At 39.9% G+C, this 72,089-nt stretch overlaps 1 protein-coding gene across 2 annotated transcripts; it reads left to right on the forward strand.

Moving 5' to 3' along the window:
- The first annotated feature begins 17,796 nt into the window (after positions 1-17,796).
- Positions 17,797-30,869, forward strand: ENC1 (ectodermal-neural cortex 1). 2 transcript variants are annotated; one of them, XM_041486262.1, is made up of 3 exons: positions 17,797-17,860; positions 22,479-24,292; positions 27,747-30,869. In XM_041486262.1, the coding sequence occupies exon 2, from the start codon at positions 22,491-22,493 to the stop codon at positions 24,258-24,260; it is 1,770 nt and encodes a 589-aa protein (XP_041342196.1). In that variant the 5' UTR covers positions 17,797-17,860; positions 22,479-22,490; the 3' UTR covers positions 24,261-24,292; positions 27,747-30,869. The 2 variants fall into 2 exon arrangements, with proteins under 2 accessions (XP_041342196.1, XP_041342195.1); XM_041486261.1 differs by having other exon boundaries at positions 17,841-18,069.
- The last annotated feature ends 41,220 nt before the right edge of the window (positions 30,870-72,089 follow it).

A 72,089-nucleotide genomic window follows, 5' to 3' on the forward strand; every position in this document is an offset into this window, starting at 1 on the left:
AAGAAGGCATGATGTGAGAAGTAGTATGTAATTTGAAACAGGACTCACAATGAATTGAGCAGAGGAACTTTCATGTTTTCAGTGCCAGTATAGGAAATATTACAGGACATAAAAGACCCTGGGGTTAATGTTACTTTTTAGAAACAGAAGTGAGATCATGTTATGATACCATTTTGAATAGGATTGTGAATTATACTTGTTGTAGTCATTCTAAGATTGTTGTTTTTTGTTTGTTTGTTTTCAAGGATAAAATCAGAAGTGTCACACTGATACATCACGTATTCTAAAAATGTGTGTTTTCACTTGGTAACCTTCACATCTCTGTATATCTTGTGTTTCATTTAACCAAACCGTGCATTTAATAAAATGTACTTTCACTACAAGGAAACTAGTGGTTACTGCCCAACTCCTATGTTACTACTGCTGTTTTAGTGGCATTCTTACAATTCTTCATTTCTACTTTGCTGTGCTTAAAGTATTCTGTATCCCGTCTCTTCAAACATCTTGGTCAAACACCATTTTTATGACATAGTGTCTGCTGCTTTTCCTTTATGTGCTCACCTCCACGTCTTTTCATCCCCTTCTCTACCTCATACTTTTACTATTGCACTAGAAACCTGGCTTTTGTGAGGGACTCGAGCTTTTCAGATGCCATATGGTTCTCTGAGACTGCCACTCTAATTTCAAATATATTTGATAACATATTTCTGTCCCTTAGAGATTAAAAAAACCCCACAAACCAACATCCCCCCCCCCCCACCCAAGAAGAATCCCACAGCCCAATTCCAAATTGGAGGAATTAAAGGGTGTTATTTTTCAATGTCTTCAGTATTTTTAGCTAACTGCTTGATATGTTGTTGGATATGGTTACAGTTACCAGCAATTTGTGTACTAATGGTTTCCATTTCATTTTCATTAGTTGCTTGCTCTGTTTTTTGTAAATATTACCTACAATTATGTGCCATTTACTGCTGGAAGAATAAGTAAGTGCATATTTAAAATGCAGTCAAGTGAAATCTTAGTCTGAAGTTGAATTTTTAAGTGCATTTCTTTAAACATGATAGCACTGATGATTCAGTCACATGATTTGCCATTAACTGTATCACAAACATTTCCTGTAGTTTAACTTGCTATCCCTATCCCTTGCCCTCTTGAAATAAATGGACTTCCAATAACAGTTTTGACAATACTCTTGTCTACAAGTAATAAAACATCTGGAAATTAGGCTAGATGGATAAAACAGTTCCATGTAATAATATGTATCTGGCATTCATACAACCTTTGTATAATGCATGTTTTTTATGGGCCAGATGTGGTATTTATGTGTTATGAGGAACAGAGGCATGTTCAGTCATGCTTTTTATTGCATTTAAATGCAAGGTATATTTTAATAACTCTCAAAGGGAATTGTCTTCTATTGATTAGAAACTGTCAGTGTGTTAGACATAAACCCCAAAAAGCAAATGAATCTGTCAGAAAAATGTAGATGTAATTTAAGTTGACATTAAACTGTATACTTATTGTGAGCTGGCTTAAAAAAAAAAAAAAAAAAAAAAAGGAAAAAAAGCAACTAATAAATTTCTACTTATTCCTCCAGTGAAGGTGATCTATTAAGCCTTTGATCTAAGAGTTGTTTATTTCTTCTCTAGAACTGTGTTCTGTTAGATTTGAAGGTTTATGAAATTATTGTTCTTCAGCCTTTCACATTTTCTCATTAGGACAACAGCTTTGCATAAAAGCCAGCTGGAAAGTTTCCACTTTTACAGTCTTGCATGACATTTTCAAATAAGGTGAACTGAACTCCTATCAAGTGGAAAAGGGATTCCACTGAATTGTGCCCACCTTGCTTTTGCCATTGTTAATTGCCAGACAACTCTGAAAAGCAGGTAACTGAGCTGTTCTCTCCTCTACATCTTTTCTTTGTCTAATGTTTTACTATTTTCATTCCAAAATATCACTGCTTTTTCAAAATGCTACTTAGAACTTTCTTTCGTTTACCATTGTCGTTTCTGTTGAGCACACTGAGCTTTGTTTACATGGCATTCTGCATTTCCTATGATCCTTTTTTCCATGACTTTTTAACATGTTTGTTATTTGTACAAAAGATGTCAAGGTCAATCTCTTACAGTTTCTTTAGTTTCTTTGGGGTTTTTTTTTTGTTTTTTTTTTTTTTTTTTTTTTTTTTTTTTTTTTTTTTTTTTTTTTTTTCCTTTTACTCCACAAAATCTCCTCAAACAAATCCCCTACATGTGTATTTCCAAATATCTTACAGGTTGTTTAAAAGCAAGTGCATTAAGGCCAGCCTTGACAGATGTCAGTACCAGAAACCCACTAGTGCATCCCTACTTCCACTAACTTTTATTGAAAAGGAACAAAAGTCTGTAGGGATGCTGGTTTGACAGCTGTGAAATATGTTTTGTTTTTTTTAATCTTTGTCAGAGGACTGCAACTGTTGCAATAATTTGCTTAATTATCTTCTGCAGCAGTGAAGACAAGAAATCTTGAAGCCATCCTTGAATCTCACATGATTTCTAAACCTTCTATCCTCCTTACAGTTTGCTTGTGTGTACTTACCTTTCCCAATCCCTACAGCACTGCCAGGCTTCTTCCTTGATTCAGCTCTGGCTCTACTGAAATTCTTATTCATTCTTAAATAATTTCCTCTCTCAACTTTTTCCAGCTCTTCTTTTTTTAATAGTTCTTCTAAATCCCTATAATTTTAGGCTTCAGGAGAGACAGAATTCTGTGCTTAGTTTCCTTTTTCATGTATATTCTCCACCTATCCCTCCAGTCAAGCATCCTTGAATTCAGGTTCACAAGCTCCTGCTTTTTAGAATTCTCACTGGATTTGTATTTCATTTTTCACTTTTGAATCTGTGATGAACAGAATGGATATACGTGCTTCATTCAGTAACAAGATTGATGAAGGCAAAAGAAAACCATGGTGTAGAGAAAAACGTCTGACATTCAAGTTCAAGATCCAGTGTTGCTGTCAACCCTTTCTTTACAGTAACAAATAAACTGTCACATATGGATTTATTCATAGTCTAAAGCCCTGACAGAGAGGGATAGCATGCCTCAGCCTTAATGTATAGTTCAGATATGAGGGACATGAAGTGATTTCACCAGGAAGAAATAATTCTAAGCCAAAATATTAGAATGCTCCAAAGTCCAAACTGGAATAATTACTTTTTAAATGCCTGTAGACACAACCTACTTTGACTCAATCTCTATTGGCCACTGATATTGCCCCAATATTCAAGACACACAGTGAAAAGCAGAAGATGGGATATACTAGCAAGAATAGAAACACTATATGGGGATGCAAGGATGAAATTAGCAATACCAAAGTTTGGCTGGTATTGAAACATACAAGGCATGTGAACTCCAACAAGAAGGGCTTCTGCAGTTGTACTGAAGCAAAAAGAGTACCAGGGAAATCACAGACCTGGTGGAGAATCAGATTGGTGATCTACTAGTGAAGGGCATGAAAAATGCTGATGTACCTAATGCTTTACTTATTTCAGTTTTTACTAGCAGGATCTCCTGCTAAGCCTTCCAGGTTCTGCCATTTCTGTTTGATCTTTTCGTCAGTGATCTGCTTGCAGGAGATTAATGCACCATTATTATGTTGATGATACTAAACTGGCAGGTGCTTTTGACTCTCTTGAGAGATCAGAGGCCTTGCAGAGGGATCCAAATAGAGCATTAGGCAATCATCAAGGGCATGAAATTCAGGAACAAATGCTGGGTTCTGTATCTGGAACAGGATAAGACTGGACACAAGTACAAATTGGAAAAGAAGTGGCAGGAAAGCAGTCCTGCAGAGAGGGATCTGGGGTGCAGAGAGGGAGCTGCTGGTTGGCAGCAGCTTGGTGTGAGTCAGCAGTGAGCCCTGACAGCCTGGCAGGCAAACAGCATCTCACTATGCATCAAGCACTGCACTGAGGGCGAGAGAGGTGATTATCACTGTAATCAGCATTGGTGCAGCCTCTTCTGGAATGTTGGGTGCAGTTCTGGGCCCTGTGATTTAAAAAAACATAGAATCAGAGAAGAAGGATGTGGCAGTTCTTGAATGTGTCCCGAGGAGGGTAACAAAGCTGGTGAGATTTCTGGGAGATGGCACTAAGAACTGTGGTCTCTGCGTTGGAGAAAAGGAGGCTGAGGGGTGACCTCATTGCTCTGCACAGATTCCTGAGCACAGGGAGTGAGAGGAGATGACCATCTCTTCTCCCTGGGACCCAGTGAAGAAATGTGTGGGAATGGTACAAAGCTGTGCCAGCAGAGGGTCAAACTGGACATTGGGAAGCATTTCTTTATGGACAGGGCAATCAGACACTGGAAAGGGCTTCCTAGAGAGGTGGTCAATGCCCTGAGCCTGTCACAGTGTTTAAGATGCATTTGAACAATGCCCTTAATAACATAGTTTCACTTCTGGTTGGCATCAGTCAGGTAGTTGGACTGGATGAACATTGTAGGTCCCTTTCAACAGAACTAGGCTATTCTATAGTGTTCTGTTGTATACTATTGTAATAGCTCAGAGGAGGGTCAAATTAGAATACACTTAAATGAGCTGGAGATATAGGAACCCGTGGAACTTTGCAACCATGGAATAAGCAGAAACACGTTCAACAAGTATAAAGGCCTGCACTTGAGGCAGAAAACCCCCATGCACTGGTACAAGACGGGCACTGGCTGTCACAAGAGCAGCTTTGCAGAAAAGGACAGGGCCTCTTGGTGAACAGCAGGTTGAACGTGATCAGCAGCAGGACCTCACAGCAATGATGCTGAATGGCATCCTGGGTGGTATAAGCAACACCACCAGGGGGTGAAGGGAAGTAAATATTCTCCACTCTTGAAGATTTTTCAAAATTTGGAGATTTTCAAAAGGGCCATAGGCAACCTGATTTAACTGCAAAAATAGCCCTCCTTTGAGCAAGAGGTTAGACTAGAGACTTCGAAGACCCTTTCCAGCCAATAATTTATGATTTTGCCATAATAGAGAAAATAATCTGATATACTTTAGTCATCATAGGAATCTCAGCTCTCAAAATTAATTAAGCACTTAATGGGTAAGGGCAAAGTAAATTTGATGGAATTTATGGAGTTTATATTTAAGTGCTTTGTTTAAAAGAAAGACTTTCGATTTGAAATATTTTAAACTTTCTATGTATAATTGATCCTTTAATATATGATCAATATAATTACTGATATGCACACCTTCCCAAGCCCCTTATCTTTACAGTGAATATTTAATTTATTATGGTAACATTTTAAAAGTACAGTGTAGAGCCTGAAAGTCTCAAAGAAAATATATCTAAACACTGATTCACAATCCAAAGAGTTACCACAATGTAACTAAAAGGCTTTTGTAAGCAGTATTGCTCGGTATACTTAGACCTGTTGAAAAGAATTTCAAGATTTATTAGGAAATATTTTGCAGAAAAGCATTTTTTAAGTGATAAAGAAAACCTTACAAAGTATGAAGTTTCAAAAAAAAAAAAAAAACCAAACAAAACATTTAAATTGAACTGTGGATTTTAAGAGGGACAGAATGGTTTTGATTGCAGTTAAACAGTAATATTTTCTCTGTATAGACCCCACTAACAGATGTTGCTTTTTTTTTTGGCAATCTGTAAGTAATCTCTTTTGTTCCATGAGCTCTAAGTCTTGCGTATTGTGTTTGCCGTTTAATTTGTCAGAAGTGGTCATATCATGTTATTTATCTGCTGCTTCTTTTGGTCCTTAGTATTTGTATGACCTGGATGCTTTGTGTAAGTGTTCCTCATAGGACTGCTATGAATAAGTGGTATCAAAACCGGACTGTACTAATCTCAAATGTCTTTTATTATTTATTTTAGCACTTTGTTTGGTCAGCTGAAGAGTGCTTAGAAAGCCAGCTTTTTTCAAGACAACAGTGTAAATAGGGGGAATGTGCAGTCAAATGGCACATGGTACTTAGAGCTGCCGTGACTGATGCTGACAGTGCAAAATGGCTTTAAAGCAACCCCCTGGGTGGAGGAGTCTTGTGTTACTCCCATTTTGTGTTCCTTAAGTAGTGCATGTGTACTGCCATATTTCTGCTTTCCCTCCCCAAGGGCTATTGAATGCTAAAGAAGCTTAGAGGTGGCTTATTGCCTTGGGTGTAGCTGGAACTGGAGAAAAGGAAGCAAAGAAAGGAAGACAGTTTAAGCCACATCTGTCTGCTGCTTTCAGTTCTGCCAAGAGCTGCTATGCTAACATGCCAATATTTTAAGAAGATTGCCTAATATTATTAGGCATACATTTTGTTATATGTAGACTTACTGTTTTTAAGTATAATAACACAAAAAAAAAATACTTCAGTCAAAAATAAACACCTCTAGACAAAGAATCTGAAGTCATAATTACACATTTTTATAAAGGTCAAGTTGATTGTCTGATGAAAAAATGAGATTTAGATATATTATGTTTTCTTGACTCTTTGTTCTAGTTCTGTAAAACTACATAACTTTGAATCTTCCAATGTCTATTTTACAGCCTTTAGTATTCAGAAAGAAATAGGAAAACAGGTTCTGAAAGAGAGGAAAAATGTCAGGAAATAGGCTTGCAGATAGAAGTTTGGTACTATATATACATGATAGTATAATGTTTTGGGGTTTTTTCTGTTCATAAAGCAGAGCAGTTTGAAGTTAAATGTTGTGTCTTCCAAGAAAAGAAACATGTAGAGAATGTGGTGGTTTGCTGAAGGCGCCCAATTCTGCAGCCGGCAAAGGCAAACGGTAACTTGTCTCTACTTCATGAAAGCATGATTGGATGCCTAATAAAATGACTGTGTAATACGGTATGATTGGCAGTTCCTGCTTAGGAAGCCAAAGAATAAAATAGCAGAGGTGTTGACATTCACTGGCAAATTCCCTCTGACTTCACAGGAGCTGGGTTTGAGTCTTAAATAAATAATGATGAAAAAATGTGCTTCAGAAACTTTGGATAAATCTGTTGGTTCAGATCAGGGTAGAGCGGATAACTATGCCTGCAGGAATTAACAGGTCAGACCTATCTTTTCATGGTTGTGGTATTTACTGAAATAAGTGGATCAGATAGGGCATGTGGTACCAAAACCTATCAGGGTGGAATCTGTGCAATCCTTCCAGAATCCGTCCATTCCCAGGGTGTGACTGAGTATATTTTGGCTATGCAATTGGCAGCCTTCTCTCTCGGCAGCTCCTTTTTCCTTTATGGATAAATATTGCTAAGCTAGGAGGGCAGCTAAGAGGAATGTATGTTTTTAACAGTTAAGGCACATGATTGCACTGTGCAAAGATGAAACAAAACAGGAACTGTGCAAAGAGGAATATATGCAGAAAAGAAAGGAAAAATGCCATAGTAATGAGTTCCTTAGGAATGTGTTTATCTGTAAAGAATAAGTAATTCTACCATAAGTAATACAAAAGGGGAAAGGAATGTATTTAAAGAGGGAAGGGTGAAGATTGTTTTATATTAGTGAGCCTAGGTAATATAAATGCATGTCTGTTTCACTAAGCGTTATTGCCTAACTCTATAATAATTAGGGAGACACAACCACGTCTCCAATCATCCATCTACTATCTTCAACAAAGCCATTCCTTTTTCAGATGTCTAAGTTTGTTCACGATAATGGATTGACTGAATAGTGAGTTTAACATCCTTTCTCATGAGCTTTGGGCAGTCTCTTTCCTTGCCTGGTGCCATATGGTTGTTTCCTGCTCAGGCAGGGAGGACGTTCCTGTCCTGCCCTGCCTGCAGAGGTGCTGATTTGGGCAGGCCATCCCACCACAGGGAGAGTGGGGAGAGATGGCTGCAGAACTCAGCCCAGATTTTACAACTCTCACAGTTTAAAATGTGGCATCTAAATCATTATACCTAACAAGTACACAGCTGAAGATGATGTTAAGTGCACAGTAGGAGGTGCTGTAACTAACAGTGGAAGAAGAATGAAGGTTTAAAGAGATTTCCTCTCTTATAAGCTTTGTTGAAGTAATAAATGATTAAAATATTTTTTTTTCTTTTAGCTCCTTAAACAATGGATTCTTTTTTTTAGCTAATTTCTCAGACAGGAATATATTGGGATAAGTTGAAATATAAAAACGTTTAGACTGTAGTGAAAGGAAAAATTTGACAAGATGTCTAAAGATTGCTCCTTGTTTAAATTTATTCTAAAGATCATGGACAAAATTATGCTTTGTATTTAGATGGGCTGGGAGTCCTGTGTTTTAAATGTATTTTCATTTCTAAAGTCTGTTTATTGAAGTGCATTAGCATGAAAAAGCTAAACCACATCACATTACTTACTGCATGTTCTAGAAGTTCACATGTTAATGCTGTTTGGCAGGAAATGAGATGCAGGAAGTCTAGAAAATTTAAAACTGTTTTGTTCTCAGGCAACACAACTCTTTTGCAGAAACACATCTTCACTACACTGCTCAGAGAAGCAACATAAAATATTTATTAATTTTATTAGAAACTAAATGAAACCTGCTGTGTCAATCATAAAGGAGACTTCTAAGTTGTTGGAAGGTTTTTTTTTGTTTGTTTTTTAATCTATTTTTTCTTTTGATCTGCCTATAATCTGGGGTGAACAATGGCATCTAATGAAACCATTTAAGATTTTTGTCAGACATTTTGTACCTCTAAAATTTTTCCCCATTTAACGGAATGGAACCTCAAAGACCCCCAGCAAACAGAAAGCTTCTTCAAAAGTGCTTGAGCAGAAGAGAAATAGAGGCTTTTTCTGAACTACCTTAGTCATAGGAGCTCAGGTGATACTCTAGCTAAATCTTAGGATTCAGTTTGCATATGAAAGCAACTTTTATTTGCATTAACATCTGGTAGTTCTATTAATGCTTATTGAGTTTTTCAGTTCTTTTCAATCTTTATTTGAGCAATAATCATGTAAAATTTGAGATAATTTTGATGTTAGATTTCTAAATCTCGTGAATTTTCATATAATTGGTAATCCATAGATTCCTTTTTTCTGTTTGCTTGTTTCTAAATAAGAAAATGTGACTGCACATGTCCAAACACAAGTTCTGGCTGGGCTTGTGCATACAATAGGTTTTATGTGTGTGTGAACATGTACCATAAATGTACTGGCATGTGACACAAGCTACTGAGATAGCTACTGAGCACTAGAGATATCTGCCTAGATTTTAGTTAACTATTACTTTTGAACTACTAAATCCATTTACACATATTTGGCCACTGCTGTGTGTGTACCACAGTTTCAAGGCTGCCAGCCCCTACTGCCATCTGTTTATTGTGATATAACAAAGCTTCCACATATTTTTCTATCCAGAATACTTACGATATGTGCAGTTTATCACAATAAGCAATGAATTTCAGAGATGTCTAGAGAATATATGAGTGGAAATCTATTCTTTTAGCCATCACAGGATAAGATTGCTTCCAGATTAAGCTAATGTAGCTTAATCTACATTAGGCCTTTGAGGAAAATCCGAGATCCTCCCAATCAATTATTTTGATGTGGTGAGTCACTAGGCTTTGTTATTCTATTTGAGAAAAATTCTGAGTTCACGTATAGATGAAAGCAGATTCTGAAAAGGAAATTGCTTGTTAACTGAAACCTTAAATAGTTTTCTTTAAGAAAGCACAAGTGATCAGTCAGCTATCTTCCAACTATGCACTTCAAGTTCTTTCTAATTTAATGTATTACCTCTTTTACATCTTAACACACAAGACTTGTTACAGAAGACAGAAGCTGTCTTTTGTATTTCCAAACTACTGTCTTTTCTTTAAGCCAAAATATACATCTGTTGACGTGCCAGGTGGCTCTTCAGGTAGGAAAGTAAAAACATGTTCAGACATGTCTTGGAGATTGGGAAAAATGCCAGAAAATGTTTAGCTCAAATAAAGCGTCATCAGCTTCATTTTTACTACTTTCAGCAGCAATCAGATGTATAATTAAATTCCATTAGCCTAAAATAAGGCAGAGCTTTGAAGACACAAATCAATAACCAGAGTAAATGCCACATTGACTGTGTTAAGAGACTTTTGAAGCCTTGCCCACACTACACATTCTTCCAAGTTTAAGCCCTCTGACTTAACTTGGCCATAGCTGAATCATCCAAATTAACATTTAGAGAAGAGGAGTAATGGGCCTTTTTGGAATACAGTTCACCTAAGAAATCTGGTTTCCTCATGCTGTTGAACATGTAACTTGCAAGGCTTCTCCTGTTATAATGTGACATTTCTTCTCTCAAAAGCTCCCCTTTATTTTTTGAAAAGGTTTTGCTGCAGACCTAAATTCATCACACTGCACCAACAGTGAATTAATCTTCTACAAAGCCTTCATAATTAAAAAAATAAGATAATTCAAATCACAACTATGAAGGATTTTAAACATTTCATAACATATGGGCTCTGTGGCAGAATCAAATTCACTGGTTTCCTTTGTACACAAGAACAATAAAATGTCAAAGTACATAAACAAATCTTTTAAAAGAAACAAATGTGTCCTTTTAAGTCCTTCTCATTAAACAGGCACAGCCTGATGAGGATACTGAGGCTATTTGTGCATTTAGTGCCTGAGAAAACAACCCCTGCTGAAGGTAACATGTGCAAAAGTTTGATCTAAACCACAGAAATACCAACTCCATAGGACATATTTCATTTTGTGAAAGAGTTTGGAATCAGATTACTTAGTCCTCACAACCATCAAACTTCCCAGATTAAAACTAGGTGAGGACTGTTTTAACCTTCACATGTTGTGCCAAGAGCCTTCTAAAGTGTTCCTTTCTTAAGTGTTGTGAAGTATCTGTAAAAATGCTATTTAAGAACATCCAGAATTAATGTGGCCTCAAAACTACTACTAATAATGCTGTTCCAGATGTTTGTGGTGAATTGCTGAGCAGGAAAATTAATAAAGTCATACTTTTACACAAACAAGCTTGCTTTGAAATACTTGTCTGGATCTGTCCTAAACCCACTAAAATCAGAGCATTCTGTACTCTCCTTCTCCCTAAAGCAGTGGTCTCCAACAAATCATGTTAAGCTTCCTAATTTCTTATGTGTTCTTATCATCAGACTTATTAAATTGGAAACAATATACCCTTTACAGTTTTCTTTGGTTCTGTGGACCGCTTCCCATAACCTCATGGCCTGAAAACTTAGATCTAGGTATATGATAATGGAAAGCATGACTACAGGAGATTTGTTTGCCCTCATTTTAGTTTGGTACAGTGGATGATAATAGCATTGAGGCATAGACGATTGAGACTATTGAGGTGAGCAACAATGTGGACATATACCTAAGATCCTGATCTACCTATACATATATCCATAAGGACAAATTAACCCAAAGTCTCCTGAGTGCTGAAAAACAGAAGGAGCAAAAAAAGTTTTTCTCTCATGTTTACTCTTACTCACCTGAATAAATCTGATAAGCTCTCTCAGCTAACTATGAGACAGAGTGAGGGCATTTCAGTTCCTATGCATTGCCTTCTTTTTCTCCAGCATTTGTCTGTGTTTGGCTTGTCTTCTTCAGCAGGCCTGAAGAAGTGAAAAGCTTGCTCCATTCTGACTTGAAGGCAAAATATCATCTAATGAGTGGAACAGTGAAACAAGTCCCCTAGGTAAAATGTTTTGGGGTTTTTTTGAGACATACATGTCTATGTTTGCAGACTTCAGTGACTCAAAGTTGCACCTCTGTGTATAGGAGTATATGTATTTCCATCTAAAATCCTTGTCAGAAATCCTCATCCTTAAATACATTCAATGGAGTCCTTAAATAGGCCTTAAGTATTAAAAGTCCTTAAATATCTTGTATTTCAATGTGCAATGCTAGTCAGCAATGCAAAAGTAGCTATTTAGAGGTGCATTACTGTCCTTAAAATGCCAAAGCAATTGTTTGAATTAATACATTTTTGTCTTCCTGCTTTTAATACTAACATAAAATATGAACACAAGAAAAATGCCTCCATCATTTAGAGGTCTCTCTAGATGACATGCTGTTCCATTTAAACTATATAGTTCCTTCTTAAAGACTAAACATCTTAGAGAATAATGCAATACATACCCCTTTCTCAAAGCCTCATCAGTGTTGAGAAAGGGGTGGGGGGAAGGGGTGATCAGAAGAAACTGGCCCGTGGACCCTGCAGAAGTGAAAGATGTGGGAAACTCCTAAGTTCTTATGCCAAGGTTGTTACAGAATGGATGCTTTTCAGTGCAGCCTGGTAAAACATGAAATAAGGAGCCAGCTCAGCTGTCACCACTGGGGGCCACTGCTACTTAGCAAGAGAGAAGGAAAAGGAAGCTGCTGCATGGCCTGGAGTTTGCACTAGTGGAGATAGCTCCTGTAGAGAGGCAAGAAATGACCCAGTATGGAGTCACTTAAGAGATGGGAATAGCCAGCAAAGATATGCACAGGGAACTGAAGTCTCCTGACAATGAGCATATGACTTTTGCCAAATGTCATCATGAGTGATGGCAGAAGTGGCAGCAGCCACTCACCTTTTGCAGTGGTATTCCCAGTCCTGAGCTGATCCACATATCTTTGGGAAGGGCTTGCTTATCAGTAATAATTGGGACCCCTTACTAACCAAACCTGCTCAAAAATGGCTCATCATCATTATTGTCTTCTATGAATAGGAATCACTTTTCTTGTTAGGAAGGAGAACAGAATTATGGAACAGGTAAAAATGTTTTTATGGCAGAGACTTCGAGGAGCAATTAGAGAGCAAGACAAAATGGAAAAGGATAAGATGGGCAGAGGAATTACATACAAAAGAGAAGTGAGTGACTTCTCCTTAGAAGAGTCTTGAGACTCTTTTTGTCTTTTTTTGATAAGATACTACTTATCATTTGCAAGTACATATTGCTGAAGTATAGATTCTGGACCAGAATACATAGACTAGGCTTTACAAGTATTTCTCCTAAGAATCAAGACATTTCAAAAGGAAATCCTTCTCACTCCAGACATTATTTAGTTTTACTAGTTATTTACACCCAAATTGATCCTTCTGAAAATCTTTTGTACAAAACATATTTATGGAATGGAAACCAAGGCCTGACTTTTCCCATCTCTTTCCTATAATATGATGGCATAACTCAACGATTTCAAACTGTTTAGTGCTCACATACTTTAAAAGTGACAAGGGACTCACACCTCATAACAATTTGATATTTTGGAGAGAAGCAGTTATGTGTTACATACAACAATATTTGCCCCATCATCCTGCTGGTTTAGATAGCAGTAGGTATTTTCTCTTCTTTTTGGTCTGAGTTGTCATGACATGAAGGAATGACATCTAAGGGCCAGTCTGACTGAATATAATCCTTTTGAAAACAAACGCACACACAGATGAGAGAGGCAGAACTGGGCAAAGAGGGATTTCTCACCCCTGGAACTGGTGGACAAACTGGTGTAATTGCTAAGAAATACTGAATGTTGACCACCCCAAGCACTAAGTATGTCTCTAGGACTAAACAAGCAGTATAATGCATTGTGCTGTATCCACACAAATCTCTGTTTGCAGGCCAGCCTGGAGAAGAACATCAAAGGCAAATGATAAGAAAAGCAGGTGTGGGTCACTGAGGGGTGTTCCAGGCTCCATCCCCCTGGGAGAGCTCTGGCACTGGTACTGCTATTGTACATTGTTAATGAAATAATTCTAATTAATTCATTCAAAGTGTAAATTAGGAAGGAAAGAAGATAAATTACACTAATACATTTAACCCCATGCTGTTTATTTAGCAGTTGAACAAAATAATGTGGTTAAAAAGAATCTAACAAGGCAAAAGCCCAAGACACAGCTGTTTAATAGCATTAAAAACGAGATCTCAGACTGTGCTGCAGGCACATACTGCCTGCTTGCATTTAAAAGGCTTGCCAAGATAGCTGTACTGGCAAACCCTGCTAGTTTAGATGCAGCTGATACTAACAAAACAAAACAAAATACATATTTCCATCTTCTAAGTGAAATAATCTGCTCTGGTAAATGGATTCTTTTACCAGTATGGCTCTGCCAGTGTTAGAACTCTTGCTGGTGCTATTAGGGTAATTGGTGAGATCTTTTAGCTATATAGTTATGCCTGCAAAACATTTAAGTGTCAATAAAGCCATATGATAAAGTTTGCTATACTTTCAAGGTTCCAAGAACTTGTCTCAACACAGAAGCCAAACCAATTTAAATGAAGAGAAAGGTGAAATAATTTAGTTAAAACAGCAGTGTTCTTTGCAGAGCAAGCAAGCAGGATTTGAGTTGAATGAAGATTTCCCTGCCCCAGTGTTTTCAGAGTCAAATGTGGCACATAATTCTTGAGATTAAAATGAAAATATTTAGGGGTTTATATTGACATATTCATTCTTTCAGAGTTCTTATTAAAAGCAAACAAACAAACAACAAAACCAACCCTAAAAGATTATCAATTTCACATGACTCTAGAAGCTTAGGCTTTGAGAAAAGAGCTAATTATCTTTTGATTTGTGATAAAATCGTGATATTTAGCAACACTGAAAAGATCCTATCTATCCTGGCATACTAATACTAGGAGAAACATGTTTCAACTAGTTCAGTGGGCATGTTAAACTACGTCCTGGAATAGGCATGGCCAGCTTTGTTTTCAGCAATGTCAAAATACAGATTGGCCCATCTACAAAACTGGCTGAACCAGAACAGTGCTTAACTGTGATCTGACTTAGTTCTCAGACGAACATAAACCAGGCCAAAGATTCACTTGGACCAAGTTAATTTCTTGAGTGTTTTTTCCATGCTAGCAAAACAAGCATTTTTATTCTAAATATGCTATAAGCTGTATTCAGACAAACCTGTGCGGAAAGGAGAAGAAACATTTCAGGTGTTTTGTCACTTTAACATAGATAAGACCTCATTTTAGCAGCTCCAAAAGAACAGCTGCTGTGGTTTGTAAGCATGGACTGTGGAGTTCCTTTTTCTCCTCATTCTCTCCCTGCTCTCACCGGTACCACTGCTTTACACAAACATAAGGATCTGTTTGGCTGTGTACTTGCTTCCCCAACAGATGACTTAAAGCTTCATCCAATCATTCTGCCCTGATTAACTTCAACAGGTTCCTCCTTTTGTGAAAAAAAAGAAAGATCAGTACTTCATCTGGTCATTCGCTTATAGGATTATTGCCCCATTTGTTTTCATGGAGGATACTGCCCAAATCTGCATGCTGTGGGCATCCACATAAATCCTGTATGTTGTCCTCTCTGTGAATCTCATTTTTCTCTGACCATTCCTTACAGCTGTAGTTCAGATGTTGCTAAACAATACATACGTAACATTATTCTATCATTTTAGTTAGTTAGTTAGTTAGTTAGTTAGTTAGTTAGTTAGTTAGTTAATCACCCATAGTGGTAACTATGCCTGTTCAAAATTTGTCCTAAAACTGTATGAAGTAATGTGTCCCTGTGTTTTTAGTTGCATAGAATGAGTATCCTAGTTTACGGCAAATTTTGGAGGAAACCTCTTAATTGGGGTCCCTCTAGAAAGCAAATCCAAGTGCCCCCCGCCCCTCCCAACCAGTCTGGGAAAAGATTTTCTTGGAGAAAAGTGGAAAAAAACTGTTTATTTAATAGGCAAAGCATTCACCAGCACAAAATTTGAACAATATTAACCAATAAAACCTCGTGCCAATCTGAAGAGATGACAAACTCAGAAAGTCCCCTTGGTGGGCTGCAGCTCGGCTCACTCGGTCTCTGGTCAGTCCCTCCGGCGCTGGAAGTGCCGCAGCCCAGGCCTGGCCCAGCAGCCACAGGTGGAGCTGCCGCTGCTCTGCTGGGTGTTCAGAGCAGGTTTGAACAGTTCCAAGAAAAAGAGAAACCACACTCTAGAGAACTTTTCTGCCTCAGCTAGCTGAAACCTAACTAAAAAGCAGAGCAGAGCTCTGTCCTGCTGTCTGTCTGTCTGCAGACAACACAGTCTGGGAGCAGGATGCAGAGGAGCAAGTGCAGGTTCTGATAACGAACTGCGCTTCTTCTCTCCCCTCCTTGGATCTTGGAACCAGTCTTAAAGGTGCAAAATTTATTTCTGGGCTAAACAGATGAATGGGGATACGAGCATCATGAAGTCACCTAGGACATTGAGATAATCTGACTTTCTGACATCAGACTGTGGAAGATTCACATAATGGACAGGATTTGGGTGGAGTCTCTTCAGGTTTACTTGGGGGGAAATAAGGTAAAATAGGATCAAGGCATTTTATGGTTATGTTACGATGAAAGAAAAAAACTGGACTCATAACATGGACAATACAATGTGCAACAAAGGTTGAACATTCAGTCTAATCCAAAATCCTCTACAGGTACATGACTCAAGTGAACATTGGTATCCGTGAATACCCCTTGTGCAAGGTTATTTACAATTTACAACAGCTTTTCACACCTAAGCAACTTTGAAATATTCTTTATTACATACAGATGCGCAACATTTTTAGACCATGCAACCTGCAACCTTCATGTTGTAATAAAACAATATTGTAAAAAGAAATAATCTATGAAACAAATTACTTTTTAATCTGCTCCCTGTTCAGCTATGCTCTCCAGGCTTGCATATGTCCACAGGATGTCTAGAATTACAGATGTGTCCTGCTGTACACTAAGTGTGTGCTAATCTGCAGACTCTGGAGTCCAGCAACACAAATATAAATAATGCTCTGCATGTTAGCAAATTGCTTGCAGGGCATTCTTTTTTTCAACAGGAGGAGTTTGGGTGACATTTTATTATGAAGAATGATCAAATACTCCAAACTATTATATTCAAAAAGAAGCTTCCTGCTGGTGTAATTGTTCTTATCTTCCTTAAATCCTCTTTAGACTAATACCATTGCTTTAAGCGATATTAGCAAATAGTAAACTAGCAATATGTGCGATGTTTAGCATGGCACCTTATGTTTTTCTTGTACAGAGCCACACAATGCCATTACATAAATACTGTTTGTCTAGATGTTTATTGTTGAAATCGGCCTTTTGTACAAATGCGTTTTTCACATACTTTGTTAACTGGGAAATAATTAAAGCCAGGCTTCCCTTTGTGCTGCGGGAGCACTCCACTTTGCAGCTATGAAACGGCAGCTCAGCGAAGGCCCGCGGAGCGCCCGGCCCGCGGCAGCCCCGCGGCCCGCGATGCCTGGGCTCCTCCGCGCCCTCCCGGCCGCTCCCCGGGAGCCGAGGAGGAGTTTCCCACCGTCTGCCTTGCTCGGTCTTCGCCACCCAACGGGACATGCCACGAGGACCGGCACCCCTGCCGTTCGCACGGCTCTCCCGACCCCGCGCAGCAATTTCGGTGTCTGCGCGGCGGGGGCACCCCTCGTTCACCCGGAGCGCGGTGCAGGAGCTCGTACAGCGAGTGGCTGCTCCGCCCGGCCCCGCGGGGCCCCCACGCCGCTCCGCTCGGGTGCGAGGCAGGGTAGGCAAGGCAGGAAGCAGAGGCCACCCCGCAGCCCCCGTCCGGGGAGACACCAGACACCCACTACACCTTCCCCGCAGCTGGCCGGGACCGCAACTGCGAGCGCGCTGCCCTCGTCCTGCCGTCCCTCCCCTGCCTGTCACTCACAGGCTTTGCATAAAGCCTCCCCCCGCCCCCCAGCCCATATACTCCTTCTCCGCTTCGCCGCCGGGGCAGAGCTGCGGTCGCCGTGCCAGCAGTAGCAGCGGCCGCTCTTTCCCTTTCTTCCGTCCCTCTTCCCTGCCTCCCGCCCTCCTTCCGCGACCCGCCTCCCGCCAGCGGCGCCAGCTCCGCCCGGCGCTGCTGCTCGCCCGCCGCGTCTCCGCGGCACCGCCGAGCCGGCACAGCCCTGCTCCTCTCCCATGCGCGGCGCTGCGTCGCCCAGGGACCGCCGCGCTCGCCCGGCAGCCGCTGCTGTGAGTTGGTGCCGCCCGCCCGGCACGGAGGGGAGGCGGGAGGGCAGCGGCGGGGCAGAGCTGGGGGGCAGAGCTGGGGGGCAGAGCTGCCGCCGCGCTGCCGGCAGTGCGTCTCTGGCTGGAGCTGGGCTGCCTTGTTCGTCCCCGGCACAGACGGAGGCCGGTCCTCCTCCGCCCTGTCCGGAACGCCGGATACCAGCGGGGCACTGGTGGGTAGGCGTTCGCGGTGGTTTGCTATCTCCTGTGCTCGGCTGCCCTTGGAAAGCGTGGGCTCCTGTTACGGAGGCTGCTAGCTTCCCCACTGGGCTTCAGCTTCCCGCTTGGGGCCCCGGAGCATCCCTCAGCGGGCGTGAGGCAGGGCAGGGAATGAGCGAGCGCCTCGCTGCTCCTTGAGCTGGCTGCGGCGCTGCTCTCCCTGCGCCGGTACAGAAACTTTTGCACGTGGGTTTTGCTCTATAAAGCAAACTAAATGCATTTTAGCTTCTCACACTGGTTTTTATATCAGTCTGGGAAGAAGTTCATTAAGTTTCTTCTCAGAGACGGAGTTATTTAGGCGTTTTGATGGGGCGAACTGAGGGGAATTTAGAGTTGCGTTTCTTTGTTTGCATGTGGTGAGCTGTAGTGCATTCTTAGCAGGAGCAGCGTGTTCTGCTTTCTGTCTCGCTGCATGTCCTAGGCAGCCACTGAGTTTGAAGACTTTAGGCAGTGTCAGGGTTTGCCTGTGTCACGCTGATAGCATCGGGTGCAGATTTAGCGATTGAAAGCGGTGTTAGTTACATCGGTGGGATGATTAGTAAATTTCCTCTCTTTCAGCTGTTTCACTGATCCTAAAGAAAAACGCAATCACCACTGTGTAATTACACAGTCGTATTAAAATGAGCATGCATCAGGGATGTATCAGTAATTTGAAAATACTTAATTTTTCATCTGATTTAGGGTGAGACCTGCATGCTGTAGAACTGTTAAGTAGGACAAGGAGCCTGTTGTTTAAAGTAGTGTTTACTACTGGGCTGCTGTGACAAGTAGCCTGTTGAAGTATAATTATAACTCAAAGTCTTGGTTCAACCTCTGTTCCTAGATAAAATCTATATCTGTAATTTACTGACCGCTTCTTGTCTTTTACATACAAATACTATTTCTAAGGAAAGAAATGCCTGAAGGGAATTGGCTAATATTATTCAAGATGAACACTTGATCACTGACAGTAAATTACCTCTGCTGAAGTGAAGTATTTGAGGTTTGCATAATTTCCAACACCAAGCAGAGAAATTTGAGATGTCATTTTTGCATTTTAGTATTCTTCCAAGATTCTGGATTGACCTAATTTACTGAGACTCAGGCAATTTACAGAAACACTGCTTGTTAGTGAATGATGATACTTGCTTCTAAGGATGTTTGTTCAGCTAGTCCGTGTGCAAACAATGGAGGAAGAAGATGCGTATAGATATATGTCTTTGTTCTGTTTGGGGAAATACGTTAGCTTATCTTAAATGTGAATTGGCATATTTTGAATTCCTCTCAATAGATGACATTGTGATAATACAGGCAATCTTACAGGAACAGTTCAAGATCAGCAAATGTGAAATCTACTTTGCACCAAGAGACTAAGTCTTCTGTTATAGTAGGGTGAAATACCGAGTGCCGTATTCAGTAGCTGTTTGGGAAGGGTTTTTATACAAATTTTTGATTTTTTTTTTTTTTTTACAGTGGTATTTGTTACCATGGCTGTGGGTGGGCTTTGGGTAACAGACAGTGATCTGTTCCTCCCCTCTGCATGTGGTCTGTAGTTCACTAGCCTCCACTGTATGCATAACTGCAGGGTGGTTTTTTAATGTTTGCCTCTATTTTGTTGTGGTTATGGGCTCGTTCTGAATGGTGCTGAACAAGTGTTGCTCATGGGAGTGCAGAGCCTGGTGAAAGATCTAAATCCCTGAATCGGCAGCCTCTGATATGAACTGTACCTGCCCTATTCCTGAACCCTGTGTGCATGATGAAAGAAAGTTTTCAGTAAACTCTGAATTCCCCCAATATGTGGGGGCAAAGAAGAGAACCTGTGTTTTCATAGAGATCCTGGCATGCCTAGACTGTGATGTCTACTCTCACATTCAGTTAACTGGAATGGAGTGTGGGGAGCAGTGAGCATATTCAGATACTGGTTATTCTGTTGTCTCTGATCAGTGGGGTTTTGAGCTCCCGTCCTGCTCCCTGGTGAGGAACCTTGAAAGAGTAAGTCCTCAGTGTGAGGAAAACCTTCCTGTAGAGATCCAGTGAATACTGTGCCTTCCATCATAACAGCATTTAAGGCAGTAAAGAGTCTGGAAAAGTTTGAAAAATATGACAGTAAAGTGTTCAGCTTCTTACTGTGTCATCAAACTGCTTGTATACTAGTATTTCAGGCCATGACCTTTCTGTAATCCTTCAGTTCCAGGAGATTTCAACCTGTAAATGGTCAGTATCTTATTTTTGGCTATAGGTTAAGTGGGTTATTTTAGTCTGAGATTAGTGCTCAAGACTCAAGTGCCATCTGGGTATTTTTTTTGCCAGACAATACAACTTCATTAAAGGTCATTTAATTTTCCTTGTAAAAGAGTTTGTGTTTTGAAGACATACCAGCTGACTTGAGTTGTTCTGTGCTTAGCGCATCTAATAGGTTGGCCTAGGGAGCACTGATATGATCCCTTTCTAAGCTTTTGCTTAGAAAATGATAGAGTGAGACAGATACTCTGCCTTGTAGCTCTGATGTGTAGGACTGCTCTCTGTTTTGGAGGACTTTGGATAGTGCACTGTATATTGGGCAGTGTTGCTTGCTATTTTCAATCCCAGTTAAGTTTCATAGGGCAAATTTTGTTTCATATTAAAAGAAGTGGACTATAGTAGTTTTACAGTAAGCTGTCTCTCTATTTTTACTTTAAGTTGGGTTTAAGGGCTTTTTTTGCTGTAACTGAAGGGAAAGGTGAAACATAGACTTGCTGTTGTTCAATATGGTGAATCAATGATATTGGCACAGAGAGTGTAGAGGACAGTACTGTCTGTGCTGCAGTTAGACTGCAGGTGTTGCATGTTCCATATACATAGATTGCTTGTTCTGAAATGGAGCCTGCTGTCCAAATTAAACGTGTGGTTTCGATTTTCTCAATGTTCCTGGTCATATAGATCTAGAAAAATGCATCTATTAAAAATGCTGGTTTTGAGGCTTGTAAAGCTCTTGTATTATCTTGAAGCATGCAGTATGGAAATGAAATTCTACAATTCACTATTGGTTAAAGATGCTTAAGTATATGGAAATGTCTGTGTGAGAGCAAAGTAAATCCACATTAAAAACCTCCACAAGTGGCCCCTGATGCTCTGACTTTGGACATTGCATGCTTTCCAGATAGACCTTTTGGCCAGCTCTTTATTTAAAAGTGCAGCAAAAGGTACTCTGGACATGCAAATAGCATCGTAATTAGTCAGGTTTGGTTCTTGACTTTCACTGAGTTTTCTCTGTGAAGAGAAAAGAGTTTGAAGAGAGAGAAGTGAGATTATTTCAGTGCCAGTCACAGCCATAGCTTGCACAGAGTTCTTTGTGTTTCATCTCCTACTATTTGCACTGTGGCTTTTTGGCCATTAGCTTTATATCACTGCCAATATTCCTCCCTTACCCTATACTCCATACTATTCTGACTTGACTCTTTGTATAATCACAGCAAGTTTCCAGATTTAACTTAGACCTGGATATTATGGCAGGTAACAGTAACGTTCACCTCTAAACAGGATCTGAGTAGGGTTTTGTTTGTTAGGAGTAAGGCAGCATGGGGTAGGATAGTTTTATGCCTCTTCAAAAGTTCAGAATGAGTAATGGCTTAAGCTCTGAGGACTTGACTCTCCAGATGGCTTCAGAGGCAGTGTCTCAGTGACTTCAGCTGGTGGTCAAAACATGTTTTTCTGCTGACCCTGCCTATGTGTATGTTATATCACTATAACAAGCAGACACTGAATTCTGTGGTATAAGGGTGGAATCTGTAGAATTTACTAATCCTAATTTTTTTTACAGTTATACAAGTCTAAATGTTTGATACCAGGATTTTATTTTAAAGTTTGGGGTTGGCTTTTTTTTTTTTTTTTTCATTTTGTGCTGCGTATGGAATCACTATACCAAAGGGAAGCTTCCTAATGGGATTAGTAGGTTTTTGTTCTCTGTGCAGCTTTTGACATTCCTTAGGTATTCTGTCTGGTAGCTCTTCCTGCTATGATTCAGTTCAGGAGAATGTTTCAAGCATGTGCATGTGTATGTATGTAATGAATCAGCTGGTCTAGGTTGGGGAAGGGTGAGAAAATCAGTCCGGGTTAATTTTCTTTCTCCAACTTACTTGCTTACTGTATTGCTATGAAAGTTGGAGATCAGGTTTCCCAAGACAAACCTGCTCTTGGGCAACAAATTTAGACTATGTCATTTATGAATCTCAGCTTACAAAAAAATAAATGCATGCCAAAGGGAGATGTAATTCTCTGTCCACTCACCTGTAAATTAAGGCCTTTTCTCCCCCATCCTATAGTGAATAATATACACAGTTTTTGATATGTAAAACTAGTAATGATCTTGACTTTTATTTATTTTAAATTTTTTCTTTGCTTATAGGTGTGAAAGAAAATGTCGGTCAGCATGCATGAAAATCGCAAGTCCAGGGCCAGTACTGGCTCAATAAACATATACTTGTTCCACAAGTCATCCTATGCTGATAGTGTCCTTACTCACCTAAACCTCCTGCGTCAGCAGCGTCTCTTTACAGATGTACTTCTCCATGCTGGAAACAGGTCTTTCCCCTGCCACAGAGCAGTTCTAGCTGCTTGTAGCCGCTATTTTGAAGCAATGTTCAGCGGAGGACTGAAAGAGAGCCAGGACAGTGAAGTCAACTTTCACAATTCTATTCACCCAGAAGTCCTGGAGCTTCTTCTGGACTACGCATATTCCTCCAGAGTTATCATCAATGAGGAAAATGCAGAGTCACTGCTGGAGGCTGGTGACATGCTGGAGTTTCAGGACATTCGGGATGCTTGTGCGGAGTTTCTGGAGAAAAACCTTCATCCCACCAACTGTCTTGGTATGCTGCTGCTGTCAGATGCTCATCAGTGTACCAAGCTGTATGAGCTCTCTTGGAGGATGTGCCTTAGCAACTTCCAGAGTATCAGTAAAAGTGAAGACTTCCTGCAACTGCCAAAAGACATGGTAGTGCAGCTCCTTTCCAGTGAAGAATTAGAAACTGAAGATGAAAGGCTGGTATATGAATCGGCTATCAACTGGGTCAGCTATGACCTGAGTAAGCGTCACTGTTACCTGCCAGAGCTACTGCAGACAGTGAGACTGGCCCTCCTGCCAGCTATATACCTTATGGAGAATGTGGCCATGGAAGAACTTGTCACCAAGCAAAGGAAAAGCAAGGAGATTGTAGAAGAATCAATAAGATGCAAGTTGAAGATCTTACAGAATGATGGAGTGGTCACCAGCTTGTGTGCCAGACCCCGAAAAACTGGCCATTCACTATTTCTTTTGGGTGGCCAAACCTTTATGTGTGACAAGCTGTATTTGGTGGATCAAAAGGCAAAGGAGATCATTCCAAAGGCTGACATTCCAAGCCCACGGAAAGAGTTCAGTGCTTGTGCCATAGGCTGCAAAGTGTATATCACTGGGGGACGAGGATCAGAAAATGGAGTCTCCAAAGACGTTTGGGTGTATGACACCCTTCATGAGGAGTGGTCGAAGGCCGCTCCCATGCTGGTAGCTAGGTTTGGCCATGGCTCTGCTGAACTTAAGCACTGTTTGTATGTAGTAGGAGGGCACACGGCAGCAACTGGTTGCCTTCCAGCTTCCCCTTCAGTGTCACTAAAGCAAGTAGAACAGTATGACCCCGTGACCAACAAATGGACCATGGTTGCCCCACTGCGAGAGGGAGTAAGCAATGCAGCTGTAGTCAGTGCGAAGCTGAAGCTGTTTGCTTTTGGTGGTACCAGTGTTAGCCATGACAAGCTGCCCAAAGTCCAGTGCTATGATCAGTGTGAAAACAGATGGACTGTACCGGCCACCTGCCCCCAGCCCTGGCGCTACACAGCTGCAGCTGTTCTGGGAAACCAGATTTTCATTATGGGTGGAGATACTGAATTCTCTGCATGCTCTGCTTATAAGTTCAACAGTGAGGCGTACCAGTGGACTAAGGTGGGAGATGTGACAGCGAAGCGAATGAGCTGCCATGCAGTGGCATCTGGAAACAAATTGTATGTGGTTGGAGGCTACTTTGGCATTCAGAGGTGCAAGACATTGGACTGCTACGATCCCACATTAGATGTATGGAACAGCATAACAACTGTGCCCTATTCATTAATTCCCACGGCATTTGTCAGCACATGGAAGCACCTCCCCTCCTAATTGTGTATATGTTGGCAATTACAAGTTATCAGGTAAGAAATAACACCTTTGAATTTCACTGTAGTAATGCTTTTCAAAAAACTTATCAGCAGCAGCTCTGAGGAGGGGTGAGGATGTCGAATGCAATTTTACATCTGGACCACCTGAGACACGTTCTCAGGCTGTTGTAAGCCGGGCACCACGTCTGTGACAGCGCCAGATCCTGGAAGTAGTTTGCTACATATCGTGCACCCGCCTTTACAAGACTTTTCCTGTATGATTTAGATGTAAGGACTGAGCAAAAGTAACATTTTCAACTTGTGTGGAAATGCAGATAATCTTTTGAAAATTGACTCTGGCTCTTAAGTACTAAATACATGCTAAACAAAGGTTCCACTGCTGTTTGTCTGATGACTGAGACTAGGTCACTTTCTGACCTAATAGTAGCAGTACCCGAAAAAGATACAGTAGATTCTGAATCTGAAGCCTGATAGTGAATTCACTTGAATTTTCATGTAGACAGCCTTTAGAGAAAGCTGCTGTCTTAAGACAGGTGTTTTACAGGGAGTTCAGGCCTAGTTTTCAATCTCCCCTAGACAGTGTGATTGCATCTTCATAGACTAAGGTTGCATTTTCTCCATTGTAACGCTTTAAAATACAGACTTTTCAAAATACTTATGCTTATATATGTTGAACTAGGTATAGTGTCGGGAAGATATGTAATTAATATTGCAGCCTGAAATAATTACTAGTCTATTGCACACACTGTTCCAAAACAATTTAATTATACATAATCGGCCAGGTTCTTACCAGATGCAACTTCAGCATTGTATCTTCTCACAAGCAAGTCTGAATTTGGTCTTGCTTGATGAGTTGTTGTCCATTTCTTATTTTTGGGAGGAGGGGGGAAGATTTTTGCTATTCATCTGTGTATTTTGCAACAAACCTGGTAGATTCCCATTTGTGTTGTGTTGCTTTTATTCCCCATTTCCTCCTTGTGCCTTTAGTACAAAATCAGTTACTGCCATTAATTGTTAATAATTACTGTTAAATGTAGTGATGTCCTTGATCCTAAATAATCAATGTCCTGTGAATGGTAGTTTCTTTTTGGATTTGAGCAGTGTATATTGTACCCATGAAGACAGACAGGTTATAAGAAAAAGGCAAATAAATCCAGTTGCAGTAATTAATCAAGCTATTCGTATGCCTCTGGGTTACCTAAAAGTTCAGACTGAAGAGGTTCTCCAGAATATAGGAAGAAGAACTTGTGTGTGAAGACTTCTCTAGGTTCTACTGTTTGGGACAGATCATGGGGAAGGTTTTTTGGTGTTTTTTGCAGCAGTAGACATTTGCCTGACTCTTGCAGTAAATGCAAACCCCAAAGGTCTTTGAGGCAGTGTAGACAGGGCAGACAGTTACTTCTGTAGTTGTCTTTCAGTTGACTGTGAGTATTGATTGATTAAACAATACAAGGTTGGGCCCATGCAAAGCAGCAGCTCAGCTTTGAAATCTACTGTGAAATTGGGCAGTGTTGTGCCACGATGCTCTGCTCTCAGGTGGTTGTTTGCCTTGAAAACATTCTGCCCTCTGCCCTCTCCCTACTTTGTTTTTCCAGACTTTTCTTTGGAAAGCAGAGCAAACTCTAGAAACTTACCAGGTCCTGGTTACTGGCTGTAATTGCCCCCCAACAGCAAATGGAAGCCCTCATTTCTGTGTGTCAGCTTCCTCCCTAGCTGGGAACTACATCTCGATATCTTCAGTTAATTTGTATTATTACTGACTTTATGCAGTTCTCAGTGTTATCAGAATAGTATTGAATGCCCGGACTCAGGTCTGTGCCAAGAAAAATATTGACTTACTCTTCTGAGTCTCACTTAATTGTTCTGGAGTTTACAGTGCATGAGGGAGTGTTTTACTTTGAAAAAGTGTTCTCCGAATATAACGGTGCAAAAAGCTTTGCTTTACTCTGCAGTATCTTGTTAAAAGCCATTATTTTATCTTCACTAACACACAAGATATCTGGATTAACTAGCACACAAGATAACTGAATGTAGCTGTAGTCTGAAATCTCTCCAGTGCTGTGTGCTCATCCAGTAAGTAGGTTGTTTTTTTTCCTACTGACTCCTGCTGCTTTGTCAGTGGGTGGGAGGGCCAAAAAGGAAATTACTTGTGATTACACTGTTTTCATGGTGCTGTGTGGCCCCAATCTGACAGTTTTTAGGAAGACTTCAGTCTGCTTTGTCTTGTTCCTCAAACTTGGGAGTTTTGGGTAGGGTTTTTTCCATGTTTTGGAATTATTTATAGCTTTTTTTTAAGTTCATCCCATGACAAGAAACACTGTTTTGATTTCAGTGTTGATAGTCTGTTTTGATGGGAAGAGTGTCATGCTATACTGAGGAATGCCTAGAAAAGACTAATCAACACTGGGTGGACCCTTTATTTAGACATTAAAAAAATAGCCCACACTTGTAAAAACACTGTGGACTGTTACGTAGGCTGGGTTGTTTCCTGTGCATGTTCTCTGTTGTTCTTAGACATCGCAGCCTGAGAGAGATGTGGTGTGTCAAAGGATCTGTGAGTGCACTAGAGCTCATCTGCATTGTAATGAAGTTGGATTTGCCTTCTAAAATTCTAGCAGTGCTGTCAGAAATTATTGTGATGAACTGATGATGGTTTGGAAGCTGGAATTTTGATACAGCTCCACAGTGAAAAAGCTGCACAATCTCAGCATCCAAAGGCTGAGTCTCTCATTGAATAATTGATTTTATAAAGGACTCTAGGATGGATTTATTGGTGGATGGTATTGCTGTTTAAAAAGAAATTAAACAGAATTCTGCTTAAATGAAGAATAGATGTATTTTAAGTAAGGGAATTCTATGGCCTTCTCTGTTGTGAGTAAATTCAATTCAGAATTTGTTTAGGCGAACAGAGGTATTGGGACAAGACACCTTGAGCTTCCCTTCTGCTTTGCTCCAACCAGGTTGGTTTTGGCTGAGGTATAGAAAAAACTCTGCACTGAGTGTTCATGTGGATTTTTGTGAAAGAGAAGTTACAAAAGGTTGTTTGCTTAAAAACAAGTCCACAAACTTTTTAAAATTTTGGGGGAACATAAAAATGTGGAAATATGCAGGATACAGAGGCTTATCACTTTGAAGTGTATCAGGCCTTTGATTTAGGTTTCAAGTGACTGAATTTATAACCAAAACATTAGTCAATCTTTTTGCAGTCAATAGGATGGTTTGCAGAGCAATGTTAATAGAATAATAAAGTTAGAATCTGACCCTAAATAATTATGCTCTTGACTTGTTTATGTATTAGTAGTTGGCTATTGCACAAAAACCTTGAGGTTCAGGGCGGGCCGGGAAGCCCATCAACTGAGCTGTATCCTAAGCCTAGCTTTTAGATTTTCTTTGACATCTAACAAAAATCTTATGGTATATTGTTGCAGCAAAACCTTTTAAGTAATTTCTCTCTCCTTTCCCTCCACTTCTTCTCCACCTCTTTTAGTTTACTCCTTTATTTGGAGAAGATAATTGGAACCTCAGATCTGGAGAAGTTTTAATGAAGAAAAATCATTCAGCGTTTCTTGCATTTGAAGAAAATCATCTGCACCTTGTAAATTATCCAACCTAGACATGAAGGAATGGGAGAAGAAACCCCTGTCTTCAGTACTTCAACATGTGGTTTAAATATGAATGGACAAATCTCTGATCTGGTCCTTGTGCTAGTAATTGTGGATTAATGCCCGTGTTAATCAGCCCTTCAAAGATGAAAAAAACTGACAGAGCTTCTCTTAGCTGTGCACCACACATCACTTGATTTCCATGGACCCCACTGTTTTTATGTGAAATTCGAAATGGTTGTCACCTCTCTTTGTGGTGGTTTGAAGTGCCAGAGCCAGCTGCAGGGGCAGCAGGCCAGGTCTGAAACAGCAAGATGCTGCTGTGAATGAAGATACAGCGGCATTGCTGCTGAACTCTGCTGACTGGAGTGTGCTTGCCTGTGGGCAGTGCCTACAGCATCTGTTACACCCTGTGTTGCATTGTCCTGTGTGCAGTAAGTGACCTTCTGCTTCATAAGGACCAGTCCAGTGGTGAAATGTTTTTGCAACAGTGGGGAACAAACATTACAGCCCCAAAATGCTCATTGTTCCTGTTCTTCCCTGTATTTATAATTCAGTCTGTCCCTTTCCTGTTATGTTACTTGTAGATATAGTTATTTATTGTTCAGTGCTTGCATGCTGAAACAATGCCTGCAATTGTCTTCATGTTGCAAGGGCCTGTGTGAATTGTATGTTTTGCACATATTGTGATTGCTGACTTGCTCTGCTGCACAAAGAAAGAAAACTATTGGGTAACAGTTGGAGGTGAGAGGGAGGAGTGGCTTCCCAGTCGGAAATGGAAGGACTACAAGACAGGATTTTAAATTACACGTGTACTAAAGGAAGAAGCCATGGAGGTCACTTTCTCAGGCCACCAGCTCCCCAGGTTGCATGTGGTGTGTCTTGTAGATGGTGTCCTTGCAACATTTCATTTGTTGGTCATGCCTTTCAATTTCTAACCTGGAAATAGCCAAAGTCTCTTGCAACACTCGCTTTGTGCAGCTTCCTGATTGCAACGTAAATACTGTGGAAGAGCTTCTGGATACCAAGCCCAGATGAAGTCATTGTCCAAACTTATTTATTTATTTATTGGGTTGGAGGAGGGTTACCTACAATATAGCCACATTGTCCTGAAGGAGTGGAGAATGGTGATTCAAGAATAAAAAAAAAAAAAAAGAAAACCTCAACATAGGTTAATGATGAAGTCTTAAAAAAAAAAAAAAGAGGAAGAAAGAGCAGCAATTTTGCACTGACTGGATTGCCTCATCCATCTGGATTTCAGATCATCTGAGTGGCCAGATGTCAAAGACCCAAGTGCTCTAGAAAAATTCTTATGGGGATAGAAAATGAATTTCAAACCTCTTATCTTAAAAAGAAAAAAAAAAAAAAAGCCCTCAGACTCTGCTGCTTTTTATTTTTGTTATCCAGGTGTGTCTTTAATCACTTGATTGCTCAGAAGCCTCAGATAATCCTGAGAAACCAAACTTTGATTTTTAAACAAAATTATTTCTTATTATTCTGGTCTTTGGACAGAGATGAAGCTACTCTTTTTCTTAGGAATTTCAGAAGCTTGTGTTTCACAGGTACTTTCTTTGCCAGATCTTTGTAATGAAGCTTGTATTGTATTGTGTTTTTTCTTAAATGTTTCTGGAGCCCACTTAAACTGGCACATTCAGTAACATGGTTGGTGTGTGCTGTGGTATAAGTAAACAGCTGCATGTGTGCATGCAAAACAAAAATAGTCACATTTGTGATGCTTGCCTTTCTCTGTGTGGAAGTGATGTAGCTGTATTTGTGGAAGTTTTGTCATCTGAAAGTGTTTACATTGGTCACTGGAAGTTCCTCTGCGCTGCCTTACGTTTGATTTGCTGTTTGGAGTAGACTCTTTACATTTCAGAAATAAAGTATTTGGAGTTCTGTGAATACCGAGAGAAGATTGATTAATAAGCAGTCATTTGCAGTTTTTAAAAGGGTGAGTTCCGGCTAAATGTGATAAAATTGTAGTTCCACTGATGAAACTGATTCCTTGAAGTGATAGATTAAAAAAGTATTTAAACCCACTGCCTCTCTAACCTTGTTCCCCACTTAGATGACCTTTAGCAATAGGGAAACAGATTAGGATAGGTCTCCTTTCTATATCCCTGTACCTGCACAGGTTCCCATGTTGGAGCAAACAGCCTTGAATTTTTGTTGGCCTTTCATCTTGTGGATCACTCTCAGGAGTGAAGAGAGCCATAAAATCAGACTTCCTGTGTTTTGCATGTCCTTTCCCCAGGCACTAGCAACTACATAAGGTACCAGGAAGTAGAGAACTGGGTCCCCAGAGGCCCCTGTGTTTGAACAGGGACATATAGCTTTGAGATATGTGTTCTCTGTCAAGCTGATCAGAGTCCAGAGGTGAAGCTGCCTTGCATCTGACTATTTAGCTTATGAAATCTGTTTTTTGTAGAACCATTCAGCTTCCAAAAGTGGGATGAATTTTCTGCAGCTGTTTCCAAACTTGTGGTCTGCTTTCAAGTCCTCAATTAATTCCTGTGTGTAGGCTGAAGGAAACTGAAGTCAGGGTGGGCCTCTGGCTCTGCAGGGACTACATGAGGCTCTTGCTCTATGAATTGTTGTGGGAATTCTGGCTGACTATTTGACCATTTCAGCCCTGCAAAACACCCCAGACTTAGAAGCAGTTCACAGCAGAGTGCACACAAAAACCCTGGCATAAGATGGGAAGGTTCCTCTTATTTTGCAGGCTGGTTACTGTAGAAACATGTAACAAAGGACAGCCTTCCTCTTCTGGTATAATTGTGCAGCCCCTTTTCTATATGTCTGACACCTGTCTGAATAAGAGTGATTAGAACAGAATAATGTTCCCATTCCTGGCCATTGAAGATGTGGTTCATGTGCTAAAAGAAAACTGCAAGTGAAGAAGTAAAATGTCTATGTTGTTTGCTACTACGTCTTAAGATTTTGTAAAACTCACTTTTTTTCACAATGTGAAACTGAAGGTCAATAAATTATTAGATATTTCCTCTCCATGGAATGTTTATTTGAAGTGTTGTCTCTTCCTCCCCTCTTTCCTCACCACTAAATGCTTTGAATCCTTTATAATGCCCTTTTTTATGTCCTCTTAAAAGAAGCACATCAGCAACATGCAATTAAATGCTTTGGTTTAAGCTTCTGCTTCAGCTGCGCTTTCCTTCCCTTTGTTCTCTTCTGCTGCTCTTACTATGATCTCTATCTCAAAGTTCAGCAGTTAAAATTCGGAGAGCCTCAAAACATTTAAGAACAGGAAATGCAAGTTTGTTAGTGCTTGCAGTATAGTTTAGTTAGTGCCTGATACCACTTGGAAGTGGAATTAGGCATCTTGAATCCTTTCTAATTATTCTCAAGTCAGAAAATCCTGGCTGCACGTAAAACATTCCAATTGTTCTATATACCTGTATAGTCAAACTCTTTGACTCTTTGAACTTTTCATCTTACTTATATTTTCATGTATACATTCTTAGTTTTGGGTGTTTTTTTGGGTTTTTTTGGTTTTTTTTAATGTTTTTTGATTGTTTTGTTTTGTTTTGTTTTTTTTTGTTTAAATACCATTTTAATGCTATTGATTTTCTCCATTGACTTAGCACCTGTCTGGCCTGAAAGTGTTGCTAAACACTGTCCAGATAGAAAATAGCAAGTTTTCCTACATATTCTAAATTACCTCTGTTAAAACTCCTGCAGCTGCCCTGTGAAAAGCCACAGGTTTCTTTGTGGTCTTTCTTTGTTCCAAAGAGTTGGGGCCATAGTTTTAAATTACTTTCTGGCCTTGGCATGGCTTGGTTAAACTGTATTTGAGATACTTGCCATCAGTTTTGGCTGGGGGAGTGGGACACTTAGAGACTCTTTAAATATGAAGAATACCAGAAGAAATCAGCCTTTCCACAGAGCAAGGTAAGGTTAAATTAGTTTCCGTGCTTATTGCAAGCTCTTTGCTGGACAGTAATCTGAGTTCGTTTCCTTTATTTGGATTTCACCAGGGCATGGGATGCTTACAGCAGCACTGGGCATGAACAAACTGCTGTGGAGTGATTCACCTGATGTCATTTTAGGGCACTGGGTTACTTACTCTATCTGGTCATGGATTCAGACTCCTTTGCTTGGAAGTTTTCTCATACTATACTCTGATATGGTGAGAGTGTAAAAAAATAATTACATTTACGTTTTAAACAACTGATGATCTGTACAAGACATCTGCAAGGCATTTGCTTTATTCATAGTAAGTGTGGAAACTAAATGCCTTGAATGATTAGAAAAAAATCAGCTCATTAGCATTGACTGCAGCTTCATCAAGCATCCTGGGGTGATCAACCCTGACCTGTGAAAGTCTCAAAGGCCCTGTTTATGCTAGTAAATTGAATATGCCTGGGGATGGTCTGGCATGGAGGCCAGCTGGCAGGAAACAGCCTTGAGCACTTTGAGCAGTTTCTTGTACTGGCAAGACAGGATGGCTGCATGCAAACTGCTTGGAGTGGCTGCTGGAGTGCTCTGGCTCCTGAACCCTACCCAAGAACACTCCAGAGGAGTGCAAATTTGCATGGGCCAAAACCATGTTGGGGCTCTCAAATGATTGAGCAGAACTGACAGTCTGTTCTATGCCTGGGAACATGCCCAAATGCCATTTGGTGTAGTGCCATTGTCCCAGCCAGAGCAATGAGTGACATCACCTTTAGGTCCTTGGTAGACTGATAACTGGTTGCAGGACCTGGCATCAATGACCTAAACGCTGGTGAAAGTGGAGGGTGTAAGGAATGCTGTCTCTGAGTGACACAGGCTTTGGTAAGTGGGAAAGATGGGTCCTGAAGAGGTGCAGTCATGCAGCTTCTTCAGCTGCAACGGCATGAAGCTTTGGAAGTGCAGAAAGAGGATAGGAGTGTCCACACTATAGATGAAAAACGTTTGGTGTGCCCAAAGCCTTCCTGGTGGCAGTGTCCTGTGGGTTTTGCAGCAGGTGCAGGTATCTCCTGGTCTCAAAAAAAACCAAATAGAGCAGAATTCTATCCAAGCCACAGCACAAGTGTGCACATGGGAACACATACGTGCACCCACAACCCTGCCTGGCAAACACCAGACAAGTCATTTTTGTTATAAAGGATAATTAGTCCCCAGTTTTACCCAGCATGACAGCATTTTTGGCCACTACATGCATAAATTTACTTCCCTCTACAGTGTGAAAGGCTGTGAAATGGTCTGTCATCTGGGTGTGTGTATGCATGTGAAACCTACAGAAACATAAATACCATAGAATAGTCATATGTTTATTCAGAATTTTATGTTTGTGTGACATGAAGCCAAATACAAACTCAGTCAGTAGTAACATATGCACATACACAATACACAAGAACCATCTGTCTTCTGTGTGTCTTTAATAATGGTCTGAATTTTAAAGTTTCACTATTTTTTAGAAACTCTACATTTAAATATGATAATTATTAAAACAAAACATGGTACATAAGGCGTGACTGTGAATTAAAATAAGTGGCTAAATAAATTACAAATCTCTTTCATAATTGTGTTAGGCAATGCTTCTGGCCTAAGAATGCTCTGACACTCTCTGGAAACCAAACTAGACAATGTGTCCTTTTTCGTGTGTGTGTGTGTGTCTAGTTACCCTAGAAACCATAATCTGTATCTCTGAAGCAATGGGGAGCTATGAAGGAGGCAAAGCCACAGGAGTTTCTTCCAATACCCCTCCTAATCCTTCTCTTTACGTTATCAGACATTCAGTAAATTACTTAGCTCTTGATAGTAGATGAAGTTCATTAGATATTTTGTAATCACTCTGGAATTTGTGGGTCATAGTCCATACTCTGATTCAAAGGTAAACTTTATGGCTGTGTTACTTAATTGTAATTGCATATTTATATGAGCCAAAGGCACAAATACAAACTAAGATTTTACAAACCTGCAGCTCTTTCTAGGAGCTGTGAAAACTTGTAATCTCATTCATCTTGTTAGTTGGCTGGAGAAGAGTTAAACTATTTACAGAGATATTGTCTCCCAAAATGAACAGAACTAGATCTAAAAGAAATAGGGAGGACTTGCCATCAGATAAACACGAGCAACCTGGCTTTTTACAAAGCAGTGAGGAACAATAATTCTTTCAGGCAGATGGTTACTCTTTACCTAAAGAGCGCTGATAGGAAGCAGACAAGTTTAGGGAACTGCTGGTAGCAGAGTATTTACACAGACTTAAAATGTTATCCTGCTCCTTGGCATCCCTCCCAGTATGGAGAGGTACTGAGCGAAAGAAAGATGCAGATTGGACCTTTTATTTTAGAGGCAATAGGCTTTCTTTTTCATTCCAGGAACAGAAACGTCTTAAAACACTGGGAAAAAGTGTTTTAAAGCCTGGGGGTCCTATAAAGGGACTCAATCAATGTGGTCTTCCTCCAGGGGTGATTGGCTGGCTGGAGTTCCTTGGTTCAAGGTTTGGGAAGCATCTCTGAGAGGAGATTAGTGGCTGATGGAAGTGTCCTTGAGTATACAGGATAATGGTCCAGCTTTCATTTTCATGTGAATGTACGCTTTACTTTCCTTCACCCCTTGCTCTTGTCCATACCTGTGCAAATTCCTCATGGAGCTGTTGCCCCAGCCCTTATAGTTAAGACAGAGAGCAGTGCATATTGAAGAATTAGGAGGAAGGGAGGTAAAAAACTTTTGAAGGCATTTGCTTACATATTGCCACTGAATATGGTCCAGGAGCTATATGCCATGGCCTGATAATCCTGTGGAGTATCTGCCTTTGTCCTGCTCTACCTGTATGTCTCAGCCACACAGATTGTAGCTAATAGCTGTTTGCAGCCCTGTGTGGCACAGACCTGTTCTTAGCTGTTTCTGGTTAACTTGTCAAAAACCCTGGAAGTAGTTGTGTCATAAGGTAACACCCGATGTTATGTGTTAGCCAGGGCTTTGTTGGCTATAAAAGGGTTAGTCATCAGTGCTGATGTATGTCCTCTGTATGTCCTCTTCTGGCTGAAGCATGCCTTTTGTGTATGATCCAGCAAATGGGTTTCTGGAACAACTGGGTGAATGCAGATGCTCTCACAAGGGACTGCTTCACCTTTCTTGTGAATCTCCAAACACTTTCCCTATTACTGGGGGTATTTTATGTCTTCATTTATTGGCTACTTTACATTTTCAGCAAACAATTTGAGTTGATACAAGCAATTCCCCCACCTCCCACGCTGCTGAAAACACCTCCCTTTTGGTTACAGAGCAGTGAATCTGTCTTTCATCAGCCAGTGGGTTTTTTTCAGATTTATTTGCCAATCTTCTTGTGATGAATGTTCAGTTTACTTGATTTTCTATACAAATGTGGAACTTTTTTGATGTGTGACTTGACAGTGGCTGGGAAACCCACTTGTCTATGTCCTCCTGGCCACAGCATTGCAGGGTACTGGGGGATGAAGGGACACCTTCTTGGCTTGAAAGCAGCTTCCTGTGGGAGATGCTTTGGTTCTGGGATGGAGGTGTTGATAATAAAAGTGTTGAGAGTGGCACCTTGAGAAACAAAGGAACTTTCTTCCAGCTGGAGCAGACCTAAAGCCTCCAAGATGCTAGAGGAAGTTTTCTAGGAACCTAGAAAAGATTTTGTAGGGTTTCTTCAGTGCCCAGTTACTGGACTTGGGCAAGACTGTATGGGAAAAAAAAAAAATCTGTCATGCACTTTTCCTCCATGAAAACATGACATTTGTGGTCAAGTACCTCTACTTTGTTAACCTCACATAGTGCATTTGGGTTTCTGCTTAAACGATATTTTATCTAACAAATAAATATCTGCAGTAGAATAAATGCATATCTGCAGTAAAATATTAACTTCTTGATCAAAAGCCCATAGACAGCTATGGTCCATCTTGCTGTCATGAAAGGGTAGAGCACACTCATCTCAAGCTTCATGCAGGGTCATGTTGAGCTGCTGCTTGGTGTTTCTAAACTGAGACCACAGGAAGTAAATGAGAAAAATGACCAGAGCTGTTTGCAACCTCAGAAACTGGGGACGTGGACCTGGATCCTGACTCCGCACTGAGACTCAACTTCAGATAATTACAGGTGAAGCTGCCAATAAGCTAAGGCACATTTTCTCACTCTTTGCAGCTATTTTGGGCCTTAGAAGTACAAGTAATTTCTTTCTCCTGCTTTAGTTCATTTCAAAGTTACAAGCATCAAAATAGTATTTGTGGTAAAAACCCCTCCAAGCCATTAAAAACTGCGGTATGGATTTTATAAATTCAGAGACAAACTAGCTGGCTGTTTAGACAACTGTACAATCAAGCCCCCATAATAAGAATATTTAAATAAAAAGTCATAACAGTGATTTTAAACTTTGTTTGAAAGGCTAATAATGGATTAATTTTGATCTCTAAAATAGACAAAACCTTTTCCCCCCCTCTGATATTTGTTAAGCTAATCTGGTTAAAAGCTGGCCTATAAAATGCCTTCCCCCTGTCATCTCAAATACAGTCTTTACCCTGAAAGTATGTCTGTGTGTGATTAACTTCACACAGCCTGAGTATTCGTTTTAAATTCAGTGGATTAATTCAGAGACCACAATGTTAGCATGCATCACTTGCAGGATTAAGGCACATGCTAACAGGAAACAATTTTATGATGGAGCACTGCAGACTACTAAAATGAAGTGTTGAGAAAGAGCCAAACTGTGTAATTTTTTACTGAGGCCATCGAAAAGATTGGTCCATGGACAAACAGATTTTATTTTCACTTAAGGTTTCTTGAACAACACAATATGCAGAAATCAACTACAATAACTTGGAAAATCCTATCTAAACAGCACAATTTTAATACTTTTAGACTGTCACTGTCAGCATTTATCTAGCATTATTTTCTCATTACACTGTATTAGTTTCTTTAATATGCTTTATTAGTTTCATAAAATTCAGAAACATAAGTGTTCACTGAATATTACCCTGTCTAGACAATGATGTGTGCATTTAAAAAAATTGTGAAATACTTTCCAGAAGTTTGCCAAGAACTGTATTGGAAGAGATGATGTTTCTTTTTTCTTCTCTGAATAAATAGGAAGAGACTAACTACTTGGTCATCTTGACAGCCCAGTCTGAGAATTCACAATATTTGTGGAGAATTAGATACAAAAATCCTAAATTTCTTTCTTTCTGTTCTTATGGTGATGAGAACTAGTGATCCACCCATTTTCTGCTGCTGTTGGACACTAGAAGCAGCTCTGATGCTGGTGCTCAGTGAATGTAGCAGTAAGCATAGCCTGGAATCAAATGCTTGGACTAGGGCTACAGTCAGGCTGGGGCAGACAGTTGTTACCCTAGCTCAGCACCCTGCATGGATCAATCACCTGATAAAATGCATCAGAGCAGTTGTGAGAAACCCTACAGCAGGAACATGTGACATAGCTAACCTTCCTGAGAAGTTTCTCTTTGCTTTCCTGGGTATGAGAGAGTTTCCTTGAAGTCATTGAGACTGTGTTCTGCCTCTCCCAGAGCACTCTGTAACCAGAGTTATTATGTCTGCCAGCAGCCACAGCTCTTTCACCGTCTCATTTTTCACCTGCAGTAAGGAACAGAAGACCTTGAACTGGAAAGTGGTGCACATAATAATTTTGTAGTTTTATTGGTAGGTAGACTGAAAATGAGTGCCTATCCTGCATGTTCAAGCATCACACAATCACCGTATCCCAGCAGGGCTGAGATTGGAAAAGGCCTCTGGAAATGGTGCAACCAACCTGACCTTCAGCAGGGTCAGTCATAGCAGGTTGCTCAGAGCCATGTCCAGTCAGGTTTGTTTATCTCCAAGAATGGATATGCTACAACCTTTCTGGGCAACGTGTACCAGTGTTTTACCACTCTCACAGTAAAATATTTTTGCTTATGTAGAAGTGGAATTTGTTATATTTCAGTTTGTGCCCATTGTTTCTTGTGCTTGCACTGGGCCCTGCTCTGGAGTCTGGATATGTCTCCTCTCTCACCCATCAGGTCATATATCTCTTCAGTTTAGCTATGTTTTAAATATATACAGATGTTTCTCTTTTTTAAATTATCTGCTGAAATGGCACAATAGTAGAAAGGCTGTTTTAGTACAGTTTGCAAAGAATATGTATGGTTTACATAACCTAGTAAAGACTACCTCTGACCCATGTAACCAAGATTTGGTACTAAATTAAGAATGATGTATTATCATATACCTGCTGAATTTAGAGTCTCTTGTGGAATGGGCAGTATCTATCAAATCACAAACTCCATATATTTTGTCTTCTTAATGGTTGGATTTGGTGATCTTAGAGGTCTTTTCCAACCTTAATAATTCTATGATTCTTTCACAAAGACTTTTACTTTATGAACCCTGAATATATTCATCATGTACACAAGATATAATCTACTGGTCCACCACATGCATGAATGTATTTTCATAGTACAATAAAGAAAGGATCAATGTTTTTCTGATAAGGCACCTAAAAATCACTTTTATTTTATAGACAGGCTGTATCTTTCCAAAGGACAAGGTAGAAAATTTCTGGGATGGGGGATGGTTGATTAACAAATATATTAAAATCTGTGAGGTTTGGAAGGGAAAGTATTTCCTCTTGTTGTCCAGTAAGTGACACTTTGTGCCTGTAGTTGGGTCTTGATTCTGAATCTTTTTGGTAATGCAGTGCTCACAAATAAATAGTAGGAAATGGGTGTGTGAAACAGAGCATGACTTATGCAGACCTATAGTCAACAAAGTAAAAATCTTGATAATTGTGCATTCTTTTGGCATTGATATATTGTAGGCAGAGAAGGTGGTGTTGAAAATTCTCAAATTGCAGTATAAGAGGCTTTTCTAGGAGGCAAAAAAGTGGTGCCTTGACTGTAGCCATTGCCCACAAACCTTCTCTCAAACAGGTATATTTGGATAAAAATATCTCCAGAACAGGGAGAATTTTGTAAAGAAGAGCCCTTGCACATTCAACTCTCAGATTATATTGTTTCCCTTTTCCATGAATTTCAGCCACAGTTTTTCACCTATTGTTTTTGGACCATGACAGTTAAAAAAAAAAAAAAAGTATTTTCAACCAAAAAATTGAATGTTATTTCTTCAAGATATTTGCTATTAAGAAAAAATGCTTAAAATTTTCACTTCTTTCTCTTTGCATTGAAGTGTGATCATAGTCCCACAGGCCTGAGCTACAAAGGGTTTCATGAGCTGTAGGACTATCAAATCAGTGCTGAATATCTGTATATGAATTTCAGTTTCAACCTCCCTCAGGTATTATTTAGTGTGATTCAGATATTCATATGTAATCTTGCTTTCATCTGATTATACATAATCTCTCTGCAGCCTTCTTAACAGGGTGCCTTTTGTTAATAAGGCCTGCTAGAGGTGTTCAGGAACTGGAATCTCTCTGCCTGCAATGGAAAAATCTCAAACTTCCTGGCAACATTGAATCTGGCATTTAAATTAATGCAAATTGGTATTCATTGGCTTGAGAAATTTAAAAAAATCTCTGATGCTGCTATGTCTACCAAAAATAAATCTGTTTTTAAATCTACAGGAGTGTCTGTACACTGTGAAAATGCACCATTATATAAACCCATGTTCTGCAAAGCCAATGAGATTCAAATCCAACTGTTATTGCTAGGAATCTTACAGGTACATCTTCTTGAATAATCAAGTGACAACTTCAGTTTTGGTTATGAAGAATAAATTAGTGGAAGCAACAGGTTGTTCTACCACTTAATGTATGAAGAATAAGAAATTTTGTCTCCCATCAGGAGGCAATATTCCTAAATACTGACTATGACAGGCTTTGAATAGCCTTGTGTTATGGATCCAGTTCATGACAAAGTATTGAAGAGTTTGGCTAAGAGTTGTGTACTGCCTGACTGTCCCTGCTGTCAGCAAGGAGGAGATTGGGCTGCATGTGACTGCTGCTGAGGACATGGTACAGAAGGCATGCTCTGTGACCTCTCTGTGCTCTTCCCTGTGAATATTGGAAGGGTGAGGTTTCATAACTCTTTCATCACCAGAAGATGATGGGGAATTGTGATGTGCTCCAAGGGAACTTCATTAGGCACTGCTCTGGGAAACCTACTCTTTTGGAGAATTTGGGAGCAAAGTAAAAAGCTTCTTTTTTCCCAGGGAAGAAACAAAGGGCTGAGAAAATGGTGGGATGTGGAAATGTTCATGAAAGGTGGCCTTTGTCAGCAACTTTCACCTCTTGATTGATGCTGGGCGTTGGAGTTACACAAACAGAGCAAGCTGCATGGCATTGCACTTTGCTGACTTTAACCACAGCAGGTTTTGCCTTTTGCATGTCGTGATCAGTTTTTGATCAGTGAATTGAGACAGACCACTCCTGCTGAAAATATGCAAAGAAGAGCTAAAAACATCCCGTTACACGGACAGAATCTACTACTCAATCAGTAATATCTCTAAGTTAGTACATTTAGGAGAATGTAAATTTGTCCTGGCAGAAAGTATGCCTAGACCTGTTGTAACAGTTAGGCACAACAGATTAGTGGTTTAATTTACTGGCAAACGTGTAGCCCATGGGTTCTAGTTTGCTCAGCCGTGGGAAAAGCCTTGGTTGTCAGTTCTTCTTCTTGCCAAGGGAGAAGTGGTGACAGCTGAAGATTTATTTGTCTGTCACACTTCCCTCCTATGAATGAGGAAGGAGTCCAAAGGGATGATTAAATAAGCAGAATTACTTAGAGGAGATATGTGAAAGGACAGAAGAGACTGGGGTAAAGCTTTGCAAATCCTAACCTACTGGTGGAGAAAGAAACTTCTCAACAGTGGCAACTATACAAAGACCAGGGAGCAGAGACAGAAGACTACTCCTGCTGGAAAAGCAAATCACTGTGAGATAGTAAGAACTGGGAACAAGGCAGACAGCCCTCAGAAGACCAGGAGTGTAGTTTTCAGCTGAATTAAAGACTGTGAACACAACCAGTACGGGGAGCACCACCACATAACTTGTCTCTTCAGGTCTTTTATGTAGCCTCTATTCCAAAATACTCAGCCAGATTTTACTATATAACAAAAAAAAAAAAAAAAAAAAAAAAAAAAAAAAAAAAAAAAAAAAAAAAAAAAAAAATATAATTTGGAAAAAAAAAAAAACTTTAAAAAAAAAAAAAAAAAAAAAAACAAAAAAAAAAAAAAACAAACAAACAAAAAAAAGGCATCTGATTTGGTACAAAATACAAGCAGTTAAGATGCTTTTGTATCAGATTTTATCCGGTTTTCACACCTATCTGCTAAGGTATTACAGCTATTACAGTAGTTGAAGGCTTTCTTTGTTGAGTTGCATCATGGTGGGTGACTCTTGCGTGGTGTTCTGTCAGCTCACTGAGCATCACAGGTACCTGGCTGGAGTCTGCTTCCCAAGCCCTTCCACAGGAAGGTTAAGACTATACAGGCAGGAAATGGACTTTTTTTGGGAAGGGAGAGTGGGTATGCAAGAGGAAATAAGTAAGAACAGGCTCTTTAGAAAACCCTGAAATTAACTTCCTTTGAATAAAAGACCCAATAAATTGCATTTTTGCTCACATTCAGTTGACTTATCTGAATCAAAGCTTACCAGCATATGTGTATATACACACGTATAAATACATGTGTAATCATAGAAAGCACCCTTGCCCTCATACTCAGCTGTCCTTTGCAGCACCCATGTGTGCTCAGCACACTGCTTGAATTGATTAATTTTTATGCTGATAAGGATGGAGTAAGAAGTTATACAGGGCAGAAGAGACATCTGTATTTGACTTGAATAAATCTTTCAAATGCAGGCTGTGAGCTAGAGAAGTATTATCAAATTAAATATTTTATTATGCAGTAAATTACTGAAAATGTTCAGAGTATTACATTTAAGAGGAAGAGTGCAGCACAGTCTTTTAACAACAAACTGGACAAAATTTATGGTTAGTGCTACATTCTGTGGCTAGACCATAATTTTTTCTGTTCATGGCCTGGACTGTTAGAAAGTTGTGTGGGGATAGATAACACTATTCCAAATCTGAGGAATTAAGCCTTGTAGAGGATCAGACTATATTAGCTGAAGCACTAGCAACTTGTTGAGAGTACCAATCTGAGCCCAGTGCTACTTGTTGGCTTGGGGCAGGAAGAGTACTCAGTTCTGCCTGACTGAATGACACACAGCACACAGTTTAGCACTGAATCTGAAAGAACTTTCCACAACTGATTAGATGCCTTACCAAAATGCATGTAAAATCTTGCCTTTGTGAAGTCTGATTTTGCAGTTTAACATTAGGATCATAGAAAAGCCCAAACATGCTTCCCTAGCTGATATATGTATTTTGTGCCCACTGGCACAGATGGTTTCTGATGTGTTTGTTCTTACAACAAATCCACAGTGGAAGGCTTCATGTTACATGTTGGCAAAGAGGGACAGAATCTTGTGTGGGTGATTTTACTGAGCAATCACTTGAGTAGAAGGAGTCACAGGGATATTACTGCGCAAACTGTAATTTTTACTGGTTTATGGTGTGATTACAAGGGGTTAAAAAAGAAGCTTGTGGTGTGGGACAAAAACAAGTTCTGATTTTTTGGGGTCTTAAATAGCATGCAGACTTCTGGACCACCTTACTCTGAAAAATAATGAGCTAGATGGCTAGAACGAAACACAAGAAAATTTGTTCTAAGTGAAACATCTTAACATGTAAAGATATCACAACATATTTTTTCCCTGATCAGTTTGACAGTCATAAAGTTATGCTAATATTGTACCTATGCTAATCAGTCCCTTACTGCCCTTCCATCTCTCTCGAATAGTACCTGCCTAGAAGTACCTGGAAGGTGCCCTGCAGCATTGATGACAGAGTGACCTACCATGCAGCCAGCACAGACAAGAGAGAACACATGCGTGCCACCACTGCTGGCCCACGGGGCTCTGGTTAAGCTCAGTTGTGTCCATGAAGCTGTTAGGACACATGCACCTTCCTTTTCAGCCTCAGCTTTATCAAAGGAAACAAGATATTTCAAAACAGAGGTGCACATGAGCAAGTGGATATATGTAAAATCTCTTCTTTTGGTTAGAGCCTAACCAGTATTTTCAGCCCTGCATTCTTTTTCTTTTTCTTTTTTTTTTTTCTAATGTCTCTTCTGAAATTGCTTAAGAAAGACTCTTTAATTAACCAGTAAATACAGTCTCTTGCTACTAAGGAGTAGATTTAGAAGATCCCTCTAATTACTGGAACCAGATTGATTGCAAATACCAGTTTGCTCCCTGTTCAAGTGAAGCGAGGTTCTCGTAAAGTGTTACAAAAACTTTCATTTGCATCATCCCTCCACTCCAACCAACGTTGCTATTACACAAAGGGAGGACTTGTTTACATCCATATGTTCATGTAGTTCAGTTGTTTGAACTGGAAAGGCAGGAGAAATTGGATTCACATGACAGCTCATGAAATTTAAAGTGATATTCTCACAGCTGATTTCTTGTCATGTGACTAATGTCTCACAGTGTGTCTTGACAGTCCAGCTGAACAATTCAGAAGTTGACCAAGAGCCCTGTTATATTAAATTATTTCTCTAAGTCAAAGTTTATAGGTACTTTGGAGAGCTTTCTTGCTGACATTTTTTTAGAATTCCTACCTTGAACTGTTTTTCCTGTCTAACAGAATTACAGAATCATTTATGTTAGTAAAGACCTCTGAGATCATTGAGCCCAACCTTGTCAACTAAACTATGACAGTAAGTGCCACATTGAGTCATTTCTTGAACATGAGTCTTCCAAGTAAGCACTGAGAGCTCTCATTGTATTGCTGTTTTTGTCCCATGCTTTGTCCCCACTACTTTGGTATATAAAATTATGTTAATTTAACTTCTCTTAATGCCTCTCCTTTTTGGAATCATCTGGTTTAAATTTTACTTACCTGCTTGGTATGAAATGAGTGTTCTCTGCCTGAGTGCATGAGGAAGTCACAAGTCATTAACAGCTTCTGTTAAACTACACAGTGGGAATACACAATTTGCCTACAATGATATGTTTTGCTAAGGTGGGAAAAAATGTACTGAATGCTAAACTAAGAAGGATGATTGATCTAGGGACATAGCTGAAGGACTTTGTCCTGTCCCAAAAATCATTTACAGTTGCCTGGAGAAAGCCCAAACTAATGTAAAATACTTCCATTTGAAACATCAGCTCCCCTCCAGCAGCAGCTTCACTGGACCTGCTTGCTCTCAGTGCCAGAAGGTGTTGTTAGAACAGGTTTGACCAGTTACTGCAATTCAGAGAACTCTTTAAATAGTTATATACTAGTGTTGCTGGATTAATTTGTGTGAAAATACCCCTCTTGCTTCAGTCACCACCAGAGTGTTCTAAAATGAACCTTTACCTCTGATCCAAGAATTACTGAGGGACATTGGTGCCTGGGTTTAGCCCAAGCACTGTGTCAGCAGCAGCAGTGCCCAGATTCCCAACTCTACAAGCATGGGATTGAGAAGAACTAAGGGAGTGGGAAGAAAATGTTTAACTGAAACAGCTATGGAAAAATACAATGAGATCCTGTGGCTCTTTTTGCAGGAGAATGCTCTCGGGCTCTTTCTCGCTCTGTTGCTTCAGGGTGTGTGTCAGTCAGCTCTGCTTTTGGATGTAATTTCAAAACAGCTAGTAAATATTGAGCTGTGAAGGAGAAGGCTTTCAGCTCTTAGTAATGAACAAATTTTAGAAGGAAAGGATGGAGAGGATCAATGGCTATTGATTGGGAACAGTTCACAGACAGGGAAGGGAACAGAGTGGAGGCATTCAGTACTAGGTGGAGAAAAACATGAACAGAAAAGATCCAGGTCTGCTGGGGTTAACAGCTGCAGTATCTGTATCTATTATTAAATACAACAAAAGCAAGATGTAATTTCTTATTGTTGCAATACCATATGTCAATATATCTCACCTCACATCATGCAGATGTTTCAACCTATGCCCAGAGCAAGATGTCCAGCATAAGAAAACAACAAGTGTTTTCAGATGTCAGAGCATGAGGAAACAGTGGGAAGATCAAGTGGAGATGCATTTCGGAGGCTCTGCTGTTATAGTGCTCTGGAGGAATTACAGACATCAGGCTATCACTATTGATTCTTAAGTGCTTATTGTGATGCCTACTGATGCATTTCCAGTTATTTTACTCCTCCTTATAGGAGAATATGATGGGACTGTTCTATTTTCCTTCATTCTCCAAAATCTGCTCAGAATCAAATAGACTGAAAGCAGATCAGACTCTTATTTGGCTAATCAGCTGGGTATTGGCAATGATGTCTGTCACTGATTTTATCTCACAGATCTCTTCAACAAGCACTTGAGATCCTAATACATTATTCCAGATTTCATATTGCAAATACTGATGTGCACTTTAGTCTCAAAGGAATTATGATCAAGTTTTCAGTAGAGGAAGAAAAAGGCTAACAGCTGAAACCGATTTTCTTAGATAAAACAATAGTACTAAGGTTAGTGGCTTAGTCTCTGGGCTCATAAATCTCTAGTTAGAATTGACTGAATTCTCATTTCTCATATGTAAACTGTAAATGGATTTCCCAGCAGTGTGGTGTTACTACAGCAGAACTGCATGACATATCTTGAACAGTGGATGTGTGGAGAAGTCACTGAAGATAACAGGTTACTGTACACCCTCTGAGCTGCAGGTTCCCACGCCTGCTCCTCCTCCCTGGTCAGGGTGAGCTAGTTTGAAATTGTGTGCCCTTTGATGAAAAATGGATGAACCAGTTTTCATTTGCCCCATGAGATTGTGAGATGAAAACATCCATAAAGGGGCAGTTACTGTGGGAAAGAAATGACTACCAACTTACTATCCAATGGCTACATGTTATGTGTTCTTCTCCACAGAATCATCCTCTGGAATACAAAACAGAGTTCAGAAAATATTAATGCCTATGGCAGCTGTGCTGTGTTGCATTTCTGCCTCATGTGCTGTGGTCCCTAGCAGTGGTTAGTGCTTCAGATACATTCTCTCTTGACAAGTGGAAAGATGTATACTTCTGGGGCTCTTAACCCAACTGACTTTGAGAAGATCTCAACAGCAGCCACCACAATGCTTGCTCTGTCTTTTTTAGTATATTGGCTGCCAATGGTCTTTAAGCATATACTCCATACAAAGGAAAGCACAAAGAATTCCTCAGCTCTTTGAATCTTTTAAAATACTGCAAATATTTCCATCTTATGAATTTTCTCTTGCTTAGTCCTATCCTAATTGTGATCAGGCTGGCTAGATAAGCTATTGGCCTTTCATCTATAAAATATGCTTTTGGCCTGAGGCAAAACTAGAGTTGCTCAGTAATGTCAGAAGAACCAAACTAAAATAAACATCCACTTCTGATGTAATTTCTCCAAGGCCTTCCTTTGTGTGTAAAATATTCAATATAGCTGAAAGCTGTGGTAACTTCTCCAGGCAGTAGCTTTTGCTTTCCTTTAGAAGAAGACTATTACAAGGATTATTAGTTGAAGCGACAAGGTGCTTATTCTGCTCTCATTTCCACCAGCCTGGATCAGGACTAATTCTATTGACTTCAAGGATTTAGTCACTGTGAGGGAAGAATGTGGGTGAAAAGGTGCTCATAAAGCTGCAGCAGCATTTTGATGCTGATTAGCACTGCTAAGCACTAGCAATCTGCTGTTACCAGCCAGCGGCTTTCTAGAATCAGCGAGAGTGCTCTGAGCACACCAACAATCAAGAGTTCACTTGCATGAGGGCAGTGCTTTTAAAGGGGTGTTTGATAAAATGTATACCAGAGTCATTCCCTCCATTTGTTTTGCCTTTTGAAAATCCACTTCTTCAGTTCTGTTTTGTTTATATGCTTCTCAAGCATTGATCTTTACAGTGGAGTTTAACATTTCACTTCCTATCTTACTTCCATCCTGTCAAATAAAGTTTCAAATAACTGGAACCACTTGTCTTTCATGATCAAAGTAATAGAGAGACTTGTGTTCTCAAGCATTCTTGGCAACATGTCAAGAACAAACCCTTCTTGTGCGTAATATATAATAATATGGTGTGTTGTATATATACTTGTTTGAAGAAGTGGTAGCTTTTAGAAGGATTTTAGAAGGACCATGAGAAATATAATCCAAGAAATACAAGAAAAACTAAAATCAGACATAAAGGGACTTAGTTTTGCTGTAGGGAAACAACTATGATTCACGGACTGTAAGGTCAGATAGGACCTTATGATCTCTAACTTGACTGGCTGCATAATTTAGGCTAAAGAATGTTTTTTAGTATTTCTTGCAGTGGGATTGGTTGTGCCCTTCATAAGCTTTTCCAGTTAGTGATATTGATTAGTAATTTATTTAAACTCAATTGCAATAATATAAAATGCAGACTAAATTTATCAGTTATTTCCCTGATTTCATACGCTGTGGGGTCAGTGACCTGCAAAACCTTTATGATCCCTGTCTTGTGAGAAGAACTCCAGGGCTGAAGTCATGGTGCCCTCTGAGTCTCAAGAAAATCTACAGGTCAATAACCTTTTATTTCTGACGTTTTAACTGGCTCTAGTGGGCCATGAACACCGAAATGCCAGTTCTTTCAGATTCCTGGGAAGCTTCAAGCCTCTTGAATCTAATTCTCTCTGAGAGTTTTGCTCTCATATATTCAGGTCACTGATATTGCAAAAGTAACTTGCAGCCATGTGCAAGGAGGAAAATTTGGGGCATCCAGGGTTGGACAGCTATTGTTACATAGCAAACTTAAGGCAGTCATGTAGCTCGGAACAACTCTTCTGACTGAGAGTAATTCATAGCTTAGTCTCACCTATCCATGCCTTTCCAGTGAGAAGAGGGATGCAGATCCCTCATGTGTTTTATTTGGATGAGGACAGTCAATTCACTGGTCTCAGAGTAGCTTCTCTCCCACTCTGCTGTGTTCTCCACTATAAACTCCTCTACTTCCATTTTAGTCATCCTCTTTTCCCTTTCTTTCTAAGAATGGCTTGTCTAACTATGTCTTTTCTCCTAACCTTTCTATTAATGTCTATTTTGCAGGCTTCCAAATGTTCTGAATTGTCTCTGGATTGTTTTGAAGACAACTTCAAGATATGTTGACTTTGAGAGACTGAGGGGTGAAACTCTAGCTTTGTTCAATGCCACTAACATGCAACCACTCTACCGTGGAGAGAAAGGCCACTTTCCCCCCCCTTTTTTTCTTCCTCCCCACCTGAAAATCATCTTGAAATCAAATAGGATCCATGTTTTAGGATCACTTCCATTCTGTCTAGGAGAATGGAAAGCAGGGGTTGTTGCAAAGGCTGAAACCAGGAGCTGACCTCTTTGAGACTTGTCTCTTGTTCACTTTTTCAACATGTGCATGCAGATACACATACACATATATCCATATTGGATGGGGAAATACTGTCATGCAGAGTCATATTCTTTTAATCTGCTTTTCTTTCACTATCAGTTGCAGAAACCATTGTCATTTGCAGGGTAATGGTGTCCCTCCTGTCTCAGAGAGAAGGGAAGACCCCACAGAAATGGCAACAGCAGTCTACATTGATTGCTCCCAAGCAAAAGTATGGAGTATGAAAGTCTCATCAGAGACCTCTCTCAAAACCCAATCCTATCAGGCACTGAGGCTGAAACGTTGCTGGTGTTGCAGCTGAAGAATATTCTGCAGAGCACAGAGGGCCAATTCACTTATGTGCATTCAGGTGGATCACAGGTACTTTGTAAGTGCCTGCAGCAGCATTAGTGTAGAGGGAATAGCATTCCAGAGTTATGGCTGTAATTTCAGAACAGATCAACTACTGACCTACACTCCTTTGTTGGCTGTTCTATAAGGCCTCCTTCTTTTTCAATATAAATATGTGAAAAAGACTGTGCTGTCATACCTTTATCTATGAAGCTTTCCTTAAAACTAGGAAGTTGAATCCAATTTGCAGTTTAAAAATTTACTTCCCCTTCATCTTTGTACTTTGAGATAATTGGAACATGTATTGAGCTGAGTTGTGGAAGATTAGGAAAAGTTATTTTTGCCATTTAAAGAGACTGTGGGATTCCCTGAGTACTGGCCAGCCCTGCAGTGCACTGGGACACTGGGACACTTTGGGACTCTGTGCTCAATGCTGCTCTGGCAGCAGGTACATTCAGCATGGTTACTGCCTTCAGCACAGTCATTCCTGATGGCTCGTCAGGAAAAAGGCAGTTGGCTTCACTAGAGCTGTCAGGAGCCTGGGGTCAGAAAGACTATTCCACATCCTCCAAATCTGCCTGCTGTGGCTGTTTGGGGACTTGATCTTCACGAGGCTCAAGTAGACCAAGTTTCTACAGTTGCAGTTATGGGTTGTGGATCACTGGAGAATGTCATAAGAGTAATTAATTAATCTATTCAAGTTTGGCTATCTGGGTCGCTGAAAACTGTTCATTCCTAGGGAGTGTTTCAGTGCTAAGGGATCCTAAAACATCTATAGCCCTTTTCTGATGCACTAAATGCCTGGAGGAGTCTCACCTATGACAGCTCAGTGCTATGTTTCCTTCCTGCTCTGAACCGTGGGCATGCTGGCAGGCTGGTGAGGGCAGCAGTCTGTTGACACTTATGGTTGCAGTTCTCAGGCAACTCCAGGACTGAAGTGAGACAGGACAATTTTCATCCTATACACCACCTCCGTACACACAGCGTGACATTTAGTTTCATTGAGGAACAAATCTGTTTTGTTTTCAATGCTGTATCAAGGACTGGATCTTCTTTGGAATGCTCTTGAAAAAATCTGAATCTCTTCAAGAGACCCACACAACTGTCAAAGTAGGATAATCTCAAAATTCTTGGTTTTGAGTTCTACTACGCTGGAATTTTTTACAATGGAGATAGGTGTACCTTGTACTGGCCCAGCTTTCTCTTTATGCAAATAGGGTCAAAACCAGAGGCTCCTGAGACATATCACAACTTTTCCATGGACTTTGGTGGGATGCCAGGAACATTGCTGCCTGAGACAAACAGTTACTACATAGGAAAAGCCAAAGCTTAAACTTCATGGGAAAAAGCCAAGGCTTAAACTTCAAGGACTTGCACACAGTCAGGGTGACTATTTACATGACGAACTCAATGGTATCAGCAAAATGTAAGGATAAACTTCTGCTTATCTCTTTTGTAAGAGAAAATTCTTAAAGAGATTGTGTTGGAAAATTTTTCTGTAATGAGAAACATCAAAAAATTCTGATTTATTGAATCTTGCTTGGGAAACATAGCAATTTTATTGAAGACATAGCTAGCAAAGGCTTCTCACAAAGGATGGGAACTTCATGAGTAGGTGCCAGAGAAAAGGCAGAGGAAGAAATGGAGAAGCATATACATCTGACTCTGCTGAATCAGATCAAAGATCCTATTTCTTGTCAGGTTGAATCTAGATACCTATGGAAAGAGGTTAAAACATAGAATACATATGGCGAGCCTTCTTTGCATATTCTCTGTTGAAAGGCAATGTGAAGAGTGGTAAGATGAGCACATTCAAGTCAGACAGCAGCCCTGGGGTAGGGGCTCTCTCCATCAGGCCCTGAGCCTCAGGTCAGGTCAGGTATAACAAAAGCTGAAGTCTGGGCTTCCCAGCTAGTGAGCTCCATGAAGAGTGTCATGACTGTGTGTGTGTTCATCTTTAGCCTTTCATTAAACATTCATTCAGATTTAAAAAGAAAATATTTTCCAAAACTGCTCAGTTCCCCAGGACGTAGAATTTGCATCATATGGCCAGTTCTGGGCTTGTTCCACTACAACTCTTGTATATAATCATGCTAGAGTCAGAAATATCTTTCCCACTCTGGTGGCTGGGAGCTTGGTACAGGAGCTCTGTCTGGATCATCTCCTTTGCTCTTCCCATCAGATCATCAGATAAGTTTCTTCTCCATGCTCTTGGGTGTGGTGGTACTATATCAAAGAAGAGCATTAGCACCTTTGATACAAAGGTAGTGCAGAAGTGTGATCAACCTGGCTAAGAGAAGAGTACCTATTAATAATGAGTAAATATTAAGTGCAACACCTATCACAGTCTGGGCAAATGATTTGCACAGCTCTTTTACAAGTGGGAACATATAAGGACTGGGAAATCTCTTGCAAGCTGTGAGGCACGTCCACTTGTGTTGCTATCTATTTTCACTGCTGGACCACCACACACTTTTTCTCATCTCACAGCTTGGTCACTTCCTCAGTGATTCACATTTCATTGGCCTGATAACATACGCTGAGTGTAACAGCAAGAAATCAAACATTTTGGAACAAAGAATTCATGTGAAATTATAGCAATACCATTTTACAGTGGTGGGCTACTTTTCCGATATCTTCAAGTACGTATTTTCCTCTATAATACTTTTGTGCTACATTTTGTATAAGTAAAGGACTCAATAAGAAAATTGGTATCCCTTTTTCCATCCCATTTTGCGCTTTTTTTTGGTGCTAATTTACACTAAATTCTGTTGTGTATTCAGCAGTAGAAAAACAGTTTGGAGTGCAAAACTGAAAAATGATATGTTGCTAATTATGCAACAGCATGGACCTAAATGTCTTTAATTTCTAGCTGACTGTCTAGTGACATCGTGAACCACAATATTGTTGGGCCTGCAGTTAATAGATATAGTCTATAGTTAATATAGATTGACTATAAACAGTCCCCAAATGCAATGATTTTCCTGATTCCAAACAATATGATACAGTACCGTAATGGGAAAGGTTGTAGTCAAAGGTATCCTTGATGTGTTTGTGCACATTTCTCTTCTTGATAAAATACTTTTGCTACTGAGGAGACTTCTTCCTTGCTGCTGAAATGTATGACTCAGGTGTAACAGAAAGTGCCAGGCAGAGTGTCATGATGAAAACACATCATCAGTACAAGAAAAGCCATGAGAAATGCACGTTCTTGTGTCGGAAGTCTCATGTGTACATGTTCACATTGCATGGATGACTTGTCAAAGCAATGCAGACCTAGAAAAGGCAGAGGGGCAGAGGAGAGGTTAAAACAAGTTGGAGAGAGATGCTGCTTGGGTATGGTGCTTTGGTGGTTTATCATGACAAGGTTAGGAATTTAATACCAACTTAGGTCCCACAAACTGAGTTTGCTGCTTTAGGTCCAAATGAGACTGGGAAAAGAATATGCATGGAAGGAGATGATGTGGAGTAGCAGAAAAGGAAATCACTTGTTAAGGTTTCTGAGCCATGGTTCCTGCTTTCCCAGGCTGCAGTGGCTAAGGAGATTACTGTTCTTGACTTTCCAGCCAACCTCTTGACAGAGGGTACCACATTGCACAGCCCTGCCCACTAATTTAAACTACTGTTGAACCACTTGGGTTCAACTTGTTGGGCAATCTTTTTTGTGATTTTCTACCTCTTTAAAAGTGATCAAACTTGAATGAGGGCTCATGGAGAATTGAAGTTTTAGTCCATCCCAAGCGTTGCCTTTCAAACCAACTGGAAATGCAAATAAAAGCCTAGTACCCTGAAGTTATCAAAAATTTAAAGCTTCCTCTTTTCTAATAAAAAATAAAAAAAAGACCAGGACAGCATAATTTTCCTCATAGCACTGAGCAATCAACATTGGCACCCAGGAGGTCAACACATTTCTGAACTGTTTTATTCCGCATGGGTAAACCTGAGAAATTCAAGCCAAATTACTTACTGACAGACTCTCCTGCAAGACTTACCCTGTAGAGTCAGCAGAAGTGACTTTGAATGACCAATTATTACTGTTGTTCTTGTGAAAAGCCAGTAATTTACACAGCCTGCCCTTCTTCCAAATTGCCTAGTATTGTTTAATGTCACGCTGAAAATTTACTTTTTGTTGCAAAGGTAGTACCTTGTTATTATTGGTGGATTGCAGGAGTGCAAAGACTAGTCCTTTAGTCAGTTATTCCCCTGCACATTTTTTAACTCTGTAACGATTTCACATAATGTAATTCTTACTAGGAAAAATGTGGCTGAGAGATAAGCCTTGGGGAAGAAGGTAAAGTTGCTGAACAATTTTGAATTAATTGACTAACCCATATACATTGCCTCTTACTCATAATTTTTCTGATTTGTATATTGCAATTTATGAATTAGATCCCATTTTCTTAAGACATGAGAAATTAAAGAAATGAAAAAGTCATCTGTTCCATATTCTTGTGAGTTACATACTTTTAAGCGGATACTGCTGCTCAGTGAAACCAGTTTTCTTCAACAGATTGCTCTGCTACTGTATTTGATTTAATTTCCTATAGAATAGCAACATGTGAAATCTGTTATGGTTAACTTGTAACATGACTTTTTTCAGCACTGTCCTCATATCAATCATCTTGAGCCTTTTTTTTTTTTTTTTTTTTTTTAGTTAAATGTTTGAAAATAAAATGAGTACAGGGCCAATATTTACACAGGTCAAACCAAAACAAGTGCCCTTCTGCCCTCCATAAGCAACAAGAGAAAATGGAAACTAGGAATTAAAACAATTCCAGCATAGGGACACAACTTTTTTGTGTATGGTAGAGGTAGCCTGCTTGCTCCAAGTGAAAACTTAGTGAATCCTCTGACAGCAATTACCTCATTGTAACTGATGTCCTGAAATCATCTTACATTTAAAGGAGAAACCTATGTCTGGAGGAACATGCAGATTGCTGGACTTTTTACTCATTCTCTTCCAACTTGTTTGTGCATCATCTGGGAGAAAGTTCTGATAACTTTTTAGTTGTAGAAAGCATCAGGAAACTATCTCCATTTCTGAGAAACCAACCTACTAGTAAGACTCATTTTCTCTCAGAGCCAGGGGTGCAGAAGTGAGTGATCACATGAGGTTTGTCTTGGCTGATATCTGGTTTTGTTCTCACTGATAAATGAATAGGAGAGAGCTGTGAGGTGGGTGTGGTGGAGCCACCCTTGCAGATTTCCTTTGAGAAGGATGAGAACAAAACTAAGAACGAAACACATAAATACATAGTCACCAGATGACACAGTGAGAAAATGCCAATCAAAATTCCTGGGTTAGGAGTATGATATTTTTCTGAGCTCAGATGAGCTCTTAATTGCTGCAGTTCACCAAGAAAATCCTGAGAAGAAACATCCCATAACCCACATGATGCCTCTCTGCTTGTCCTCTGATTTCTGGTCAATAAAAGTATGGCCAGAATGGGCTTTCTTCTCTCCTGGACTATGTAAGAAGTGCTTATGAATGTTCTCGTGCTCCTATTAGTAGATATCTTCCCTGAGAGAAAAAAATATCTTTTTAAATGGGTATACATATGCAGAGGACTCTAGAAGTAGGGTTTTCTCATATGCTGGGTCAATATTGTTGCAGTTGGGCTAGTCATTTGACATTTCATTGAACAGTATTTAGGTTTCCAAAGTTTGCCCCAAAATTAATTCTTAAATTCAAGCTTACTGAAGCAAATTATGAAATATCTCTTGTTATTTGGTGGTAATCACTCTGATCATCTGATTTTTTTCTTGTGGTAGAACACTTTACAATTTCAAAGTCTCTTAAAAAGATAAGGCAGAACAAAAGAGCTTTAGTGTTTGGGTCGCTGGTTTGTTTTGGATTTTTTAAGGCATTTTCCTCCCCATTTTTCCTCAGCCTATGATGGACTTTGAAATTATTTGTCTATGGAACATTGTAAAGCTACTACTGGAATCTTTTAAAATGTTTCCCTCAAGTGACTTTTCTCCTTAGCAGTCAGTACTTTCAGCCATGGTTTTTGTTTTTTTTTTTTCCTTTAGTCTTTCCATTGTCATATATTTTTATTTTACTGTATCTTGCCTGTTCATTGTTGGTATAATGATTGCTTACTTTGGAAAGGATTGCTGGCTATATTGTATTTAGCCATACAATATAATAATAATAATATTATTATATTGTATGAGTTAATATAAAACTTATGTTCCACAGTCCTTTTGTTCCTCTTCTGGCCGTGTCTCTTCATTTTCATGTTTGTTTCCTGAATATTTTTTTTAGCCACATAGTTGTTTTCCCTGAACTTTGTTGAAAGAACTTGTTGGGTCTATCCTGGTTTTTTTATCCTGCAGTTTTATCATTTAAATGAGAGTACCTTCCTTTCTTGTGTTATTTTGAAAATGTCTTGTATCTTGAGATACTCTTCTTCTTACCCGTGCAGTTTGTGTATGCAGGTAGACTCATTCATTAATCCATAATAATCTTGGTTCTACAAAGAGCTAATTGAGAGCCACAGGCTTAGAACAATTGTGCTGTCACATTTATATCACTGTGCTACCTCAGCTCCTTTTGATGTTTAACAGACCTGTTGAAATGTCCCCGTCAATTCTTGCCACAATAGAAGAGCTTTACTGGGCATTTTTTACATTGTGAATGGTGGTTTCTTCTTGTTGTGGGGTTTTTTTTGGCTTTGATTTTCAATGCAGCCTTTTTGTACTTACATATTCTCCACCAGTAAACATGTGATTTGGCAGGATTATGGGTTATGCAAGTAAAAGAAGGGTAAGTTTATAATAATAAAATAATAATTTTCTTCTGTGTTTCTGATATACAAGTCTTTTACATATGTAAGTCCTGTTATCCATGGTTTGTGTGCACAGAAAACCACTAAATCTTTGGGAGTTATTCAATTTACAATGCTGTAATTCTGTTCTATCCTTAGATTGTTTGTCCCACCATATTTTTATCACATACTATTTGGTCAAAACAGAGTCTAAAGAAGACCAAACTGGTTTTGATGACTGTATTGCATATGGGCTTCATTGGAATCAACTGGAGTTTTGCCACTGATTCCCTAGAATTAACTGAGCTATCTTCTCAGTGGTAATGTAGCTCATCAAAATATAACTGTTCTCTTGTGTCATTTCTGCCTGAAGGATAACAAAATCAATTTTATTATCTTTCTACATGTTTTGCTTTCTCCAGTAATCAGATCAAGAGATCACAGTTCTTCGTTCTTGTTGACTCTGCAATCCCCACAGTCTCTTGCTGGCCCATGTTCTTAACTTGGCATCGTTCCTTCTTCTAGAAAATATGAAGCTACCTGCAAACAACCAGAACATCCTGCCCATGACTAGAAGAATGAATAGATGCAGTCAAACAGAGGCAGCACATCGTGTGGTTGCACTGAAACAGTTTGTGCCTTTTGTCTGTTTTTTCTTTAGCAGTGGATGGGGCTGGGAGAAAGCTGGGGCAGAGGCATTTTCATGTGACCCATATTTCTGTGTAATAGCTCCAGGTAGGGACACTGGGATACCTGAATCTGCTATTAGTATTGCACATACTCTGCACAGTTGGTTAATGCAAGCACAGTAAATTTAATTTATTTAGGCGGTGGGAATTATGCACATACCCAAATGTACTGCTCAACACATCTGCTAGAGTCCCAATGGCTTCTGGATGTACTGGAGAGTCTCTTGTATATAAACTGCATATTCAAATAGACTTTGATGTGGGACTTCAGGGCATGGGCTGAGGAATGCATAGTGATTCTGGTCAGAGGCACTGTACCTGTTTTTCAACCTGGTTTAGGTGGCCACTAGCTGATTCTGAATTAATCTAGTGATAGCACCAAAGTGGGTTTTGTTGTGTTGGTACAATTTCTTTGTGCAGAACACCACTGATGTATCATCTGGGTGTGACTTGAGAGTACAGTTTGAAAGTAGGTGTAAAAGCTCTTTGCCTCAAAAAGCCAGTGTTCAAATTACATGCTTGGCAATATTACTCTGGAGAAGCAGTATAATCTCCCTTCTTACCAAACAGATTTCTAAGAACCTATCTGATCAAAGGCCTCTCACTGCAGCTAAACTGATTATTCTGTGATATCTTACATGTTTGTGTAGCTGTGCTGGCTCATGTTATGGATATGGGAGGGATGATAATTGGCAGAAGGGCAGATAAGAAAAATCTTTTCCATCTGAGGATGCCATTCCATGTTTTCTTCAACAACAAAGACAGCTTGGGAAATCTCTCTTCGCCCTCAGCTCTTCATTCAGTCATTCTTTCCCACCCTCCTTTGCAGCCACCACCCTCCCAGTGGTGGTGATAGAGATGTTCGTGGAACATGCTGCAAACCAGGCTGCAGGCAGGAGTGCAACCTGGAGTGCATAGCTTACCAAGGGCATGCAAGGCTGTGGCATAGCAAAGAAATATGCAGCTCTTGGGATGGAGGAACTGGAGCTTCTTGCTACTTCTTGCCAAGTAGAAAAAGTGTTGTGAACTGCATCCTTCAACATGGCTAATATAGCCTTTCTCACTTGTACATGACTGCATGAGCCATGAAAAGAGCTGCCTGAGAAGTGCACAGTATGCAGGAGAGATATTTTGAATGTACAACAGAAACAAAGCAAGATGTACATGGCCTTGGAGAATGTGGCAAGGCAGAACATTGTTTAGTTCTGTTTATTTGGCATGGCTACAGCTTGGGATTTATGTGGGGAAAAAAAGGAGGACTTGTGAATAACTTGATTAATTAGAAAGCCATTTTTGGTGTCTTGCCTCTTCATAGGCACAAGGATTGAAAGGACTCACTGAATTGCCATGATAGGAGGGATGAGACAGGTGTTCTGGTCAATCAGGCAGCATTAATCAATACACATGTGACTTGCTGTGAAACAGGTGCTGTACTGAAAACCATCATGATTCTGAAATATTTGCATGATAAGATGCAAGATCCAATGAAGATGTGGTGGTTACAGACAGTGGGTTACAGACAGTCTCAAAGGTGACAAGTTTAAAGAGAACTGTGCACTGATGGCTATCCCAGTAACAAAGTATTTACCCTAATGAATTAATTTTAGATACCTCCTCTTCAGAGTTCATATGCAAACCTCAGAGGTGTGTGTTGCTTGCCTCTCATCTGTTAGAGTTATATTGGGCAATATGCTCTCCAGCTTACAGTTTGGCAGGTAATCTTTTCTCATGGGTACCTGAGCTATTTTTAGGTAATGCAGCTAGCACCATTCTAAAGGTCTGATAATGCTTAGGATGCTGACCTCAAGCATGTGTATTCATTCCTTCTTCAAGGCAAGCAAAACTGTCAGGGATCAACAAAGAGATTTATGAGCCTCAGTGGAAAGAGTGGGTTTTCCTGGCATTGTATTCAGCAAGAGCAGTGGGAGTAGAAAGGGACATGCTCTCTGCTTACATGAGCCCTGTGGGGAAAACTTTTGCAGATAGTGACTATAGGAACCAGTTCTTTAGTTCTTGCTTGGCAATAAAATATTAGATATCCCCCTGGAATGTACCTGCAGACTGTTTCTGGGGATTTAGAAGTGTATAAAATGATAGCAGGAAATAAAAGAAGCCACTTCATTTTGGCAAGAACAGCCTGAATTCAGCTTTCTCCATGTGCTCTATTGGAAGCTTTGAACCAAGACTATTTGCCAACAGATGGAAAAAGCGCTCACTCCCCCATGTCACCAAATGGCCTTTCTTCATTGTAAGCAATTGTCCCAAAGCTAGAGCAAATTTTCAGTTGAACTTATGATGGCAAAGCCTCTCCTTTCTAACTTCAGGCATTTTGTTTGTAAACAAAATATCTGGTAAGACTTTGCTGGATTGCTAGTGATCCTCTTTTGGTGACTGTGATCCTGAGCAGGAGAGCAGGATGTGTTTGATGCTGTACAGGAACAGGAGGAAAAGATAGCTGCTACCCCATAAAGCTGTTGCACTCTGGATATTAGAGAGATAGCAGAGGCATGTAGATAAGCAAATGAACACAGTGTCTTCTGGAAGAACATTCAGAATGACAAGGAATTTGGCCCTTCTGCATCCCAACCTCTAGGCTCAGATTTTTTTGCATCCTGACAAGGAAGACTTCTCTAAAGACAATGAGGAAGGAGCTCTGTGGCTGTGCTTGGTGTAGCTTCCAAGGATAAGGGCACCAGAGTAGAGCTGGGTGGTGCTGACCCTAAGGGTGCAGTCAGATTATAAACATGCTATGCAAAGGTAACATCACAGGAAAGGGAGGCTGGCACCCATTCTGTTCTTCCGGATTCCACTTTCCATGTAAACAGCTGGCAAAACTCCTGGTGCACTGAATGGGACCTGTCAGAAACAGCAGAGGCCTGGGATGCCATCCTTGATGCCACCTGTTGCATCTGCCAGGCATCTGGTAGGCAGCATGTCACACTGGCTTCCTGAGAGGAGTCAGCTGCTAGGCATGTTGGTGCACACCTTGTTCTCCGAATTCCCGGAATCCTGGGTGGTCAGGCCCATTGCCACATGCATACCAGCTAGTGCCTGGGTGGCTCCACACCAGCTGGGGCTCCAAACCAGCAGACTGCTCCTTGGCAAACATCAGTGTGCAGCTGGGGCTGGGCTTGCAGGATAGTGTGGGGGGATGTTGGAGATCCTCTAGGGAACAGAGAGAGAGAGGGGGATAGCTGAGACTATCACTGCAGGAGACTGGGGACATGGGGAAGAATTGAGGGGGTTTGTTGTGGTCTAGCTAAGGAAATTGGGGAAGCCTGGAATCCTTAAGTGACAATGTAGGTGAGGTAGATTAACTGCAGCCTGACGTATATTGGAGATCTGTTGTGTTGTGTAGGAAAACTCAATAAAGCAAGGACATTGCAACAAAGTGGGAAGGGACATAAGCAAAATGTGTATAAAAAGGAAGGGAGGTGCTAATGAAGGATATGAGAACACTGCGGTATTTAGGAGGGAAGGAGGGAAAAGCACATTTTATGGAAAGAATCACATGTTGGGAAATAATGCCCTTTTTGGCCTAATGTTTATCCTGAATTGTGGAATTCTTCAAACATTGTCTGTATAGACTATATCCAGCCTTGCACTGGATACTGTCTTTAAAATAAAATAGGGTTTCTTTCCTTATTCTGAAATAACAATATGCAGACTAATAGCCATGGCATAAGCCACAGGCTTTCAGAGATTGGATGAAGCACGCCAGTCAAACCAATCCAATTAGAATTTAATTTTTAAAGATTTGTTTTATTTTACCATACGGTATGAATTATGGTGAGTTTACATCTCTATCATTTTCACTTGTCTTTTACCAAAAATGCTGAACTACCACGATGGCAGCTGGAAGTGCCAGGACACTTGAAAGAATACAGCCTGTCCTTACAGATTTTCAGTTGCAGATTTCTGGGCATAACTCTCTGAAAATATCATTATTTTTTAATGTTTTGTAATTTTAATTATGTTAGTACTTTTAGAGGAAGAGAGACTGAGTTCCTTCTTCAGCTGAGGAATGGAACAGTAACTAGAAGATCACAGAGGGCTACTTTCCTGAGATATCTGCCATGCCTCTGGCTGTGGTATCTAAGTGACACATACTGCAACAGTACTGCAAGAAACCTGAATGCATTATCAGTGACTTTGCAAATGGTTATATCTTTGTTTACTGCTGACTTTGATCAGAATTTTGCTCCAGATTGAGTTAGGAGATATCAGCAATTAAAACTAAGGAATTGTTTGGGGTGGTGGGTTTTTAAATTTATTTTTGTTTGTTTGTTTGTTTTTGTTTTGTTTTGGGTTTTGTTTTGTTTTTGTTTTTGTTTTTTTTACAAACAAGTATCAGTTCTGGTTAAGACTGAAAGTCCTGTAAAGAAGAGTGAGAATAGGGTCTGGCTCAAGTGTGTGTTTGATTCTGAACAGACAACAAACAAGGATTGCTTTCTTAGAAACTTTGTGAGTGACATTAAACTACTGTTTACTCTCTTGGAGCCTTTTTTTCCTGCCTCAGCCTCAAATTCCTACCTTTGTGTATGTCCTGGCAGGATGAACCTACTGAGGTTCAGCAGCCCTTTTCCAGTACCAGAAGCCCTTTCCCTCAGCAAAGAAAACCATCTGATTCCAAGCCCCAGGCATGACTAAAATTCTTTGCTAACTTTGACTTCGACACAGTTAAAACAGCAAAAAACTTGTCTCAGCAATTTTCATTCTACTCCAGGTAATCATACAGTTTTAATTCCCCTCCTTGTGTCTTCATGCTGTAATATGAGCTGTGGGCTTCAAACACATAGCATGAAGTACCCAGATGAGAAAAAAGTGCTGTGATTGACTTTTTGCAGACACATAATTTTCAAGGGGATGTTTATGTAAGGTATAGTAGAGACCCATTTTCCCAGTTAAGAATTGCACTTATAAAACAAAGGTATTAAACTTCAGCTGGTCACCTGTCATAGCAAGAATTTTACCCTTTTTTACTGCCCAGACTCATTGCTAAACCTACATAATCCTGAAATGTAACTTTTAAGTGTGATTTATGGTTGTGATTAGATTTGTAGTATCAAGTTGCTCTTGTAAACCCCCTTGTTTTCCTAGGAAGGTGGGGCTATAAATATCTTGGGAGCAGAACCGCTGGGATGATATTGTCCAGTTTATACTAAAAGCTTTGCCTGTTTTTGGGGGTGGGTTTTTTCTTTTAAAACACAAAAAACCTACCTCAAAACAACCTTTGAAACAAAAAGAAACCCCAATCCAACAACTATCACATAATAAAATTGCATGTAATGTTTAATTATCTAATGGAATTAGATTAAAAAATCCCAAACAAAAAGCAAAACAAGAACATGGAAAAAATAGTTGAGAATAAACTAGCCTGTAGGAACTAGAAAACTAAGACATAGACTCAAACTCTACCTGTGAGGACAAAAACATGTTCGGAGTGACTGTCAGCTTCTCCAAGGGTAAAATGCAAAGGCTCCAAATTGTGACATTGCTGGGAAATCAGACAGATTTTTTACTCTCCCCTCATTCACAGGGTTCATTGTGGGAAAATGAGAATACAGCAGATATTTTGGAAAGTAAATTTATCAGTTCCTCAGACTGTAGCTTGCAGCTGCCATGGATATGGATTGTATCCAGGAGATTCTAGAAAGTCATGCAAAATGAACATGAAGAACAAAACCAGAGGTTTTTCTGACATAAATCCTTTTAGTGGTGTTTTCATTTCAAGGCTGCCATTTCACTCTACCCTGGGTGAGCTGTTTGCAACTGAGGGTGCATACATATGTTTAACAACTCACAAAGGCCTTTACTGATAGAAAAGTATCAGTGCCTGATCTTGGTTTGGATATATGAAATCATTGTTTACAGCAGAGCAAAAAGAAATATTTCCTTTCCTTCAGCCTGGGTCCTGTACATAGATCATCCTCTTCTCATCAAGTTTGCTGGACACTGCTTCCTATCTCACAACCAATATTCTCCTTCTGAATTCCCATGCTTATGAGGCAGTATGAAATACATCATAGTGACATCATTTTTCTGCTCATCCACAGGTTTAGTGGGATTTTCTATGCAGCAGAGCACTGCGGAGTCATTGCACAGCACGGGACATCTTCCAAGATAATTTGAGGAATTCAGGTGTATCTTGCTTCTATAGGGTAGAGAGAGGAAGGGCTGCCTTTGGCTGGGGAGGAAGAGCTGTTCTTGGGGACAGAACCCTCTCCACGTGGGCTGGGCATGGTGGACAGACTCTCAGCAGGAAGGCTGTGCAGGTCTTCAAGAGTGCTCTTGCAGGGATGTACCTTGACAGCAATCACGCTGCAGTAAATCTGCATCCCTATACACCAGGAGGAACTGGGAGTTCAGTCAGGGTTCAAGAGTTGTCCTCAGTGAGCCGGGGTTGGCTCTCCCGATGTTTTCAGCAGGACTTTTGAAGTGTTTGACTCTGAAGTGCTGTAATCACAGGAAGAGGATGAAAGGAAAACTCACCTAGGGAGAGCTGGTCAGTGGGAAGGGCTGGCCAAGCAGAAATGAATAAAAATTTTTTAATTGCCTGTGAGAATACCAAATAAAAAAAAATGGGAGGAAGAGGTGGCAGTTTCCTCCTCACTGAGACTGTGGAAATGTCCATAGGAAGTCAGAATAGCAAGATTGGGCGCTGGTGTCCTGCAGCATTTAATGTTTATTTTATGGGTAACCTTTTGATGAAATGCAGACTTGTGTGCACTCTGCAAATATGCAGTCTAAGCACTGAAGTTGCAGTTCCGTCTGGTTCTTTTGTCATTGCACTGACAACACTGAAGAAACAGCCTGAAGGCTTGAAAAGATCCACTTTCAGTGTCTTCACTCAAATATGTCACTTTTTTTTAAGAGACAGATGTGATGTACCTGAATATGACCAAAATTCAGTGGTTACATTAAAAGTAAGTGCCTTGTTTGTGTAAGACAATAAGCAAAAAAAATGTTTTGAAAATCCATTAGTGCAGGCCAGAATGATGAGCCACTTTCATTAATTCGAGTTATTTAAACATTTCCTTTGTTGAGCTGAGCAGGATGAGATAGATTCCAAAATGAAGAAGAATAATGTTCCTCTCCAGGTCTATGATTTCTCTATCAGGGCCAAAGGTTCGAATGTATTATACAGCTTTCAACTCATACAGAGACCTTATTGTGCTTCAGAAGGAGTTTTGGAGTTGTTCAAACTTCTGCTTGACTAGGCAGTCTCCAATGCCTGACTCTGAAGTTACTAGTTACTAGTAGTGTCATCAGATTGGGCCAGAATTGCTCCTCCGACCCCACTATGTACTTGCGTTTTGCCCTAAAGTGTAAACTGAGAAACCACAAGCTTGCCTAAAAGTTTATCAGATCTAGTGCACTTTTACTGGGATGAGGAAATACAGTGCTGGTAAACAAATGTAAGAACCTATTGTGACTTCGGCTTAGAATCACCAGGAGACCAATTAACACCTTTTTGTTAGGATTAACTATTATGATGTTTTCAGCAAGAGCCTTAAATTGGTACTTTCTTGTAGTTCAAAGTGTGACTACACTGTAGTTACAAGGGAAGTGGAGATCAAAGCTCCCAGAACAAATAATTACATGAAGGTAAATTCCATCTGATGTAGGAAACAGCAGAAGCCTCCAAAGAACAGCAAACAGCCTGGCCGGGAGCAGCCCATCGGGGTGTGAGACACAAAAGGCAGCTTTCAAAGGGAGAAACGCCTCTCGGGCTGGGCTGGGATGGGAATGGGGATGGGGGACAGCGGTGAACCGGCCCCTGTGAAACCACACCGCTGTGCGGGGATGCTCTCTGCTGGGTCGGCAGATCCATTTTGAAGCATTTTCTTTTCTGAGGTTCATCACTCAGCTGAACCGGTGCTAATACATAGCATAGAAATCCTGTGTGAGGTCTGTTTGCTCGGCTGGGAATTTTAAAGGTAATTAAGGAGGAAAAAGCCCATTGCGCTATATTTGTGACTGGTTTATTTTCTTGGTGTTGGTCCTGTGCCCGGGAGAAGAGGTTGTGGGGTGGGAATAATGGAATTCCCCTTGTTGCCTCCATGTTCCTCTTGAGGTCTTTCAGTGGCAGCTTGCCAATGAAAAACTTTCATTTAAATAAATAACTATGGAATTAATTGAAGTCTAATCTTTGATATAGTCTGCACTTAGATGATATTCTCTCCAGGGTAGACTTAGAGCTTAAAGTAGAGGAGACTTTATTTTTCTTACCTAAAATACAAAAAAAACCCCAAAAAACCAAAAACCAACCAAACAAACAAAAAAAAAAAAAAAAAAAAAAAAACACCAAACCAAAAAACCAGAAACAAACAAACAAAAAAAAAAGCTCCAGGCCATGAATAAATGGTTAGAATGTAGTGGAATTCTGAAGGAATAATTAGTTTATTTCTTTATTTATTTTCCCTGAAAAGCACCAATGAAATAAGTAAATGACAGCTGAAGAAGTGTGTTTGCACTACTTCAAAAAATAACAGGATATGTAAGGAGGATGAAAACCCAACCACAGAAAATATGGAAAATTCTGAAACATCCTAAACTTTCTATTTTGTCACTTTCAAATTTAGTATTTCTTTTCTAGTTATGTGTTTTTTATCCCAGGTGGATTCAATAGAGGGTTGAAGTGAAGGAAAACATGTAGAACAAGGAATGAAAAAAGTGTCCTGTTTTGGTTGGCACACGAACGAAAATTATACAGCACAAATATACTTGTCTTGAAAATGAAATAAATTACTAACATCCCAACAAATGACATCGCAATTATTCTCCTTCTAATTAGAAGCTTGAAACTTTTAATTCCATAAGCAGTCTTGTTGTTATTCTCCTGGGTTATAAAATAAGTATTCCTTCAAAGACTGGGCATCATGGAATAATAAGCTAACACTTCAGCATGAGGCTGACTCACCTGTTTTCTCTCAGCTTGCGCTCAGCTGACCACCTGTATTTCTGTCAGCCTCCTGAGTCAGATAAAATACAAGTCATACAATTAAATATTTATTGTGACCTCAGGGTATGCTGTATGAGATCTGCACTTGGTTAGGAGATGATGTGTGCTTGCCAAACTGGTCCAAAAAGCTGCACCAACAGCCTAAGCACAGCGTGATTCAACCTCTTTTCAATTTAACTTGAACTGACAGGAATTAGTATCAATACAACTATGTATAGTGTGTTTTTAATTATATGAGGTATGAAGCCATTTAATTAACCTAGTTTAAATCAAATACTAGGTATGATACTGAAATTTTTTCCCCAAATGTGTTGCTTAAAAGAAAAAGATTTAGGCCAAGATATTTTTCCTCCCCTCTCCTGGGCAATGCAGAGATTAGTTGCCACCTTCTTGATCTAGAAAAAATACCAGAGCCCACTGATTTTACACATATAACTTCCATATGGGAACAAGAAAACTTGTTTCTACAAAACCAAAACTATTTCTAGGTAAGTTCCCATCCCCCTCAGTTTGTCTTTTTGCCTACGGGGAAAATCTGCTACAATAATGACTGTCAAGTCAATATTTATCAAAGTAATTTAACTTTTTGGACAAAATGAACTTTTATCAGGCTGCTCACCCTTTTTCTGCCTCCTTGAGCTACTGGCACACTGCTGGAGCACTTGTGGGGTGAAGCTGGTACCTCTAGCCACTAGGGACAGGCTTCCTGAGCCCACAGGAATGCACAGAACTGCTGCTGCCAAGCTGCAGAGCTGTGCTCCAGCATGAGGGATGATGTGTTCCCAAGTGTCCTCTGCTAGGTAAGAACAGGACATTTCGTTACTTGTGTTTCACCAGGGTGTCTAAAGGGGTTGGTGTGCCTCATGCCAGCCCTGGCAGACCCTTTGGCCTGCCAAGTCCATTTTCTCTTGGGCAACACAGCAGCATGGTCCTTCAACCCAGCCTGCTCACCTGCCTTCCACCTGAAAAAGCTTGTGATGTTCATGAGGTGAAGACAAAGAGAATTTTGGCATGCCTACAATAAAGATCTTGATTTTTTTTTTCTCTGTAGGGCAAAACAAACAAATGAGACTATTCACTCATCCCTCAATGCATGTTCATCCTGTCAGTTCATCCTGTGGGTCACCAGCTTGGTGGGTTCATGCTCTCTTGTCCTTGGGGACCAGGGCAGGCATTGTGGTCACATGCCATTCCTCCCTGAATCCTGGGAAGCAACAGCAGGAAGGTAGGTAGGCGTGCCTTCCCCACTTTCCTGCATGAAACACCCTTTTTCAGCAGGCAAATCTAATGTTTGGGTCAGGTTGATGTTTTGACATGTCTAACAAAAGCCAGGAAATGCACACTCTGCACTCTCCCTGGGCACCTTGCTAACTCCCACCTATTTGTTTTCACAACAGCCCTAGCTAAGGGCTGGATTTAGCTTACGAATTTCCTGGCTTGTATCAGTTTGCCTTACAGCCATAACTCGGTTTTCAATGTATTTCTTTCTGTATTTAATATTAATGCTGGAAATGCTATTTATAATAGCCATCTTCTAATGAGTGGGAAAGAGTACAAAGCCTTTCTTGAGAGAGATCATAAAGTGTTTGAAATTGGTAACAGACACCGGGGCTGTTGGCAAAGGATCACTTAGAATAAATGATCTTTTTGTTTTTACTAAACAAGAGGTCAGTTCCAAAAAATGACACTTCCTACATTTTTGGACGCTCTTGCCACAGAAAGAGCTATTATTTTATTTACTGCCTTGTAGTAATTAAGAAAGGGAATTATTTGTACCAAAGAATGATCAAAGAATGACTATGAAACTTGTCCAACAAGACCATGTAAAAAGAAAGAAGGTTTGTTGGGACATATAAAGGAGGAACTTTTGCTTATCTCACTGATAAATTTGACTGCAAGGGTTCTGAAACCTTTTTTTTCCCTAACTTTTCTTTCTACTCTGAGGTCTGAATATAAAAATTTTCAATCCTCTTGGAAGTCAACAGGAGGTTCCTTCTTACATTAATTGGGCAAAATTGATGCCTCCCTTGACTGGGGAATAGCACTTACCACTGGAGATGTCCCAGTAATGCATTTTCACAGAACTCAAGCTGCATTTATATTATAAGCAGTAATTGAGATGATATACCTCATTGCTTCTTCTGTGATTGTTCTCTTCCATTACAAATATAGTTGTCCAGAAATTAAAAAAAAGTAAAGGGAGCAGGTAGAAGAAAAATGTCATTAGAAAAATGCTAAAGAAGACTTTTCAAGATGACACTGAGTTATGGTTCCTCAGAGAGAGTCCTGAATGTCACAGGTGCAGTGACTTGACTCTATGTTTCTGAAAAGGTCTTGGGATGTTGTATCAACTGGGTATGTTCAATTCCTAATGATTTTTTCGCTCATATGTAATGTGCCCATAGGGTGCAGGAGGGCGCGTGCCAGAATTGTCCTCTCTGGAATTCCTCCACCTTGTGAGTGAGCTAGCTACTTTTTTTTTTTTTTTCCTCATTTTCTTTTTCTGTTTTTTCTTTGGAAGAAAATTCCTCCTGGCCTTTTCAGAAACAGCTTTAATAGACCTGATTTGCACAAAAGTGATTTTTCCTTTCTCCTCCCAGTCAGTCAAGAGGAGTTGCCTAGAAAGCTTTGAGAAAGAGCTCCCTGCAGCTGGCTTAGTTTCTGACGCTAAATGATTTGCCTTAGTGCAGCCATCCTTGGTCTTCTCTGGGGTTGTAAGGCACAGTACAAATTCAAGTCATGTTTCTATCTGTCACAGACCTTACCTTGTTTTACAGTGTAGAGACTATTAATGCAGAACATACAAGAAAGGGCTAACAGGGTCCACATGGCATGTACTGCATGCTCTGCCTTTGCCATTATTGGTACTTGATTGTTTCAGCACAGCTATAATTTGCTGTTATTTAGGCCATCAGCCAGCCTCAGGGCTGTGGAGGGGTAGCACGCCGGATGGCCTGGGCCAGGGAACATTGAGCCTGGGAGCTAGCTGAGCTGGTTTTCTGGAGAAGGAAGGTTTTATTCTCCCAGGCAGATATGATCTATTGTGGAAGGCTGGCAGGGCAGGAAACTGACACAGGGCTTGACACTGCCTGCAGAGATTGTTCTCAGACCCTAGAAATACAGAAATTGTCATTTACTTGTTAGTGTCCTGCTGGCAGAAGCCCTATTTCCCTTTGTTTTGAGCTAAAGGCTCCTTTTCCCTCTCTCAGCTCTTAAAGGTTTCTCCATAAGACCAAAATAAGGGGTTTCTCAGTAGAAGAAAAGAGGTTTTGCACAATGGGTAGAGTTACAAAGGAGTGAATGACAGGCTTCGTCTGCCTGACAAGCAGCTGGAGTGAGGAGTGTTTGAGGGTGCAAATAGAAATAATAGTGCTGGGTGTTTGTAGAGTCACTTATTCATTAGATCTCTTTTCACTAAGTTAATGAACTTATGCAGCCTGATCCTGTTTCTAATTCATTTGGTGTCAGTCACAGTTCTGCAGAGTTTGGGACAGATCACTGGATCTCTAAACTAATCCCACACAGGCCACTGAATTTCACTTGCAGACCGGTGCATGGCTGGGGTGAATATCTTTCAGAGTTCACTTCAGAAAGACATTCAAATTTGATTCAAAAGCACAGGAGAGGAGAGGCTACCTTTCACTAGGTAGCTTATTCCAGAGTTCAGCAAATCACATTTTTAGACTATTTTGAATGTATCTGTCTTCACCTTTTCCCTTGCTGTGTTTTTTCCCAACTAGATAAAAAAGGGGTTTAGAAGCAAGCACTACTCACTCTGTTAGAGTTGTTCACAATTGTATTTTTTCCTTACTACTTTGTTGTCTGCTCTTGCGTTTCCCAATATATCTTAAAAACAGTGTGCAACACGGATGTTGAAGCAGCCCTTCATGCCCAAGGAAAATTGCTTCTTTTATTTTTTTTAAAGAATCTCCTGTTTATAGGACTACAGTGCGTCAAGCAAGAAAATCAAAATAAGGCTTCTTTTCTCCAATTTCACAGAGAAGTAAACTGGATTTTGACATTCAGAAGTTTTCATACTGTTGAAACAATCTGGATATTTATATACCTCTGCACTAAAGTCTTGTGTGATTGTAAAGTGCTGCTAGTTTTAAGAAGGAAAAATTTTTTACTAGTCTAATTTTCCTTAGTGTTCACCTAGAGGTTTCTACTTGATACCAGAAGAGAAAGCCATTTTAGGATTTGTGCATGCTGGGAAGTCTTACTGATTACACTGTGATACTTAAATTTCTGTAGTCATGTGGGTTTAAGAAGTAGTTCCTTCTGTGCCAATAATTATTGATAGTATATTTCTAAAATAATATAAACTGAAACAAGAAAAAACGTGTTTGTATGAGAATAGGGTTATATGACAGATACTTACTACATCAGTCTGTAGTAAAAATCAGCATATATTGACAAAATTTTTCCAGCATAGACAAGCCATTTGAATTCTTTACAAAAGCTGCTGGAAAACAACTGTCAAAGCTGATGATCAGTTCTTTGTTCTAAGCCCTTAATATTTCAGATATGGAGAAATACAGCAAGATATTAACCTTGCAGTTAGAGGAAACACAAAAGTCTCCCTGAGATAACACAACAGTAATAATATCAACCTGATTTTGACAGCAACTGGCTCAGCAGTCTATGCATATACTTTACTTAGTACTAGAAATATCCAAGCTATATTGCATGGATTCCTGTACTTTGTAATAGCAATTGATCCATTAACTGAACAGCGAAGGTTTTGATTCCCATGGTTCCTGATGGGAGTGATTATTAAGGCAGATGATAGAAGGGTTATAACATCTATTTTTATGGGTGCAAAACCTGTGCTGGATAGGGAAGGGTCACCAAAATCTGGTACATGAGATGTGAAACCCGGCTGAGAGCAAACAGAGATGGGGGGCAGGTCATGCTCTCACTGCTGGTGGGAGAAGTTGAGGTAGGCTGTGGTTTATTATGATCTGTCTGTAGCAACATAGTTCTGAAGCATTGTGTTTGCAGGTGTTGTGTGATAGAGTTTCTAGCGGTAAAATGCTCAAAAGGTACAGGGATTGGGGGTAGCTGGGCTGAAACCGAGCGTTACAGGTGACCCAGTGTGAAAGCTACTGAAGGGGAAGGACTTCCTACTCTTCATAACTATTGTGGTTATGTATTTTTTGTCTTCAGTTTGTCTTTGCCTGTGAGTTAGTTTGATTCACCTGTTCTATAGAACATTAGCTTAGTCATCCCTCACCTGCCCCAGAAAAAGAAAACAGTTTTCCACTGGGTTAGTGACATGAATCAGCTCAGGAAGGATTTTAATGTGTGCTGAGGGAGTGAGAACCAGCAAACAAAAGCAGAAGCAAGAGAAGGAAAGAGGAGAAAGAAAGTGGGGTGACACAGGATGCTGACATTCACTTAACTGGATAGCTGCTTGATAATCCTGGTAAGTGCTTCTGAGAAGTGCATGTGTTGATCAAAAAGACAAGGTCCAACTCTGAATTCAACTATATTTTATTTCAGAAGTCAACAACTGAAAGTTCTCAACCAGAGACCTGCATCTGCTGACAGGGTTGCTATTGGCTGTGTAGGAGAAAAATTTAGCTAAGGTGCCTAAAGCCATGGAAACAAAATGGGACTTTGTAGTGGCTGAACTTTTACAGCGATACCTGAGATTTCTTACCAGATGCTTGACCAAGATCTTGATTCTCCAAGAGATGAGCTGACTGGTTCAGCTAAGGTCTTTGCACGTGGCTAATGTCTTCTTCTCTGTGGAGTTTTGATTTTGCCAAAAATCAAGCAGTCCTTTTATCTAAATAATGAACACTGTCTGAGTAACTTTAAAATATTTTAAAATATAATTATAGGATCATTCCTAACATCTAGGTATACTGAAATGTTTGGTGTTGAATATTCAGCATCCAAATTATGTGCATTTTGTGGATGATCTGTGTATATGTATATTTGTATATTATGCTTTAAAGAAGCTCAAATCTGGTCCTGTGAGCTGAAAGTCCATTGGAGCTTAAAGAGTTTTAGCTGTACTCTCAGAGTGTATTCTCTGGTTTAGTTTCATCCAAAAGGATTTTGATTTTATTCTCTGAGACCACCTGCAGTGCGAATCAAAATACTGTTAATAGGGACTAATTGTGAAATTGGTTTCAGAAAAGTGTCTTTCATGCAAAGTAAAATGCTAATGTAGTCCCTCTCTTCTTTTCTTGATGGTGACGTGACTTTGATGTAACTATGAGCATTAAAATGCATGGTTAGAATAAAACTCTTTTCCTGATGAGTTACAATTCCTTGTTTTGGAAACTGTCAGGACTCCTGGGTCTGTTTTGTAAAGTATGTAGATCATGGCAGTAGAATACTATTATTTGCTCCTACAAACTTCAGGCAATATTTGGGATTTATTGAGGTTCATACTAACTAACCACATGTAAGAAGATATCTGGGTTTGGTTCTCAACAGATAAACTAGACTGAGCAGAGGTAAAATCGTTATTAAATCATCACTTTAAACACAATGAAATGAAAGACATCTCTGAAAGTGCTTCTCTAAAATCAGCTAGGAAGCCTGCAGCAGAGCTCAAAATTCTCTCAAAAATCTGGACCAATTTTCCTGTTACTGTGCAATAATGTGTATTTTTATAATTATACAATCCCTTACAGAACACACAGGGACATGTTGCCAATACTTGTATCAGAGTATGAGCTGGCTAACAAGTTAGGAGTTAAAAAGATCTTTCTGTTGAAGGAATTCCAGTCAGAGAACCTTGCTTATAGGGTTTTTTAGTAATTTTACAGTAATTTAAGTAACTACAAATAACTAGTCCCTTTTCTTTCAAAGTCCCTAAATATGAAAAAGAGGACATCACAAAAGAATTTGAATTTACTAGAACCCATTCTTGATTATATCTCTCTGGACTTCGCTGCTTGTACAGCAGATGCATTTGGAAAAGCAAACTTCAATATAAACCTCTTTTTTTTGTTGTTTTTGTTTTTGGTGTGGTTTTTTTATTGTTTTGTCTAGGAAAATAACATAACAATACAATGATAAAATCAGCTCACCATCTTGACAAAACACTTAGCTTTCCAGGGTTTAGTTTTCCTGCAGTATGACACGCTATTGTCTTCAGGGTATCTTTAAATTTATCATCATTGGCATTAGAGCACCTAAC

This window comes from Pyrgilauda ruficollis, unplaced genomic scaffold (genome assembly GCF_017590135.1).
Source record: "Pyrgilauda ruficollis isolate IOZ18807 unplaced genomic scaffold, ASM1759013v1 scaffold74, whole genome shotgun sequence".
Classification (NCBI taxonomy): domain Eukaryota; kingdom Metazoa; phylum Chordata; class Aves; order Passeriformes; family Passeridae; genus Pyrgilauda; species Pyrgilauda ruficollis.

Coding starts and splice junctions, on each gene's coding strand:
- ENC1 (XM_041486262.1), top strand. CDS start 22,491: ATGTCGGTCAGCATGCATGAAAATCGCAAGTCCAGGGCCAGTACTGGC.